Source organism: Triticum aestivum, chromosome 1A (assembly GCF_018294505.1).
Source record: "Triticum aestivum cultivar Chinese Spring chromosome 1A, IWGSC CS RefSeq v2.1, whole genome shotgun sequence".
NCBI lineage: Eukaryota > Viridiplantae > Streptophyta > Magnoliopsida > Poales > Poaceae > Triticum > Triticum aestivum.
The window spans coordinates 467303252-467375340 of record NC_057794.1 but is presented as its reverse complement, the minus strand read 5'-3'; positions in this window follow the sequence as shown (position 1 = coordinate 467375340).

Genomic DNA, 72089 nt, shown 5'->3' with positions numbered 1-72089 from the left:
GTGAGCTAAATATCTTGGAATCCTCAAATGTCCTGTGACCAGGCACACATCCTAACACTTAAGCATGTTGATGACACAGATGTGCAACACACGAAGTAAAGTATATCTTCATTCAATGAAGACTTACATTCTGAGTGTGAATACATTAACGTGGAATTTGACTTCGGAGCACCACGATAATTGTGCACCGTGTCTGGGTCTAATACTTCCTATACGGTGGGTAACGCCACCACCAAATTCTTCTGTTTGAAGTGTTTTACTCATGGCGTTACATTTTCTATGTCTTCACATTTGGTTTGTCTTCAATTTCAACTTCTCTTCATGATTATCTTCACTATGTTGATTTGATTGTCTTCTGATATATACATATTAGTGTTCTATCCTCTACAACATTCACTTATAGCTACGTCTAAATCTGAGAGTGGGTGGGCAACCGAACTGAACCTGAACAGAACCCACGTGATGACATTTCAGAAACCAAACCAAACTGAACCCACGTAATTGGCATTGGCACCCAGCCCAAACTATACCATATGACAGATTCACCAAAACCAAACTAACCCATTCTAGAAACTATGTTTGTAGCCTATGGTTCTAGATCTGTTCCCCACCCATACATGTAAAGTATCAATATATGTACAATCAGAACAAGAATACACTTGAAAGTTAAAATTTTAGTCAGGTTGAGATCAGATGCTTGGAGTTCACGTCCATCATTACAAGAATAACATTTTCTTCAAAGGTTCAGAACTTGATTACAGAGGATAATAGTAACTTCTGCATGTCATGGGCTCATGGCGACCATGATATAGACTAGACTACGACTTCAGTGCTGAAGGCTGCGTGTTTCAACTTGGAGCCATTGTTCTTTAGATTAACCGAAAATGTCATGCCGGGTGATTCTGAACTTGTTGAAAGCAGGATTTCTAGGCAAGAGAATAACCAGAATAGTCTGATGCTGGAGGAGCAAATGTGTGCACCAACACAAAAGAGAGATGCCATGAGTTTTGTCAGTCACACAAACCAATCCCCTCCTGTTGGAAAAAATGTGGTTGCAGAAGCAACTACTGGACTCAAAATGTTTACCCATATATTCCTTAACAAGTAAATAAAATAGTACAAATATATTTGGCCGTACATGGTCATAGTATTATCTCCAAACACCTAAATCCAAAACGAAGAGAACATATTCTATTCTATTCCTCGACAACCTTCAAAAAAATTAACAGACCGAAGAAAGGACACCAAAGAGGTGCCACTAACTTGTGCAACATCAGAAAAAAGGTAGACTAATAAATATAACAGTTTGCTACCAAATTGGCCAACTGTTAATTTTTCTAGAGAGCCAACTAATAAACATAAACAAACATAAAAGTGGACTAATAAACACCTAAAGAATGATCGGGATTTTCTAAAGAGCCAGCTTGGCCACCAAATTGGGAACTTCACTAGCCCTTGCTTATATATAACGATGATCAAGATTATATTTTTTCTTTTTATTGGTTCCAAATTTTTAGCTGCATCCTTACTGTCCATCTCCTGCAAATGAAATAAAATATTAATTTAAAGGCATATCAACACTTCTATACTGCATGTTTTATGTATCACATTCTACACAGGTAGTAGAACCAAAATGTAAGTGATTAACTCACCCTCCTTTGGTTTGAACAACCAATCTTTAGCACAAACAAGCGCTTCGAGCATATCAGGGGTCAAAGAACTTCTCGTGTCGCCAAGTATCCTCTTACCACAACTGAAGGATGATTCGGACGCCACTGTGCTCAAAGGAATTGTGAGAAAGTCACGGGCCATCGATGCCAATATAGGAAACTTTTCAACATGCCTCTTCCACCAACCCAAGACATCAAAGTCATCACAATCCTGCTCCCTTGCTTCTTCCAAGTATGTGTCAAGTTCTGATTTGTGTACACGTGACCTCCGATGAGACTTGTGCTGGGCAAACTCTTCTTCCAGCTTTCTTTTCCCTGCAATAGGTGATCCAATAGTGGTCTTGCCTTGACTAGAAGGTGTCGAGTGTGCAGTGCTTGTCGCTGCAAGTAGCTCATATTCCTTGACATACTTTCTCACCCATTCTAAAGCAATCTCCACTTGTTTGAAACCTGCTCCTCGTTGATAGACAACTTGCAATAGAAGAAATCCAAATAATCTTCTTTCCTCCTTGGATCCAGGAATGTAGCAATGACAAGTGAGTGGTTAAACTCAATGCCCTTCCTTTTTCTACGACGGTTAGGATCTCCATTCTCCTTCTCCTCGGGATCCCAATATTTATCAAGATTTGTTTGCATCGCTGCCGCCAATTCCTTCAACATATCAGAGGTTTGTCAACCTGGATCTTTTAATGCATGGCGAATACAAAGCACAACCGGCAGAAACTTATGTGTAGTTGGCTTCCTATGAGCTGAAACAATTAAGGTAAGCTCTTCAAAAGCTTTTAGAAACTCACAAATAGCTGATGCCCTTTCCCATTCTTGCTCACTTGGAGATTCTATCATCTTTCGAGTTGCATAACTAGTGAGGACATATTTGTATATCAATGCTTCTACAAGCATTTTCCATGTTGAGTTCCATCTGGTTGGTGTATCAACAGAGATACCTTTCTTTGAAGGCAGACCCATCCCACTTGCAGTTGTATTGAAATCCTGAAGTCTTGAAGGAGAAGAGTCAATAAACTTCAGCAACTCTTGTATCATGTCAATAGCTTCATGGATTATCTTCATTCCATCCTGAACCAAGATATTGAGAATGTGTGCACAGCACCTCACATGCAAATGTTGACCTTCAAGGAGCAGCTCAGGTTTGTGATATTTTATTAACTCATCACATGTATTAGTATTATTACTGGCATTATCTAGTGTCAAAGTGAACAGCTTGCCCCTTATGCCCCATTCTGTTAGGAAACCAACAAGTTCCTCTTCTATCGCATAGCCCGTGTGAGGATACTTCACCTCTACGAAACTTATGATCTTCTTCTTGTAGATGAATTCTGCATTGATATAGTGGGCGTTGATGGACATGCAGCCCAAGCTCTATGATGAAGTCCACATATCAGATGTTAAGCAAATGCGAGAATCCAAATTTTGTAACTCAACTTTGATGTCTTTCTTCATTCCCTTGTACATCTTCATTGCATCATCATGAATTGTGTGATGACCCATGACTTGAAATGCTGGCTGCATTGAGTCAATCCATGGCTGAAGGTATGGATCTTCAAACTTAAGAATGGGGATCTCAGCATGGATGCAAAACTTGACCATGAGATCACGGCAAACTTTTTGATCAAACACAAACGGGCCTTCGGAATTTGTTTTTTTCATAGTCAACAGAAAATTCTTCCTGCAACCATCCTCAATTGATTTGCAATACTCTACAATATGGGTTCTCAAACTCGTAGTCCCAAACTTGGTGTGAAGTTGTGTCCCACAATATTTGCACACAGCCTTGAGATCACCATGTATGCGAACCAGATCTTGTTCATAATGCTCCCACACCCTGGACCTTCTAACACGTGGTACTTGACTCATATCCTCATCCATGGAATCGGCACTCTCGGAAACCTCTGAGGTAGACATGCCAAAAATTTCAGATACACACTGCATGTGTAAATACATATGGAAGATTACTGTTAGAAAATGCTAGAATAGTACAGTAGAAACAATCAACAGTATAGTTCGTAAAGGATGTCCAGAAATATGTCATTGTTAATGTAAATGATCTTGAAGCTATTTCTTCACTATTACAGGAATTTGCAAAGGATGTCCAGTAGATTATAAAATTCAGGGCTAGTTTGGCAGCAAAGTTTTATTTAAACTGTGGTAATTGAAAACCACAGTATTACTCTGGGTGGGCAAAGAATACTACAGTTTCCCAAAACCAATGTTTTTCTCAGTTTTATATGTGTTTGGTTGCTGCTGTTTACCCAAAGTTTTGACCATATATCTTAGCATGAATGACTGAGTAATTAGCGACTGCTACTGGCTGCCGACTGCATGCAGCTGCCATGCACATGTAATACCATCCTAGGATCAGTCAACTAGATTGAAGTAATTCAATACTAGGAGTGTGTTGCCATTATATGTCTATATACGTGCATGTACTTCCAAGTTCCAACTGGTCCTAAATTATTTGTGCATGTACATGCACCATTTATACTGAATCGGCTAGCTAGCTAGCATATATAACCTGCTTCTTATGAGTGCTCTCCAAAAGGATCAATCAATCTAATCCGTGCGCTACTCGCCGAAAATACATAGGCAGCCAAGGACTCAAGAAATAGCTTGCTGCGAACGAGTGTTCTCCCTGGTGGTGAGCTTCCTTGAATCATGGCACTGTAGAGAGATGGAGACTCGCACGCGATGTCGGCTGGAAGATAGACTAATCAAACTGAATCGGCTATAACCAGGAGATATAATATGGTTGTTTACCATATATAAGTGAAAAGGGAAAATAGGATGGGGATCACTCTGAATATTCTTATCAGAACCATGGTATTTTTCAGAAACCATGGTATTCATGTGTTTAGTGCCATACTAACATGTTAATTACAGTAACTTCAAATCCTAATCAAGAAGAATTGAGCAACTAATAGCAATTCTATGTTCTTGAAACATCAGTCCATGAACATTAACCAAATGCCTGCTACTTGCGTTGTTCATGAACAGCAACCCATGTACCTTAGTTTGTAATTTACAAAGTGGTCTACTGCACTGAATAATCAAGATACCACCAAGATCTACTTTGGGTTGACTTCCAAAGAACTGGAATTTCTGGAGTAAAATGAGAGACGAAGGCAGTGGGAGGGGGATCTGGAGGAAGTGACCTCGAGGAGGCGCTCGCGGGCTCGTTGTAGTCTTGTAGATGAGTGGGATGGCACGGGTGCTGCCAAACTGAACGAACTTGATGCGTGGAAGCCGGCATGGCGCAGAACCCGACGCGCGGTAGCCGGATGATGCCGGGCGCCGCCGACGAGGACGTCAAGGAGTAGGTGAAGAAGGTGAGCAGGAGGAGGACTAGGGCACTGATCTGTGAGGTGAGGGGAGGGGAGGGGGAGAGGGCGTAGGCCGGCGGTGAAGGGCAACAACGACGGTGGAGGGCGGCCGGCGGTGGTGGAGGGATCGGGATCGGGAATGGGTAGGTTAGCTCGACCCCTCGATGGGGCTTTTTTTTCTGAGTTGTGCTCCGGGGCGAGGAACCGGGTTGGAACCCATAGTTTCCAGCGGTTAGGCCCAAACTCTTTAAGCCCGTAACCAATTATACCCAAACTGGTTTTTCTACATACCCAAACCAAACTTGAACCAAAAAAGCTCAACCCAATAAAACCTCAACCAATTAAGCCTGAGGAAGAAACCAACCCTTTTTAACCAGTTTTTTAAAAACTGTTCTCAGATTTAGCTACGTCTTCCTTGTTGAATCTTTTGAACTAAGTGAATGTGATCGGACCCTAATCTCTCTATGCTTTCTATCTCAAACTCTATCTGTCCAAATCATATGCATTCTATTGAAACTGTCGAATGTCTTCTCTGCGTCCTTATCAGCAGAAGATACAGAGACAAACATTAAGTCTGTTTTAAATGCTCTATCCTTATTGCCTGAAATCCGGAGAAGCCGGAACGACCATCCGACAGTTCGGGCGGGCGTCGGAACGTGGGACAACTACGAGTATGTTGCATGCTTGCCACGTGTCCCTCAGATGTGAACCACCAGGGGCACCTGCGTGATTACGCTGTGTCGCATACTTCCTTATAAATACATGTTCCCTGCGGTCAAGAAAACATTCTTCCACCTCTCCACCTTGTCAAAACCCTAGCGCCACCGCTAGCTCTCGACCACGCCGGCGACGAAGCGCTTAGCTGCCGCGACTTCACCGACGCCGTCCTCACGCCGGCCGCGGTCATCGTCCTCTCCGCCACCGCCGTAGGTGTCCTCTGTCGCCAAGTTAGGGCACGGTGGATTGAACTGCTCAGTCTCCTACTCTTCCCATCTAGCAGTTCATCGTGTGGTAAATAAAACTCTCTTTTTACCACCTTTTTTATCCTAAAAGATTCATCCTGTTTACCGAAAGTGGTTTCTGCCTACTCAATGTTAGATCTATCTTGTCTGCATCTCATATAATGCCTAGTATATTCACTTAAGCTTCATAACGAGTTAGATTCGTCACTTGTACCTATTCCCGGATTCGTATAAATCTGGAACCAACTTCAAACACATAAGTGAATGTCTTCGCACCATGAGGTCAATGTCTTCAAACTGATTTATCTTCAAAATCTTCTGATAATGCATATGACCTCTCCCCTTCCCTCGCATCTCTAATGCTCTCATAGGTACATGTCCGTTGGAGAATCCCTTGGTTCTCATAGTCTGCATTTGTTTGCAGAATTCTTACAGCATCACATTAACTCTCCCGAAGCCAGTTCCTGTTTGACCAGCAAGCGGAAGCCTTTGAACGTGTTGAAGTCATTCAGTTTGAAGTTCATGGCTATAGAGAAATCAACAAGGAAGGGTGGAAGATAGCGTCGAGGGGGAACATCAAGAGATCTGCCTGATGACCACTCAGAGCTGTACAAGACAGATCCAGAAGAGGATGACAATCAGCGCAAGACACGAATCCAATGGATTCAAAGATATTGGGCCGAACAATGGTTTAAATACAAGTTTGTGACCCAGGAGTATGCTGAGAAGAATGCCATCAAGAGTCCTTGGGGTGACATTCTCTTCCGAAGCCTTCCACCCAAGACCAGAGCTGAAGCTATTGCTCAGGGTTTCTATCCCTGTATGGTCTGTGGACCACAGCCTGAAAATGTCGACCCATCATCACTACTCTGGTGTCTTCACGAAATCTCTTCAAGTGCAACTTCCAGCATGCAAAGGCATCGGCCAAGGAAAACAAGAAGTCATTGGGACTAGACTTCAACCCTGGTCCTTCTGCTCCCCGGGCTGACGGCACACACGATGCTGAACCCAATATTGTCAGACCTTTCTACGACCTTGATGGCCTTATCACTCACATTTCTGTTCAAGGTGCCAAAGTAGATCATTCTGATGATGATGCCGACACTGATGAAGCCCCAGCTCCTACTCCAAAGCCGCGGAAGCAAAAGAAGGCTAAAGCTTCAAAGTTAGCTGCTCCTCCAAAAGCTTCACATGCGAAGCCACTGGCTACTGCACCTCCTGAAGACAGTGTGCAGTCTGAAGATCTATCACGTATCTCCAAGAAGACGGAGATGAAAAAGAATACTGATCAGGCATTGACCCCTGCTGCCATTATGCGAGACGAACACATTGATCTGTCCAGTGATGAAGATCTTGCAGATGACGCTCTTGAGCAACTGATTAAGAGCAAGGAAGAAGCAGAAATCTTCAATGATTTGCCTCTCTTTGACGTGGCAATCATCCACAACTTCATTGATGAGTGGTTTGAAACCCCCAATCTCAGCTTTGAAGATCTGCAACTTCCAATTGGCCTCAGCGTCTCTTTCACTGGCGCCATTGCTTCTGAGCTAGCTCTAGCCCAGCGCATCATTGAACCGAAGCACAAGATCAACTATGAGAAAGCTCAGTTCAAGAAGCACATGGCAAAGCTCGGCGTGCAAGATGTCAAAAACTTCAAGGTTATGATGCACGAGCTCAAGGAAGATTTCTCAAGAAACGAGAAGAAGCTAAAGGTTCTCATGGGCGCATGAAGATTCTGGCTGACAAGTGCGTGCAAGCCTACAATGAAGCTAAGAAGCGCAAGGCTCTTGGGCGTCATGGCATCGACCCCAGAATTGCTGCAAAGAAGAAGAAGCCATCGACTGACAAATCTGCACCTTCAAGGCGGAAAGAACCTCGCATTGTCTTCCCAAGCAGCATGTCCGACTCGAAGCCAAAGGTTAAGTCAACCGCTTCAGTACTGAAGAAGGCAAGGGCTACCGAGCTGAAGCCAGAAAGAGGAAAAATCCTGAAGCTTCTGATGTCGCTCCCTCCAAGAAGAAGCGCAAAACCAAGAAAGATCGGGCTGCTCCCACAGAGCCCCTTGTTGTCGAGCCCATCTCGGTTGCTTGTCCTGACTCTTCGCATCAAGAACGACGGATGGTAGTTCATGAGTCTGCTTCCACAGAGGCTCCTGAAGCTGAAGACATTCCAGCAGTTGACCCCACCGCTGCTGAAGACATTGGTCACCATGACAATGTTGAAGATGATGTAGTTCTTCCTCAGATCGAGCACAACTTGGTATCATCGCCTGTTCTCACAAATAGTGAACTCATCAGCATTGGTCGTCCTCTGACGCCAATTGCTCAGGATGCATCATGGGCTGATCACACACAACAACAAGACACCCCGAGTACTCCCCAACAACAAGTCATCCCACCAGTGCAAGAAGAAGAAGATGACTTTGAGGCCCAGCCAACTCCATCTCCACAGGCGTCGCCAGCGTTACGCAGGCTTCGCAAAGGACCAAGGCCCCAAGTCCCACTTTTGAGCGTTCCAGAAGGAGAAGTGCACCACCAATTTGTTGCACGTCAGGTGTTCCCAGAAGCCACTCCTACTGTGAATGTCTCCGAGTCTGAAGCTAAAGTTGCTGAAGACAATCCGGCTGCACCAGCCAAAGAAAAACAAGTAGAAGAACGTGTCCCTACTCCCCCCATCACTGAAGAAGTTGTTCCTGAAGTGAATGTGTCGGTGCCCGACCCTCCAGCTCCTCAAGTGGAGGTTGAGAATCCTGAGGCTGCCACCACTAACACCACTGAAGCCAATGACGTGGTCATGGCTGAAGACAATGTGGAGCCCACACCAAACACTGTGCCAGAAGCCAATGAAGCCAATGATGCACCTGCAACAGATGTGCAGCCTGACACCTCTGTTGATACCACTGCTCCTGTTTCACCACCAAGGCCACATACTATCGAGCAAGCATACAACTATGGCGCTTATCACTGTCAAATGGCCTCTTCTTGTTCCTCCACCTGCTGCTGGTCCCCAATTTGACTATCACGTCGAGCATGGGCCTCAGGTTCAGAAGCCAATGCCAAGGCTGCCTAGGTTTCCAGGCACAGCATCTGCACCCGGATCATTCAATATCAATGGCTTCAAAGCACACAACACCTTCTTTAATAGCGCCAAGAACCCCTACTCTAAGGCAAGAATATCTTTTGATCGGTTCTGGAGCTATCAGCAGCGCAGTTATTACTCATGCATCTTATACAATCAAGGACGCATTTTTCCACATATGCATCTTGACACTGAAGCCATAACTGGTCTGCCCTGTGTGGAAGAAGCACTGGATTGCTTCAGAGAGTCTGGCTTGTTGCAGTTCGTCACTGATAAGGAGCACTGGAACAAAGAATTGCTGCTCCAATTCTATGCCACTCTTCATATTCGTGGCTATAACAGGGATCTGAAGACTTGGGTCCTTGAGTGGATGACAGGCAATGTTCATCATGAAGCCAAAGCCTTTGATGTCATTGAGCTCACTGGCCTGCCCACTCCAGGTGATCTTTATGAACCTGGTTGTCAGCTTCACCATGCTGCTATGGAAAGCATTTTTCACAAGCCTAAACCCAACATGAGTAAGATGCTTAGCATGATGAAGCCTTTGCCTCCCGATGCTGAATATCCTAAGGAGTTCTTTGTTGAAGACCTTGAGTATCTGCCACGTACTATCTATCACATTATAAGGCGAACTCTCTGGCCCATCAAAGGACATTCTCCACATGCAAAGCTTGAAGGTGCAATGAAGACTTTGGTCTTCCATATTCTTCACGGCAAAAGCTTCAATGCTCAAGACTTCTTCATCCGCCAACTTGCTGCATCAGGATCTGATCTCTTTGGCTTGAAGTTTTACGCTTCATGGATTATGCGTCTGATCAAACTACACTTAGCTGTCACCTATCAGCCCTCTACTCGCAATCATCTAATTTTTCTGCCTGACGTCGATATGTCAGTTGAAGCCATATATCCAGAGCCTGCCAAGGAGCCCCTTAGTCTTCAAAATGCTGATAATCAAAGCTTCTCACAACACATTGAAGGAGTCCCAGCTGTCACTCGTGTTTCTCCTCTGGCTGGTACTACCCGTGCACCTCATCATGCCCGCACTGAACCCACTTAAAGCACCATTGCACAATGGCCTAAGAAGTGATCTTGTGTTCTCAATGACCGAGAGCTTCTGGTTGCCCTTCATCAGAAATAGGATAAGCATCATGACTGGCTGAAGCGCCAAATACAAAGCCTCTTGGTGGACGTAAACAGGATTCGCAACCTTTACACCAATAATGCCTTTGTCGCCCATGAAACTTGTCGGCGTACATGGAAAGGGTCGACGCTTATGTGTTCTGAAGATGATCTTCAAGATGATGGCTTCTCTGAATGCTTCAAGTTTGACTCAACACCTCCGAGAAGGACTGTGCTACGGCGTACTCTGTCTCTTGAAGACTCCGAGTTCTCCTCCTCCGCTGCAACAGTGAATGCATGTGTCATCGATGATGAAGACGATGCTACTTCACCACCTTCAGCACAAAACAACACTGCACCAAGTTCGCCTGCACCGCCAACCAACACCGACGACCCTGCTGCTTCACCAACTCCTCATGGGAACGAGTAGGTGCTCTATGTCTTCAAACCTTTTTGGTCCTTACTGACAAAAGGGGGAGAAGCATATGAGTTTGATAGTCTTCAAGCGGGTCCATATGGGTGGTGGTTTTATATTTTTCCTAGTGTTTACAACTCTCGCTTTTTGATACATTTGGTTCTTTGAGTTGTAACACTTAAACTCGATGGTCGTCTGCTACTTATTTTCTATTCTGTGATGCGATGATAAATTCGGCATGTGCGATGATAACTTCCGCACTAAGGTCATTCTGCAGACGTCCATTTTTCATTATGCATGTCATTATCTTCACATACTTTTCATGCATGATGAATTGTCGTCATAAGTTGAAGAGGATCTCCACAAGTACAACCTGCCATGTGCATTTACATTCCAAAAGCAAATTACTTATATGCACATCTTCAGGGGGAGCCTTTGACACTTATGAAGACAATACCTAAATCCTTTACATTTCACATACTTTTATCCCTGTTGAAAACTTCAACCAGTTTGTCATCAATCACCAAAAAGGGGGAGATTGTAAGTGCATCTAGTGCCACCCCTAGTTGGTTTTGGAGTATTGACGACACACCTGGTTGAGGGACTAATGTGTTTGTGAGAATTGCAGGATAACACAGGTAGTAGTCCCTCATTGATTCAGTTTATCTACCGGAGATGACCCCTAAAAATGTATGAAGACATTGAAGACAATGGTGGTATGTGAAGATATTCACATTGAAGACTATGATAAGAGAAGACATTGTGTGAAGACTATGGGACACGAAGACTTAGTTGTTTCGTTGTCTCCTTTTCTTCTTTGTTGAGTCATAGGAACCACCGTACTGTTAAGTGGGGTCCAAGTGAACAAAGTCAGAGTGACCGAAGTGATTCTCAACCAAAATCCTATGTCTTTGAGCGAAGACAATGTGAGAAAATCTTATCCAGAGCTGGATGAGTCAGCTTTGCTTGTAGCCCAAGTAAAGTTGCCGTGTGTGTTTGAAATCTGATCGTTGGAACACGTGTCAGTTCCTTAGTGACCCAGGGTCATTTCGGTCAAATCAGGTCGGGTTTCCTAGTGGCTATAAATAGCCCACCCCCTACAACCATAAACGGTTGGCTGCTTAGAGTTAGTGTACGGCTTTTGTCGTTTGAGAGCAACCCACCTCGAATCCTTTGAGAGAGAATTCCTTGCGAGGATAAAGCCCTAACCACCCAGAGCCAAAGAGTGTTAAGCATCACTGAAGTCTTCCTGTCTGTGTGATCTGAAGACTTGTTACACTTGAGGACTGTGAATCCTCCAGCCGGTTAGGCGTCGCATTCTGAGCATCCAAGAGTCATTGTGGATCGCCGGTGAATGAAGTCTGTGAAGGTTTGGGAGTCTACCTTGAAGACTTACCAGAGTGATTGGGCGAGGACTAGGTGTCCTTAGCTCAAGGGGAATAAGGCGACGACACGGTCTTCTGAGTTGAATCTCAGCCTCCCTAACCAGACGTACAATTGTCACAGCAACTGGAACTGGTCCAACAAATCATTGTCTTTAACGAGTCACTGGTTTCGTCCTTCCCATTCCTTTACTTACTGTTGGACCTGGTGAAGTCATTGTATGATTGCATTATCTTTTGTTTTCACTGAGTAACTGATTGTTCTGATTGGCTTCACACTATCTTCCTACCTGATCTATACTGCCTAGCTGCTATTAGTCATTGTGCTTTCACTTCATTGAATACTGGACTATGGCTTGCTTAGTGTAGTTTATCTTCCACTGCATTGTAATAGGTTTATTTCTATCGTTTGTCTTTGAAACTTCCATGTTTTGAAGACTTTCATAAAAATCGCCTACTCACCCCCCTGTAGTCGATCACTAGCACTTTCAAGGGGGCGAATCATTTTTTTTACCCGGACGCACTTCCTTGCGTGCGAAGATGTAGCTGGTGGGTCCCAGTAGTCGGGGGGGGGGGGGCGGTGGGTCCCAGCAGTCATGGGGCGAATCGTTTTGGTTTTCTTTTTTTTTCTCGGACGTACTTCCTTGTGTGCGAAGATGTAGCTGGTGGGTGTCGTGGTTCTAACTCTGACAGTGATGTAGGGGGGGTATGAATGGAGAGGCTAGATCTCAGCTATTGGGAAGTTGTAAACACACCAAGATGTACGAGTTCAGGCCCTTCGCGGAGGAAGTAACAACCCTACGTCTCGGTGCCCGGAGGCGGTCGACTGGATTTCTGGCGTGTGAATAACGGGGGTGCGAACCCTTCATACTGAGGAGGGGGGTGGCTTATATAGAGTTCGCCGGCCCCCTCCTGCCCTCAGTAATGCAGGGTTTAAGGTACATTTAGGTTGGGCGTTACTGGTAACGCCCCTAATAAAGTGCTATAACGACTATAAAGACTACTTAACAGCTGACCGTTTGCCTGTGGAGCGACTATAGGTCTCTTGGCGGTCGAGTGGTTGGCTTCATGGTCGAGTGACAGCTTCCTGGTCGAGTGTCTTGAGTCCGTCGAGTGGGATACCTTCAAGTCGATTGAAAGGTGACTTCTCCTAGGGGTGTCCTAGGGTAGGGCTCCTTGGACAGGTCCGTGCCCCTACCCTAGGTACGTGTCTTCATCATTATCCCCCGAATGGATCGAGGTTAGAGTGGGGAAAGAGTTGGAGATCTTTCCGACTGGTTCTTTGGGCTACGTGAGCGCCTCGTTTTGGGTCAATCGTCACGGATGATGTTGCCAACCTTTTTCAGTCGCCTTGATCCATTCCAGGCCTTTCGTCGAGTGAATTTCTCTGTTTGTGACATACTGGGCGCCGGCGCGATCGGGGTCTTCTGTTTTGACAAGTTGTTCTGTGGCCCGTGGATGTCGCAGGATCCGGATTTTGGGAAGCGCGCGGGGCGGGAGCGGCCGCAGTAATCGGAAGCGATAAAGCGGAAGCTCCTCGATCCCCGCGTCGCCTTTTTCGCCATGTACCGCGTGCGTGTATGCTGCGGGATTTGACTGGATAGCCTGGGCCTACCAGTCAGCCACTCGGAAGCGGTCCCTTATAAATCGCCAGCTCGGGGTTTCCAAGCAGTGCGCTCTCTTCTCCTCCTTTCTTCCACCTCTCTCCCTTCGCAAGTCCTTCCGCCACCTCCGTTCCCGCCCCAGCGCAGGAGGCCCGTGCGAGACTTCGCCGGCGACGATGACGAAGAGCAAGACCTCCGCTCTGGAGCGCGCGAAGAAGGCGGCGGCGGCGGGGAAAGGGAAGAGGTCAGCTCGGGGCGGATCTTCCTCTAGGACAACTCTACCCAAAGGTTGGATCCAGGGCGACTGGATGCCGTCGGTGCTCTGCCAAGAGGATATCGATGACATGGTCGAGGGGGGAGTCATTCCCCACCAAGCCGCGCGTCTTCCGGGGGGAGAGATCGAACCTCAACCCCGCGATGGTGAGTGCATGCTTCTAGCCACCCACATCGACCGAGGGTTTTCTCTGCCGCCCCATCCTTTTTTCCGGAGCTTCTTGAACTTCTTCGGAGCGCAGCTCCACCACTTCACTCCCAACTCCATTGTATACCTTGCCGCTTTCATTTCCATGTGTGAGGCTTTCTTGGGTTACCGCCCCCATTGGGGACTTTTCAAACACATCTTTACTTGCCGTTCTCAATCGGTCAAGAAGGCCAAGTCGAGTGATGAGAGGACGCAGGTGATCCAGTTGTGCGGGGGCTTGGCGATCCAGGCGAGGGGGAAGAGCTGTTTTCCATCCATTACTTTCCCGGAGTCGGTCCATGGTTGGCAGTCGACCTGGTTCTACTATCAGGACCAGGCGACCCCAGGACAGTCGACTGGTCTTCCTCCTTTCTCCCTCGACCGAGCTGAAAAACCAGCTTCTCTGAAAGTGACACCGGAGGAAAGGGCCCAAGTCAAAGTGCTGGCCGGTCGAGTGGTCAAGCTTGTCCGTGAGGGTGTGACTGGGATGGACCTACTGGAGGTCTTCCACCAGAGGCGCATCCAACCGCTCCAGGCCCGAGACCACCCGATGTGGTTGTATTCTGGTCTTGATGACACCACTCGGATCCACCCAGAGGAGGTCACCGATGAGATGCTAGAGGGGTGGTTGTCGAGCATCACGGGGAACAAAGACAACCCCCGAGGAGCCAGGAGGGTAACTCCACTCGACAACTCGTATGAAGTGGACCAGGTATGTGTTGTTCTTTGCATTCCGACTGAAAATGCTCCCGACTGAGATCTTGTTTTTTGCATTGGTCTTCTTTGAGTAGGTCGATCGACTTTCGTCTTGTCAATTGTTTTCCAGGCGACCACCGAGATGTACTCGACGCCCAACGGGGCTCAGGGGCAAACTGAGGAAGGGGAGGCGAGCGGAGGTGAGAGCGGGGACGACCAAGGCGAGTGGGAGTCCGACGGTGAAGGAGAGGGAGACGTCAATGTCGACTCCAGCGAAGAGGAGGAGGAGGAGGTCGAACCCCCTCACCCAGAGGGGCGGTCCAAGCACACACACGACCCAGCGTGGGAACGTGGCAAGGCGACTGCTTCTGTTGGGTAGTCGTCGAAACGCCCTCGGACCTCTTCTCCTACGCCGACTGGGAAGGTCCCCAAGCTCCCACGCACAACGCTGTCCAAGCCGCCCAAGGCTCTACCCAAGATGAAGATAGCTGTCCCTACCATTTTTGGGTAATAATAAAACTTGTTTTCCTTCGTCGACCATGGACAGATCCTTGGTCGATTCATTGAGACAACTGACTAACTTTCGAGCTTTGCAGTGCTGCTACTTCTGAGGTCTCCGCCAAGGGTGACGACCAAGAGATGGAGGATGCTGTTACCTCCAACCCTGGTATGATTACTGACGTTCTGTATTGAGTCAACTGATCATTTACTGCAACTCTGGTCGATTGAACTTTTCCTTTGTAGCCCCTCCTCATGTTATCGACCTCCCGGATGACGACAACAACGGTCCGTTGAGAGTGAGGAGGCACAAGAGGGTGTCGGCTAACAAGACCCCCCAATCCGCTCCGGCGTCCGAGGCCGTGGCTCGGGATGGTGGTGACGCCGCTCGGGTTTCTGTGACCTTCGCCGTTCCTCTGGCGACTGCGCGGCCCTCATCGTCGACTGCGGATCCGTCTTCACTTTTTGCCGCATACCCCGTCCCTGAGGACCAAGCGGCTGCTGCAAAGGAGGCTATACGCTAGGCGGGGATCATGATGGAGCAAGTGAAGATGGCTCGGGAGGCTAGCCAAGCAGCCTATGACACGAGTTCGGCTCTTCAGAGCAACGTCCAGGTCAGTCGACTCAACACATGGTCTGTTATGATATGTTGTTTGAAGAGTCTCTTTTTCGAAGATCTTTTGTACACCCATTGGGTGTGTCTGCCAATCTTTGGACGAGTGGGGGCACGCTAAGTGCACACACTAGGTGTGGTCCCCGAGACTACGGTGGACTGCTGGCAGTCGACTGTAGTCTTTACATTGTGTTGCTGTAGCTGTATTTCTTCACTCGGTTTGGTCGGGCTAGGTCGAGTGGAACTATATCCGGTCGACTGCGGGCAGTCGACTTTTTCTCTCTTTCTCTTTTTTTTCAAACAAGTGGGGGCACGCTGAGTGCACCCACTGGGTGTAGTCCCCGAGACTACTGTCGAATGTTTTTGATTCGGCTGTGGTCTTAGAAACGTCATCATTGTCTCTTAGTTACTCGGAAGCAACTTATCTTGGACGTCTGTCGACTGATTTTCTTTTTACAGAAATCTCGCGAACTTGTAGCTCGCTATACTGAGTTGGAGAATCAGCAGATCCAGCTCAACCTTAACTTGAAGCTTGCTCAGGAGAATTTGAAGAAGGCGCAAGAAGAGGCAAAAGGTATGGCTGGTGAGGTTCTCCATTCTTAACGGGTGGCTTTTCTTTCTTGTCCATTCTTGATGTTGGTTCCACTCGACGCGCCGCAGATAAACTGGAGGAAGCCCTGAAGAAGAAGGATCAAGACCTTGCAGAGGCACTGAAGGAGGCCTCGAGCAAAACGAAGCTCGCAGAAGAGAAGCTGGCTTCGGTCGGGACACTTGAAGAGGAGAACTCCAGACTGAAAGCTGCTCTCGAGACAGCTAATCGAGATGCCAGTCGACTGAAGAAGGAGAAGATGGCTCTGCACGACAAGGCGGGCGAGCTGGCGGGGAAGGCAAAAGATCTGGAGGCTTATCTCGAAGGGCTCGCCAAGAAGCTGTTCGTCATGCTCGAAGGTAATTATTCCAACCCGACTGTCTTGTAGTTGCCGAGCCCGCGTACAGCCACTGTCTTATTCTTGAATCGTGTTTGCAGAATTTTGCCAGAACTTTGAAGAGGAAACCGGTCGAGTGGAGCCAGGCTTGGATCCCGCCAATTCTCTCGTGAAGGACGAGGCTGCCATGAACGTGCTCCGACTGGAGTCTCGTGTTACCAGCGTTGTTGATTATCTGGCTCGGCTGAAAGTTGCAATGTCGCGGATCGACACATCACTCTGGCCTGGGACGACGCTTCAGAACGACCTCGAGTCTCTAATGGCTCGACTTAACGAAGTCCCAGGTCGAGTGGCGGAATGGAAGAAATCTTCTGCTAGATGTGGTGCTGATGTCGCTCTGTCTCTGGTCCGCGTCCATTGCAAGGAGGCGCGAGAAGAAAAGCTGGCGGCCATCCAAGTTGCAAATACTAGGAAGCACAGCTTTCAAGACATCATGGAAACTTTCATCGCTGCTGCCACCCGTATTGCCGACGGGATCGACTTGGATGAGTTCGTCGCCCCTTCCAGTCCTCCTCCTGAGAAGTGAAAAACTTTAATTTTACCTCGGGATGCCGAGTGGATTTGTAACCGTTAAACTCTGCCTTAAATTTGCCTCGGGATGCCGAGTGGACTTGTAACAGTTAAACTTTGCCGAGCCGAGGGCTCGAGTACTTTGAGGTCTGGGACCTTTTAGGCTTTATCTGAAATTGATTTCTCGTTGGACATCTTCATGGTTTGATTCGTCGAGTGGAACTTGATCTTCACTCGGAATGACCTTGTATTTGCTGCGCAATTCCGAAGGGGGAGTTAGCAGTAGACTCGTGGATTGGGTTGAGTCTTGTACTTAGGCGAGCACTGGGTTGTAGCTAAGCCTCCGAGTGAGAGGTTTGCTCTCCACTCGGTAGGATTTTTAAACACTTAGGCGAGCACCGGGCTGCAGCTAAGCCCCCGAGTGGGGGGTTTGCTCTCCACTCGGTAGGATTTTTTCAAACTTAGGCAAGTGCCTGACTGCAGCTAAGTCTCTAAGTGAGAGAACTTAGGCGAGTGCTGGACTGCAGCTAAGCCCCTGAGTGGGAGGATCGCTCTCCACTCGGTAGGATTTTTTCAAACTTAGGCGAGTGCCGGACTGCAGCTAAGTCTCTAAGTGAGAGAACTTGGGCGAGTGCTGGACTGCAGCTAAGCCCCCGAGTGGGAGGTTTTCTCTCCACTCGGTAGGATTTTTAAACACTTAGGCGAGCACTGGGCTGCAGCTAAGCCCCCGAGTGGGAGGTTTGCTCTCCACTCGGTAGGATTTTTTCAACACTTAGGCGAGCACTGGGCTGCAGCTAAGCCCCCGAGTGGGAGGTTTGCTCTCCACTCGGTAGGATTTTTTCAACACTTAGGCGAGTGCCGGACTGTAGCTAAGTCTCTAAGTGAGAGAACTTAGGCGAGTGTTGGACTGCAGCTAAGCCCCTGAGTGGAGGATCGCTCTCCACTCGGTAGGATTTTTTCAAACTTAGGCCAGTGCCGGACTGCAGCTAAGTCTTAAGTGAGAGAACTTAGGCGAGTGCTGGACTGCAGCTAAGCCCCCGAGTGGGAGGATCGCTCTCCACTCGGTAGGATTTTTTCAAACTTAGGCGAGTGCCGGACTGCAGCTAAGTCTCTAGGTGAGAGAACTTAGGCGAGTGCTGGACTGCAGCTAAGCCCCCGAGTGAGAGGATTGCTCTCCACTCGGTAGGATTTTTTCAAACTTAGGCGAGTGCCAGACTGCAGCTAAGTCTCTAAGTGAGAGAACTTAGGCGAGTGCTGGACTGCAGCTAAGCCCCCGAGTGGGAGGATCGCTCTCCACTCGGTAGGATTTTTTCAAACTTAGGCGAAACGGATTCGCGGCTAAGTCACCCACTAGGGGATTTCATAAGCAAGCAGAAGTGACAGCAATTATTGGAACACTCTTGTCTTTGATAAAAAATAAACTGCAGAAATTTTTCTTATTACATCTCATCCAAGGGAGAGCTCAAGTGTAAAAGGGGCGGAGTAGTTCCGCATTCCAAGCTCGTGGCTCGTCGATCTGGCGATCAACATTGTAAAGGTGATACGCTCCATTGTGGAGGACTCTGGTGATGATGAAGGGGCCTTCCCAAGTAGGAGCAAGCTTGTGTGGTTTCTGTTGATCCACTCGGAGGACCAAATCTCCTTCTTGGAAGGCTCGACTCTTCACATTCCGGGCGTGGAATCGACGCAACTCTTGCTGATAAATGGTCGATCTGATCATGGCCATCTCCCTCTCTTCTTCTAGGAGGTCGACTACATCTTGCCGGGCCTGTTCTGCTTCATCTTCGGTGTAAAGCTCGACTCGGGGCGCGTTGTGAAGAAGATCACTTGGCAGAACCGCTTCGGCTCCATAAACCGGAAAGAATGGAGTTCTTCCAGTCGACCGGTTAGGGGTGGTCCTCAATCCCCACAGAACTGACGGAAGCTCGTCGACCCAAGCACCTGCCGCGTGCTTGAGATCACGCATCAGTCGAGGCTTTAGTCCTTTGAGAATCAGACCATTTGCTCTTTCAGCTTGTCCATTCGACTGGGGATGGGCGACCGATGCGTAGTCGACTCGAGTGCCCTGAGAGGCGCAAAAAGCTCTGAACTTGTCCGAATCGAAGTTTGACCCATTGTCAGTGATGATGCTATGCGGGACTCCATATCTGAATGTCAGCCCTCTGACGAAACTGATAGTAGTGCAAGCATCAAGATTCTTGATAGGCTTAGCTTCAATCCATTTGGTAAACTTGTCGACTACCACAAGCACATGAGTGAAACCACTTCTGCCTGTTCTCAATGGACCAACCATGTCTAGTCCCCAGACAGCAAAGGGCCAGACGAGTGGAATGGTCTTCAGAGCTGACGCAGGCTTGTGTGACATGTTGGAGTAGAACTGGCACCCTCCACACTTGTCGACTATCTCTTTTGCCATCTCATTTGCTCTAGGCCAGTAAAATCCCGCTCGGTATGCTTTAGCCACAATGGTCCGAGAGGACGCATGGTGACCACAGGTCCCTGAGTGGATATCATCAAGTATTATCCGACCCTCTTCTGGTGTTATGCACTTTTGACCAATTCCAGTCGCGCTTTCTCTATACAATTGCCCCTTTATGACTGTGAAGGCCTTGGATCGGCGGACGATCTGTCGAGCCTCTTCCTCGTCCTCTGGGAGTTCTTTCCTTAGGATATACGCGATGTATGGTGTCATCCAGTCGGGAGTGATTGCCAAGACTTCCATGATTAGGTCGACCACAGTAGGAACTTCGACTTCAGTCGGATCCGTGGCACTTTTCGGCTACGGGGATTCTTCTGTAAAAGGATTCTTCTGTGAATGTGCTCCAGGAACACATTGCTGGGAATGGCTTCTCTCTTGGACCCTATCTTCGCCAGATCATCTGCTGCTTGATTTTTCAGTCGGGGATGTGATGAAGCTCTAACCCCTCGAATCTCTTTTCTAGCTTTCTTACTGCATTGCAATAACCAGTCATAGCCGGACTTCTGACGTCCCACTCCTTCATCACCTGATTAACTACCAGATCTGAGTCGCCATAGACCATGAGGCGACGGACGCCGAGTGAAATGGCCATGTGCAACCCGTACAAAAGTGCTTCATATTCTGCTTCATTATTGGAGGAATCGAAGTGAATTTGGAGAACATATCTGAGCTTATCTCCTCGGGGGGAGACTAGAACTACCCCAGCACCGGAACCATTCAGCATCTTAGATCCATCGAAGAACATGGTCCAGTGCTCCAAGTGAACTTGAGTCGGAAGTCGCTGTTCAATCCACTCGGCGATGAAATCTGTGATTGCTTGGGACTTGATAGCCTTCTTTGCTTCAAACTTGATATCTAAGGGAAGGAGTTCAATCGCCCACTTGGCCACTCGACCAGTTGCATCTCTGTTATGCAGAATCTCTGACAGTGGGGCGTCGCTAACAACTGTAATGGAGTGGTCAGATAAGTAATGTGCAACCTTCTTCGTGGTCATGTAAATCCCGTATACAAGCTTCTGGTAGTGAGGGTATCTTTGTTTTGAAGGGGTCAAAACTTCAGACAGATAATAGACTGGGTGCTAAACTCTGAAGGCCTTTCCTTCTTCTTCCCGCTCGACCGTAAGTACTGTACTGACAACTTGTCCTGTGGCTGCAATGTAAAGCAGCAGAGGCTCTTTGCTGATTGGGGCAGCAAGCACCGGCTGGGTGGAGAGCAGAGCTTTGAGCTCTGCAAATGCTGCGTCAGCTTCTGGAGTCCACTCGAACTTGTCAGACTTCTTCATCAGTCGGTAAAGAGGCAACGCCTTTTCACCGAGACGAGAAATGAATCGACTTAGAGCGGCCAAGCAGCCTGTAAGCTTTTGGACATCGTGCACGCGTACAGGACGCTTCATCCGGAGTATGGTGCCAACTTTTTCAGGATTGGCATCGATCCCCCGTTCGGAAACGAGAAAACCGAGTAACTTTCCACCTGGAACTCCGAACATGCACTTTGACGGATTGAGCTTGATATCATACCTCCTGAGGTTGGCAAAGGTTTCAGCAAGGTCAGCCCGCAGGTCGGAACCTTTCCGTGACTTGACCACAATATCATCCATGTATGCCTCCACATTCCGACTGATTTGAGTGAGTAGACACTTCTGAATCATTCTCATGAACGTGGCTCCGGCGTTCTTGAGGCCGAACGGCATGGTGACGTAACAGAAGCATCCGAATGGAGTGATGAAAGCTGTTTTGATCTCGTCGGGTCCATACAGACGGATCTGATGGTACCCGGAATAGGCATCTAGAAAAGACAATCTCTCGCACCCCGCAGTCGAGTCGACTATTTGGTCGATGCGAGGGAGAGGAAAATGATCTTTCGGGCAGGCCCGATTGATATGTTTGAAATCAATGCACATGCGAAGTGACTTGTCCTTCTTGGGGACCATGACGACATTGGCGAGCCACTCGGAGTGGTAAATCTCTCGGATGAACTCCGCTGCTAAGAGCCGAGCTACCTCCTCGCCAATGGCTTGCTTCTTCTGGACGGCGGACCGTCGAAGATGTTCCTTCACAGGCTTGAATTTTGGGTCGACTCGTAGACGGTGCTCAGCCAGCCCTCTGGGAACTCCAGGCATGTCAGAGGGCTTCCATGCGAAGATGTCCCAGTTCTCACGGAGGAGCTGGACGAGCGCTTCTTCCTATTTGGAGTCGAGCGTCGTTGAGATGTGAGTCGGGGCAGCATCGGGGTCGGTCGGGTGAATGTGGACTGGCTTTGTTTCCCCGGACGACTGAAAAGCTGATTCTAAAGCAGGCTTCTTGGCTCGTCGCAATTCACTCGGATCGGCAGTCTTTTGGTAATCTTGCAGCTCGACCACTGCCATCTGAGCATCAGCGATCTTTGAGCCTTTCTAAAAACACTCTTCTGCTTTCTTTCGGTTGCCTGTAACAGTGATTACCCCTTTAGGGCCAGGCATCTTCAGTTTGAGGTACACGTAACATGGTCGAGCCATGAAGCATGCGTAAGCTGGCCTGCCCAAGATGGCATGATAAGCACTTTGGAAGTCCACAACCTTGAATGTCAACTTTTCTTTGCGGTAATTCTTTGAATCACCGAAATCCACATCAAGAGCAATCTGGCCGAGTGATTCGGCTTTCTTGCCAGGAATGACTCCGTGGAAGCTCATGTTGCTGGTACTTAGTCTGGACATCAGAATGCCCATTCCTTTCAAAGTTTCGGCGTACAGTTTGTTCAGGCCACTGCCACCATCCATCAAGACTTTGGTCAGTCGAGTGCCTTCGACAATTGGATCGACCACCAACGCTTGCCTCCCAGGGGTGGCAATGTGCGTAGGGTGATCAGACTGGTCGAACATGATGGCAGTCTGAGACCACTTCAGATAACTAGGTGTTGTCAGAGCAACCATATTCACCTCACGGTTGATGACTTTCAGTCGACTTTTGCTTTCGACATCAGCGAAAATCATCAGGGTGGAATTGATTTGGGGGTATCCGTCGTCGCTATCTTCCTTGTCCTCGACTATGTCTAACTCTTTTTCCTTACCCTTGGACTGTTTGCCTTGAAAATGCTGGATTAGGAGCCGGCAGTGTCGAGTGGTATGCTTTGGGTAAATAAAATTACCCTCTTCATCTTTCTTGGTGTGGATGTGACATGGCAGATCCAAAACATCGTTTCCATCCTGATCCTTGACTTTCTTGGGCTTCCAGGTGCCCTTGGGTTTTCCCTTGAAGTTTCCCTGGGCTACGGCCAGGGCCTCCCCAGGAGCGGCTGGCTCGGCCTTCCGCTTCTTTTTCCGACTGGAGTTTCCTCCGGTTTCTTGGGCGACTGCCTTGTGCTTGCCACTCCGGAGCCGGTCCTCGTCTTCACCATTAGCGTACTTGGTGGCAATCTCCATCATCCGATTCAGAGACATCTCTCCAGTTCGACCGAACTTCAGATTCAACTCTCTGTATTTAACGCCTTCCTTGAAGGCACAAACTTCTTGATGGTCTGGCACATTCTCAACCGAGTGATGCAGTGTGATCCACCTCTGGATGTATTCCCTCAGAGTTTCATTCGGCTTCTGCACGCAAGACCGCAACTCTGTAAGGCCTGCAGGTCGCTTGCATGTTCCTTCAAAGGTTGTGATAAACACTCGGGAGAGGTCTTCCCAAGTGTAAATGTTGCTGGGTGCCAACTGATTTAGCCATGCTCTGGCTGAGCCCTCTAACATGAGAGGCAAATGCTTCATGGCCACCTCATCATTGCCACCGCCAATCTGTACAGCCACTCGGTAATATTTGAGCCAAGTGTCGGGCTTAGATTCACCGGTGAACTTGCTGATTCCAGTCGCCAGCCTGAAATTGGGAGGAATCACCGCGGCTCGGATGGCTCGACTGAAACACTCTGGCCCTGAAACACGTATTCTGCTGCTGGCGGGCGCATCTCTATTCTGGCCTTCCCGATGAGCCCTGTTCCTGTCAACCAAGCCTTGCATGAGGACAGATCTCGCGTCAAAGCCTGGGTCCCTGGGGTCGACTGGAATCCTCTGCCCAACACTATGGGGGCGCCTGTCATCTCGATGTCGAGGCGCATATGACCCACTCCTCGGGGGAGGGGTTGGCACTTGACGTCGATCATCACGATCGGATCGGTGATCATACTGCTCATTCCTCCTGTACTGATCATGCCGGTCACCACGTCCCTCACGCCTTGGGGGAGACCGCGGGCTGTGAGCCGACTGGACTATATCTGTTGCACCGGATCGACTGTGGATCCTGTTCCGCGACTGAGAAACGGAGGAATTTTGGTTTCCCGCTGCCCGGAGCAACGCTCTGATCTGCAACAAGCCCCTGCCGGCCTCCGACTGGGAGGGCTGAATTGATTCTGCTATACGGGCCGCAGCGGCCAAATTCTGAACTAGGGTTCGATATACCTGCGTCGGCGGGAAGAGCTGGCGTCGACTAGACTCAGGAGCTCGCTGACGCGCTCGCTCATCGAGTGCTCGCTGGAGATTCTCCAGTCGAGTGCGCTCGGCCAAATTAGCCAAACGCGCGTCCTCCAAGGCCCAGGCCTCGGGGGACTCTCCGACGATAGGGGTGCGGAGGGCATCTGTGTTCCGGCGGCGAAGCTCCTCTCACTGTGATGATGTGAGAGGTTCGGGGAGATACTCATCGTGGGGATGCGAAGGGCCGCCCCCATCCGCGCCTCCATCAGCGCGAGGGAAACCGAGAGGACTGTGCGTTCCATCGACCGCCAGGATCTCAGCCGCTGGGTCGCTACTGTCGCACTCAGATGCGGTCTCCGCGGAGCCAGTCGACAGGTCGAACAGGCCGCAGAGGGATTCGTCGGGCTTGATTGCCGCGACTTGCGCGGTGGCCGACTGGCGAGCCACGGCATGCCTCACCCACCTCTGAAGTATCGATCGACCGGAGCACTTGCGCTGGTGGGAGACAGAGTGGGGAGACGATACGGGGGCCGACCGATACTGGGTCGACGGCTGCCGCAGGAGGACGCCGCGAACGCATGCGCGGAAATGCGTCGCACCGCGGACGGGGAGCGCGTCGATGTAGAGTGGCGCCTCCTGAAGCCAGGCGGAGTCGTCGGCGATGAACGTGAGCACGCCGAGGCGGATCTCGCGGCCCTCCACCAAAACTCCGCACGAAACCATGATCAAAGGGATCGGAAAAAATCGCAACTTCTCCAATCAGGCGCTAAGATTCCGGCCCCACGGTGGGAGCCAACTGTCGTGGTTCTAACTCTGACAGTGATGTAGGGGGTATGAATGGAGAGGCTAGATCTCGGCTATTGGGAAGTTGTAAACACACCAAGATGTACGAGTTCAGGCCCTTCGCGGAGGAAGTAACAGCCCTACGTCTTGGTGCCCGGAGGCGGTCGACTGGATTTCTGGCGTGTGAATAACGGGGGTGCGAACCCTTCATACTGAGGAGGGGGGTGGCTTATATAGAGTTCGCCGGCCCCCTCCTGCCCTCAGTAATGCAGGGTTTAAGGTACATTTAAGGTTGGGCGTTACTGGTAACGCCCCTAATAAAGTGCTATAATGACCATAAAGACTACTTAACAGCTGACCGTTTGCCTGCGGAGCGACTATAGGTCTCCTGGCGGTCGAGTGGTTGGCTTCATGGTCGAGTGACAGCTTCCTGGTCGAGTGTCTTGAGTCCGTCGAGTGGGATACCTTCAAGTCGATTGAAAGGTGACTTCTCCTAGGGATGTCCTAGGGTAGGGCTCCTTGGACAGGTCCGTGCCCCTACCCTAGGTACGTGTCTTCATCAGTGGGTCCCAGCAGTCAGGGGGCGAATCATTTTTTTGCCCAGACGCACTTCCTTGCGTGCGAACGTGTAGCTGGTGGGTCCCAGCAGTCAGGGGGAAACGTTTTTTTCACGAAATACGGTGGCCCGTCCGGTGGGTCCCTGCTGTCAGGTGGAGGAATCATTATTTTCCGCGTAATAAGGAGGAACTTCCTTGCTGCCGCCGTGGACCCAGCTGTCAGCCTCTCCACGTACAGTCCACGTCCGATGGAAGTCGTTCCTTGACAACGTTGACCACGCCGCGCCGAGAGCACCAGGGCGGTGGACGACGGTGAGGCCTAGGAAGGGGACGACGCGGAGCCGGTGAAAGTGCAACTATCCCTAGGTGGTTTTGGTAATTCATAACAACATATAGCTCATTGAGCTAATGCTATTCCAAGATGATTATTTCAGGAAAGCTCAATGATTGGCATGGCATGGATGTGAAAGTGGAACCCTCAAAATGCTAAGGACAAAGGATTGGCTCAAGCTCAAAAGCCCAAGACTCTTCATTTTATATTTTAGTGATCCAACATCACATTGAGTCTTTAGGAAAAGCCAATACTATTAAGGAGGGATGAGGTGTTGCTTAATGAGCCTCTTGCTTCAGGTGCTTAGTGATATGCTCCAAAACCCTCAACTACTTTCCCATATCCACATATGACCTAAACCCTAAGCCAAACTCGGTCCTACCGATTCTTCCTATCCGGCGCCACCGAGTTTCACTTGTCATTAGCCACTGCCAAACCCTAGCAATTCGGTTCTACCGATAAGGATCTCGGTCTCACCGAGATGGGGTTGCAAACTCTCTGTTTCCCTTTCGTAACTTTTCGGTCTTACCGAAAGAGCGAATCGGTCCCACCGAGATTGCAATGTAAACTCAGTGTTTCCCCTTTGTAACTTTTCGGTCTCACCGAGTTCCACTCGGTCTCACCGAAAGAGCAAATCGGTCCCACCGAGTTTGCCTGACCAACTCTCTGGTTAGCTAATTACCAAATTCGGTCTCACCGAGTTTGTGTAATCGGTCTCACCGAGATTACGTTATGCCCAAACCCTAACCGAATCGGTCCTACCGAGTTGCATGTCAGTCCCACCGAAATTCCTAACGGTCACTAGGTTTACTATTTCGGTCAGACCGAGTTTTCTGATTCGGTCCCACCGAGATTGGTAAATTGTATGTAACGGTTGGATTTTGTGTGGAGGCTATATATACCCCTCCACCTCCTTCTCATTCTATGAGAGAGCCATCAGAACACACACACCATTCCAACTCATATGTTCTGAGAGAGAACCACCTACTCATGTGTTGAGATCAAGACATTCCATTCCTACCATATGAATCTTGATCTCTAGCCTTCCCAAGTTGCTTTCCACTAAAACCCTCTTTCCACCAAATCCAAATCCTATGAGAGAGAGTTGAGTGTTGGGGAGACTATCATTTGAAGCACAAGAGCAAGGAGTTCATTACCTACACACCATTTGTTACTTCTTGGAGAGTGGTGTCTCCTAGATTGGCTAGGTGTCACTTGGGAGCCTCCGACAAGATTGTGGAGTTGAACCAAGGAGTTTGTAAGGGCAAGGAGATCGCCTACTTCGTGAAGATCTACCACTAGTGAGGCAAGTCCTGTGTGGGCGATGGCCATGGTGGGATAGACAAGGTTGCTTCTTCGTGGACCCTTTGTGGGTGGTTGCTTCTTCGTGGACCCTTCGTGGGTGGAGCCCTGTGTGGACTCGCGCAACCGTTGCCCTTGGGTGGAGCCCTGTGTGGACTCATGCAACCGCTACCCTTCGTGGGTTGAAGTCTCCATCAACGTGGATGTAGGATAGCACCACCTATCCGAACCACGGGAAAAACATCCGTGTCTCCAATAGCGTTTGAATTCTCCAAACCCTTCCCTTTACATTCTCGCAAGTTGCATGCTTTACTTTCCGCTGCCCATAAACTCTTTGCATGCTTGCTTGAGTGATGTGATGATTGCTTGACTTGTCCTAAATTAGCTAAAATCTGCCAAGAACTAAAATTGGGAAAAGGTTAAGTTTTATTTGGTCAAGTAGTCTAATCACCCCCCCTCTAGACATACTTTCGATCCTACAAGTGGTATCAGAGCTTTGGTCTCCATTTGCTTGATCTCCATAGCTTTTGGTGGTCATAGCCTTGGTTTCACAACCTAGGAGAGTATGGCGTCTAGCGAGGGAAATTATCACCGTAGAGGTCCTTACTTTGATGGTACTAATTTTGCTAGTTGGAAGCATAAAATGAAAATGCATATTCTTGGACATAACCCCGCTGTTTGGGCTATTGTGTGTGTTGGTTTGCAAGGTGACTTCTTTGACGGGAGAGAACCAAACCGTGAAGCTACCGCGGATGAGTTGAAGATGTTGCAATACAATGCTCAAGCTTGTGATATTCTCTTCAACGGATTGTGCCCCGAAGAATTCAACAAAATCAGCCGCCTTGAGAATGCAAAGGAAATTTGGGACACTTTGATTGATATGCACGAAGGTACCGACTCCGTCAAGGAATCCAAGTTGGATGTGCTTCAAAGCCAACTTGACAAGTTCAAGATGAAGGATGGTGAAGGTGTCGCTGAAATGTACTCTAGGCTTGCTCTCATCACAAATGAGATTGCCGGCTTAGGAAGTGAAGAGATGACCGATAGATTCATCATCAAGAAGATCCTAAGAGCCTTGGATGGAAAATATGATACCGTGTGCACATTGATCCAAATGATGCCCAATTACAAAGATCTCAAGCCAACGGAGGTGATTGGAAGAATTGTTGCTCATGAGATGTCACTTAAGGATAAAGAGGAACTTCACAACAAATCAAGTGGTGCCTATAAAGCCTCATGTGAAGCCCCTACATCATCAAGTGAGAAACAAGACTTCAATGAAGAATTGAGCTTAATGGTGAAGAACTTCAACAAGTTCTACAAGAGTAGAAGCAAAGATAGAAGCTCCAAGTCAAGGTCCTACAATGACAAAAGATCTTCTAGTAGAGAGCGAAACTGTTACAATTGTGGAAGACCCGGACACTATTCCAATGAGTGTACGGCTCCCTACAAGAGAAGAGAAGATTCTCCAAAAAGAAGAAGCAAAGGATCACCACCAAGAGAGAGAAGGAGTAAAGATGATCGTTATGAACGAAGATACTCACGGAGAAGCAAGGATTCGGAAAGGAAGGAAAAATCATCAAGGAGCTACACAAGACGAAGACATCAAGCTCATGTTGGTGAATGGGTATCCGGCTCCGACTCCGACAGCCACTCCGAGAGAAGTTATCACTCCGACTCCGAAGATACTCAAGATGAAGGTGTTGCCGGTCTAGCACTTGTGTCAACCAACTCCTACGACATATTTGACTCACCAAATGAAGGAATTGGAAGATGCTTCATGGCCAAAGGTCCTAAGGTAACACACCCCGAGTATGTTGATTTCAATAGTGATGAAGATGACTTGTTAGGTGATGATTTGCTTGGTGACAACTCTAGTGATGAATACTATGATGAAAGACCAATTAATCATGCTAAAAACGAGTGACAATGATAAGGAGAAGATTGAGGCTCTAACTAAAGAACTAAAAACTCTTAAGTTAGCTCATGACACTATCTTCGAAGATCATCGAGAACTTTTAAGAGCTCATGAGAAACTACGCTTTGAAAAGCTCAATCTTGAGCAAGAGCATGAGTTCTTAAAGGCAATCAATGATGATCTCCGCAAGAAAAGTTCTTCTTACATTGCCAAGCGTTTACTCTTATCCACTTACATGCCTCAAGTCAAGTCTAACAAGAAAGATTCTTCCTCTAGTAGTAACAATGATCATGCTAAATCCAATATTGTTGCTTCTAGTAGTTCTCTTGATTCCACTAATGATTCTCTTAGCCAAGTTACACTTGAGCAAGAAAATAGCTTATTGAAGGGAATTATAGAGAAAGGAGTGTACAAAAGCCTTGCCGGGAGTAAGCAATTCGAGGAAATTGTGCGCAAGCAAGGAATGCACCGGAAGAATCAAGGTGTTGGTTTTGAACGAAAGTTCAATGCCAATGGAGTTGAATGGGAAGAAGATCAATACCCCAAGACAAAGTTTGTCCCTCAACAAGAGAAGTATACTTCTTTCAAGGGGACACAAGCTCAAGATGATCTTCCACCACAAGACTACGAGCAAAAAGGCAAGGACAAGCTTCAAGAGGAAATTGATGCATTTGAAGAAGCTCCTAAGACCTTAGTCAAGTGGATTCCCAAGACTACTTCAAGTTCCACTTCATCAAGTACGACTACAACTCCAAGGATTCCCATCAAGATGATGTGGATCCAAAAGAAGAAGAACTAGAGAGTTCTTGAGGGTGACTCCGCCAACATACTTCACTCTTATCATTTTGGCAAGAACAAGTGCAATCAACTTCCACATCTTGCACTAGTTCAAGGAGTCACAAACCCTCTTGTTGGTAAGACAAGGGACAAGGTAACCTAAAAGTTTTCATGGACATCATCTTTTGTGTGCATCACTCTATGTCTATGGATATCCTTGTTTGTTCCTTGTGGGACTAACCCATGTAGGTATTGAAAGTGCAATTCACTCAAATGGATAGCTCCAAGAGATCTACATCAACATTGAGCATCCACATCTTCAATATCTACATGAAGTCATCATCGACAAAACCCAAGGTTAGTTCATCCCTCTTAGGGGGGATATCACATCTAGGGGGAGCTTTACTCTAAGACTTGAGCTAAAGCAACTCTAAAGATGTGAACACAACAATGCTTTATGTAAAAGTGGTAACCCCACTTGAGCTTAAACGATGAGTATGACCTATGATCAAGTGTTCTCACTTGACTCCTAAGTCAATGTACTCATATATAGATGACCTAGTCATCGCAAATTGCTTGATAAATGCTAGAATTGGTTGTGCATGCCTTGCCACATATTTCATTTGCCATCTTATTGTGTGAGCATGCTGATTGCATATTTTACTCATTCGAGGACATCCACTTGTTGTTTTGATTGCTTGGTTTTATCCTCTTTTGCCAAGTGGATGGACAAGAATGCCTAAGAACGTCCTCTAGCTATCTATGCTTTTCTCGTCTCAAACTCTATTCATGCTGCATCACAAAATTTGATCAAGTCAGATTCGAACCACTCTGTGTGAGGAGCGCTCGGAGTCCCCGATTCGTCATAGACTTAAACTTCCAAAACCTCTTTATGATTCTCGGTCTGACCGATACTCCACTTTCGGTCCTACCGAGATCATTAAGTTGATCTAGGTTTTCGATCTCGGTGCAACCGATTTGAACCTTTCGGTCACACCGAGTTTCAGTAACTGCACGCAGTTATGAATCTCGGTGCCACCGAGTTGTTCCACTCGGTCACACCGACAGGGTCGGGCTATATATAGTCACGGGCAAAATTTGGAAATTTCTCCGAACCCCTTCGCCCGCGCGATAGCCTGCTCTGCCCTCGAGGTCTCCGGATCGTCTTCTCGCCGCCAGCAGCCTCCAGTCGCTGGTCTCCGTCGCCGTCAACGGGAATTCTGCCCCGCCGTTGCCGCCGTAGCAAGTCCCCGCCGAACTAGGGTATGGACTTGATCTTTGTGCTATTCCTCAATCTGATTCCTAGCACATTGTGATCATATTGTTTCTAGCCACGTTTGATAAACTTCTATCCAGTCAAAACGCTCATAGATTAGGTTTGATTCGAAAATTCTAGGTTTAGGTTTCCGCCGAAACTATCTCGGACCCACCGAGTTGAAAAACTCGGTCCCACCGATTTGGCTTATGCCATTGCACAAGTGAGACTCGGTCTGACCGAGAATTACTTATCGGTGTGACCGATTTTTGAACTCAGTGAAACCCTAGCAGTCTCGGTGCCACCGAACTGTGACTCGGTCCTACCGAGTTCACTAGTTTAGGTTCCAAAACTGCTTCGGTATCACCGAGTTTGAAAATCGGTAGATCCGAGATGATTTCAGTGGGAAACTAAAACTAAGTTTTTGGATCATTCTTTTTGCAAAAATCTCTGCATTTTGTGATGCTCATCCACTCTATCTCCTCTATAATCTATTCACAGGGTCAGCAGTCAGTTTGCAGCATGTCAGACCAGAGTGATAGCCAGAATCTGTCAGAGCAGCAAGTGGTGATGAGTGAGGGCACTAGTCCCTCCAGTTCATCTGATGAAGGCAGCAGGAGCACTCCTAGCAATTTGCCAAAGGCTGCCACGAGACAAAGGAAGAAGAAAACTTCAGACTCTGAAGATGAGGACTATGTGGCAGAGGAAGAGGCCACTTCCAAGAGAATTGAACCAGCTCAAGGCACTAAGCCAGGTCTGAAAATCAAAAGGCCAGCAGGCAGGCAGCCCATGTCAAAGGCTAGAGCCTCAACTGAGAAGCCCACTTCCCAAGAGCCAGCTGCAGCTGAGGGCAAGAAAAGGAAGGAGAGGGTGAAGAAGACTGTGGCTAGAGTGCTTGGCAAAGCTTCCATCATGGAAGAGGAAGAGGAAGAAGAGGCAGCTGCACCAGCGCCCAAGGCACCCAAGCTAATGGGAGATGCCATAAGGTCAGGGGGAGCTGCATCCAAGCCCAAGGAAGCACCTAAGGCTGCATCTAAGCCTAAGAGTGCACCAAAGAGAAACACAAGAAGCATCCCAGCCACTGAGAAGAACAAGGCCCCAGTGCCTGAAGCTGCAGAGGAAGAGGAAGAGAATGTCCTTCGGAAGCTCAAGCCCAAGATCCCAGACCACAACGATGCTCATCCTGTGGCTGAGGATATGAAGCTCAGGAGAGACTCAGGGCTCAGGAAGTGGAGAGAAGCAGATCCATATGCTTCTAGGAGAAGGACTGCAGTGGACTACAGGTTTCATACCAAGGAGCAGCAGGATTTCTATGAGACAGTGCTACTTGACAAGAAGCCAATTGTATGTGACATGAGATGGGTCGACTGGACCTATATCAAGGACAATGAAGAGTACTACCCTGGAGTATTTGACAGCTTTAGTGCGTGTGGAGTTGCAGACTTTGTTGGGCAGAAGCTCACAAAGTGGAACGAGGAGCTAATCATGCAATTCTACTCCACAGCACACTTTTATCCGGATGGCAGGATCACATGGATGTCAGAGGGTACAAGGTACCACTCTACTGTTGAGGAATGGGCGAAGCTGATCAATGCCCCAGAGGAGCAAGCAGATGACTTGGACATTTATGCCAAGAAAAAGATGGACCACAACTCCATGTCCAACATGTACAAGGAGATTCCGAATGAAGCACTTGACACGTTCAAGTTTGGCTCAGTGCATTATCTGCTATCAGGATTGCCTACGATCAACTGGATCCTTAGGCACACCCTTCTGCCCAAGTCTGGAGATCACAAGATGATCAGAGGTCACGCGATCAATTTGCTTCATGTCTTTGACGTGCCTCAAAAATTCAAAGTCATGAGCCTCATAGTGGAAACAATCAAAAGGACTGCGGCAGATCAGAAGAGGAGCTGTGGATATGCCCCTCAGATTCAGGAGCTCATCAACTCCAAGATGGGCACGGGCGTATATTTGTTGGATAAGGAACACCTGCCCATCCGTCCAGATTTCGAAGATAATCAAGTTGTTATGACTGAGAATGAACCATCATCTGCCCATGCACAAGCTCAGAAGGAGAAGGCGAAGAAGGAGAAAGCTGCCAGGATGCCTACTCAAGCGGAGGCATCTGATTACTTCCTGAAAACCAAACAAGAGCAGCTTGGTTACCTGATTGCGTCCACCCTGCGGATTGAGCAGAGTATAGCCACCCTGACTCAGAACCAGGCGAGTTTAGAGAGGATCATGGAACAGAGGTTCTATGACTTGGACATCAAGGTGACAGAGATACAGACTGCCGTGGAGCAGCTCCAGGAGGACATGAATGAGAGGAGAGGCAGGACCACGACTGATGCTTTTGCGAGGGTGCCACGAGGTCCGAGGTCGTCTGCACTGCCAGTTGCTGACACCAGAGCTACAACGTCTGCACCAGCCACAGCCTCAGTTCCACCAGCTCCAGCATCCACTTCAGCCTCGACTCCGACCACGTCTACCGAAGGCTTCGTCCTTGGAGTGCTCCGGACTCCACCACCACCTGAAGATCAAGCCTGAGCGTCGATCTAGTGCTATGCATTTTCTAGGAACTTTTTGGTAACTTGTTGCCAAAGGGGGAGAAGATGTATAGATCATAGGCTTCGAGAGAGAGAGTGTTGCTTTTCTCTCTTGCTTTATTTGGTGGTTTTTCGAACTTATCTGCTTTTGAGTGCTTGATACTACGTCATTATTTGTGAGACATTGATGATCATGTGTTTGATCATAAGCTACACTTAATGCTTGCTTAATGCCATTATCCTATCTATCTTGTGTGATCATTCATTATTCTTGGTGATGAGTGCATGTATTTCATTCTTATCATTTTGAGCGCTCCACCAAGATGTATGTGACATGGAAGAGTAACCCATGACTCTAACTCTTTGTGCATTTGCAGTCCAAAGCAAATTTTAAATATGCACAAATTTAGGGGGAGCTCTTACTTATCACATACTTCTCAAAGCGACGATATATTTCATGCTTATTATCATTTGTCGAAGCTTTGATCTATATGTTGTCATCAATTACCAAAAAGGGGGAGATTGAAAGTGCAACTATCCCTAGGTGGTTTTGGTAATTCATAACAACATATAGCTCATTGAGCTAATGCTATTCCAAGATGATTATTTCAGGAAAGCTCAATGATTGGCATGGCATGGATGTGAAAGTGGAACCCTCAAAATGCTAAGGACAAAGGATTGGCTCAAGCTCAAAAGCTCAAGACTCTTCATTTTATATTTTAGTGATCCAAGATCACATTGAGTCTTTAGGAAAAGCCAATACTATTAAGGAGGGATGAGGTGTTGCTTAATGAGCCTCTTGCTTCATGTGCTTAGTGATATGCTCCAAAACCCTCAACTACTTTCCCATATCCACATATGACCTAAACCCTAAGCCAAACTCGGTCCTACCGATTCTTCCTATCCGGCGCCACCGAGTTTCACTTGTCATTAGCCACTGCCAAACCCTAGCAATTCGGTTCTACCGATAAGGATCTCGGTCTCACCGAGATGGGGTTGCAAACTCTCTGTTTCCCTTTCGTAACTTTTCGGTCCCACCGAAAGAGCGAATCGGTCCCACCGAGATTGCAATGTAAACTCAGTGTTTCCCCTTTGTAACTTTTTGGTCTCACCGAGTTCCACTCAGTCTCACCGAAAGAGCAAATCGGTCCCACCGAGTTTGCCTGACCAACTCTCTGGTTAGCTAATTACCAAATTCGGTCTCACCGAGTTTGTGTAATCGGTCTCACCGAGATTACGTTATGCCCAAACCCTAACCAAATCGGTCCTACCGAGTTGCATGTCAGTCCCACCGAAATCTCTAACGGTCACTAGGTTCACTATTTCGGTCAGACCGAGTTTTCTGATTCGGTCCCACCGAGATTGGTAAATTGTATGTAACAGTTGGATTTTGTGTGGAGGCTATATATACCCCTCCACCTCCTTCTCATTCTATGAGAGAGCCATCAGAACACACACACCATTCCAACTCATATGTTCTGAGAGAGAACCACCTACTCATTGTTGAGACCAAGATATTCCATTCCTACCATATGAATCTTGATCTCTAGCCTTCCCAAGTTGCTTTCCACTAAAACCCTCTTTCCACCAAATCCAAATCCTATGAGAGAGAGTTGAGTGTTGGGGAGACTATCATTTGAAGCACAAGAGCAAGGAGTTCATTACCTACACACCATTTGTTACTTCTTGGAGAGTGGTGTCTCCTAGATTGGCTAGGTGTCACTTGGGAGCCTCCCACAAGATTGTGGAGTTGAACCAAGGAGTTTGTAAGGGCAAGGAGATCGCCTACTTCGTGAAGATCTACCGCTAGTGAGGCAAGTCCTGTGTGGGCGATGGCCATGGTGGGATAGACAAGGTTGCTTCTTCGTGGACCCTTTGTGGGTGGTTGCTTCTTCGTGGACCCTTCGTGGGTGGAGCCCTGTGTGGACTCGCGCATCCGTTGCCCTTGGGTGGAGCCCTGTGTGGACTCGCGCAACCGTTACCCTTCGTGGGTTGAAGTCTCCATCAACGTGGATGTAGGATAGCACCACCTATCCGAACCACGGGAAAAACATCCGTGTCTATAATAGCGTTTGAATTCTCCAAACCCTTCCCTTTACATTCTCGCAAGTTGCATGCTTTACTTTCCGCTGCCTATAAACTCTTTGCATGCTTGCTTGAATTATGTGATGATTGCTTGACTTGTCCTAAATTAGCTAAAATCTGCCAAGAACTAAAATTGGGAAAAGGTTAACTTTTATTTGGTCAAGTAGTCTAATCACCCCCACTATGGCCGTTGGATGGACATCGTACGGTCACTGCAGCTAGAATCGTTTATATTGACTAAGTTGACAAAGCCCTTGCTACGTCAACTTAGTAGGCCCATAGGTCAGCTTCCGAAACGGTGCGCCCCAGATGTCAGGGGGAGGAATCATTTTTTGGGCTGGTGAAGCTAGAATATTCGAGATTGAAGAAGAAGCGCGGCATCCGTTGGATAGACATCCAACGGCCACTGCTGCTAGAACCGTGTGTTGACTATAAGTTGACAAAGCCTTGCATACGCGTCAACTCTGTTTTTTTAGGGGACGCGTCAACTTAGTAAGGCCAGAAGTGTGTGGTAGAGAACTTATAGCCCATTTGAGATTTGTAAGAATGTCTAGCCCATTTTTGAATTCTAATGGAATTTACTACAGCCCATTTACAGTTTGTTAAAAGTACAACCCATTTCAACCAACCGTTCAAAATAGAATTCAATAAAATTTCCCACATTTTGATGGGATCCGAAATATTTTTATCCCAAAATTTCTAGTCAGATTAAATAAATTTATATTATGTAAAAATCCAACGAAACATTGCGCTCGCAATAATTAATGAAATTAAAATTTTCAATATCCAAAAATAATATTTTATAAAGTAATCACGTGTTTGGTGCATTTTTTTATAGTTACTGCCCAGTTTTTATAATTACATCCCATTTATTATTTCTTAAAGCCCATTTTCTTGTTAAGCCTAATGCATCCCTCCTAGGAAAGATTTGCAGCCCAGCGGGGCGGAGAATAACAACTTGACCTTGCCTGGGTATTCCTAAAAAAAGTATAGCTGGGCTAGCCATTTTCAGCTTGAAAAAAATTAATATCTAGGCTGGATATCTGGCCTGGGCTAAACGTGCCATAGCCCACCCAGTTAATACTTGCAGCGATGTTTTCGTTGTTGTTCAGAGGAGAAAAATTAATATCTGGGTTAAACATCGAAAAACTCTGAAGTGCTCACACCTCAAAATCACAAATACTGCTCGAGCTGCTTGGTCCCAGCTGTCGGCTGCTTCTTGTGCAATTCTCTTATTTATTGACTACAACATAGGTTGACAATGGTGTGGGATCGTGATGTCAGAAAACCAGGGGGAAGCAAAATAAATTACTCCAGCGAGCGCTTCCACCTCTGCCTCGTTGTCTCCCGTGGAAACCCCTTTCCTCGTTTTTTTTGCTCGGGCAAGGACCAATGCATGCAGCATGTCCATGCGGTTATTAGGCAAGAAATAAAAGCGCTCTGCATGCTACGAATTACGATGGCCTACATGGGTAGCTAATAAGGCATCCTCTTAACTGTTGTGATTAAATGTTGTGTTTAGAAGAGAGAAATATTCTTCTTTTCCACCAATCTGCTTGCACCTAGGTCGTGATGCACCTTCTAATACGACTTATTCACTTAGACGGAGGGAGTATAGTTTTATACATATATATATATATATATATACATAAACACTATTCTGATCACGGGATCAGAATAATAGTCTGATCACAACATGAACTTCCCGAGTAACGCGCCTGACCTTCCCCGAGTACTAGGTTGAACTTCAGCTACAAGGTGTCTAAATGGGGCTTGCGATATACCGTTGGATAGCTATGGACATCAATATCATGACCCAAGTTAAATTTTTGGCAAAATGTAAGCGGTTTAAGAGTAGTTTTGAAAACCGTTTTTTCTTCATATAAAAAACATGAATCGTATTTTTGATCGCATTTTTAAACCGTTTATCGGAATGAGGCAAATAATATGGCTTTGGAAAGATGCTGCAAAACCGCTCCTTCCACATGTTGAAAGTTTTCTCTAATTCCCTATGGTTAAAGAGTAATTCGGAAAATCGTAAAATTTCGCAAACCAAATACCCGAGTTCATATTTTCAATGCCACTTCTAAACGGCTAATCCAATTGAAGCAAATAATATGTCGTTGGAAAGCTTATGAAAATGCGCTACTTTTTTATGTTAAAAGTTTTTTCTAATTTTGAATGGTTTAAAAGTAATTTAGAAAACGGTACAAGTTCCACTGAGTTCGTATTTTCGAGCTAATTTTTTAACCGTACGTCCAAATGCAGCAAATGATATGGTGTTGGAAACCTTGAAGAAATGCGAAACTTTTTTGTATATATTGTTTCTCCTAATTCATTACGGTTTTATGTCAGTTTTAAAAATGGTTAAAAACGTATTTTTGCCGTAATTTCTACAAACTTTATCGGAATGGGGCAAATAATATACCGCTGAAAAGCTACGGAAAATGCGAAACTTTCTCATGTTGATGGTTTCTCTGAATATTGATCATATTCAAGTAATTTCGAAAATGGCGAGATCATTCGTTTTGCCTCTATCACGAAACTGATTCTTCGAAAATGCACCCCGTGAAGAACCTGAACTTCTCGGCGCGTGTACCTGAACTTCACTCTGTTTTTCACGTGTTTTTTTGCTCGTAGCTCTCCATCCACTCACCGGAACACTCACCAGAATTAAGCAAGTAATATACCGGTGGAAAGCTGATGTAAACACGCAACTTTCCTGTGTTAATAATTTTTTCATACTCGCGATGATTTTAAAAGTTTTTCATCTCAAATTCATTCACTATAGTAGTCGAACTTCCTACTGTTTTCAGGTTGAACTTCTGTGACGTATTTTCGTTTGTAATTTTCTCATTCATTTGTCAGTGTTACACAAATGATATTTGATTTGTACAAACCTCTCTCACAATAATTTTTTTAATTTTCTCCGACCGAGGACTTGAACTTACACAAATGCTATTCCTCCCGTTTTGAAATAAATTAGAAAATGATGAGATCATGGTTTTCTGCCTTCATCACGAATGGAAATGCACTGCGTGAAGTGGTTGAACTTCTTGGGCATGTTTTGTCTGAACTTCACTCTATTTTTGACGTGCTGTTTTTTATCAATAACTCCCATCACTTACCGAAATTGAGCAAATGATATACCAATGGAAAGCTGTCGAAAACACTCAACTTTTCCATGTTGATCAGCTTTTCATACTCGCGATGTTTCAAAATATTTTTTAATGCGTAAAAATGTGTTTTTAATGGTATACACAATTTTTTAAACCATTCATCGGAATATAGCATACAATATACCGTTGAGAAGCTTATGAATAGGAGAATCTTTTTCAAGTAGACAGATGTTACAGATCTTTGTTGTTTGAGAGCAGTTTTAAAAATGGCAAAAAGAACGTTGTTTTTGCCTATTTTTTACATGTAATTGAAGGTCGGACATCTCACAGTAGAGATCTTGAACTTCACCGTGACGAGCACGTGAACTTCTTGCAAAAAACCTTTTAAGATTTTAGTTTTTTTCTTATATTCCTATCTGAAATGCATTTCACGTAGTAGTTAAACTTCCCGCTCTTTTCATCTTAAACTTCCGTCACATATTGTTGTTCAACCTCTCTCACAAGAAATTTTTAACTTTCTCAGGCCAAGCACTTGAACTTCTAGCAACAATTTTTTTGGACTTTGCCTTTTTATTCTTTTTAATACAAAATGCACACCATGTAGTATGTGAACTTCTCGCAGTTATCAATATGAACTTTTCTCGGTTACGTGAAGATATATGAGCTTTTCTATGATTTTTAATCTGATTTTCTTAATCTTTTTTATGAATTTTGAAGCGCTCTATTTTTAAAAGTTGAACTTCTTGTTATTTTTTTTGAACTTCTTGTTTCAGTTCTTTGATAATGAGGAAAATTTGAGTATCTATAATCATCGAACTTCTTCATCTTTTTAATATGGACTTCCTGGTTTTTTTCTTAATCTTTTTTATGAAATTTGAAGCGCTGTATTTTTAAAAGTTGAACTTCTTGTTATTTTATTTTTGAACTTCTTGTTTCCATTTCTTTAATAACGAGAAAAAGTTGTGTTTTTTATAATCATCAAACTTCTCCATCTTTTTAATATGGACTTCCTGGTTTTATTTATTTATTCCTATTTTATGAATAAAAATATTTTAAGACACCAAAACAACATTTTGTGTGTGTGTTTTTGCATTGGTTTGCACATCAAACTGTGTCATCTTTAGAAATTGAACTTCTGCTTTTTCTTTTTGTTTTCTTTCAACATTTTTAGCACGTCGAACCACGTCATCTTTAAAAATTGAACTTCTCCTTTCTTTTTGTTTTCTTTCAACATTGGTTTACACGTTGTGTACCGTGTCATCTTTACAAATTGAACTTCTCCTTTTTCTTTTTGTTTTCTTTCAACATTGGTTTACACGTTGTGTACCGCGTCATCTTTCGAAATTGAACTTCTCCCTTCCTTTTTGTTTTCTTGCAGGTTTCCTTGCATGTTTAAATTTATTTTGAACTTATTGATATAACACACTTGACCTTCTCGAACACAACATTTTGACTTTCGCAAAACATAAATTAAGACCAAACTTTTGACCTACAGAGCATGTACAATTTTATCGACTTTTTCAAGAATAAACATTTAAATCGCCCCGTTAGTTTGACATGAACTTTTGCTGCACATTTTCAAACGTCAGTTTGATTTTTCTACAGGAACACCATCTGTACAAAGAACCTCCTATCGATTTATCAAACGTATGTGGCTTTCTTAATGAACAAACAAAGAATTACTCTCAAAAAACATCTTCAAGTAACGAGATATGTTCCATGGGACCAGAAAAGCACATCTTATCATTTCTTTTACAACGAACAACATCAAGTTCAAACAAAAAAACAAAGACGACAGCACTACCTAATCTCTTGCAGAAATCTATTTCTCGCACTCAAGCGCACCAACAGCAAACAAACGATGCGGTAGGAGCTAGACGGCACGACCGACGGTTCTACTCCACTGTGCAATGTAGTTTTTTCAACCGAGAGGGGAGGATGGAACAACAGAAGGAAGAAGTTCAGCACGTGGGCAGAGTGAAGGTCATCTCTGGTTGAAGACGAAGATGGGCAAGAGGTTGGCCAGAGATGTGTGAGGAGGAGGAAGAAATTCGACATCTGGTGGCGGCTCTGACTCCCCTACTCCCGTAGGATGCGAAGTAGCAGGAGCTGCGTGTCGTGGCAATGGATGGAGGGCCATGTCGCGTCGACGAGCGCGAAATGGTGGCAATATGGCCTTGGCGGGATGATGGAGGGGGGCCGCGCCGGGGAGCACGACGATGGGATGGGTGGACGCCAGAAGATGCGCCGGAGACCGCGAGATTTTTTAAAAATTGGACTTCTTGGTTTGATTCTTTTGTAATGTCAAAAATCCTAATTCTCAATAAACATTGAACTGCCCCTTTTTTTAAGTTGAACTTCTTGTATTTTTTGAAAACAAGGAAATACGTTTTTTAAAGAAAAACTTTTTTAAATGTTGGTTTTAATGTTGAGATGTGGAAAATCTTATTCCTTTTTAAAACATCGAACTACTATGTTAGTTTAATTTGAACACGATTTTTTTAGAAATGTGAAAGTCCATCTTTCTTTTTCTAAATTTTCCTTTTTTTCATCTCTGTACTATGTGTGTTCTCATGGCCAAGCTTCAATGTTTATTTCCTAGTGAATGTTCTAAGATTGTTTCATGTAAACCATGTAGGGTATCGTTTATCTTCCAAGTTTATGATGAGTTTGACATTGTTTCTTAAAAAAACAAATCCGAGAGCAATAGATGATATTTCCCAAAGGCCATTTTTTATACATGAGCTCATTTTGAATTTACACGAACATTGTTTTGAGTGTCGACTTTCCATTTCTTTTTGCATTTAAATTTTCTCAGTATGCGAACAATATTTTTATGTAAACAAATCAAACCATTCCACAAAAGAGTAAATAAAAAATGAACACATGGTTAGTGGTTTGTAAATGAAAAATAATTACAAAATATACGCATCAAACCATGAAAAACTAAATACTTGCTCTTCTAATTACATATGTGATAATAATTTAAGCAATATATAAGCCGGATGATGGTTTTGTGACAAAGCGGTGCATGTCTCTCCACCACACGTTGATTCTATAAAAAATACCATATCTTCTCATCGTAGCATACACACACCTTTGTCTATAAAAAAACATATACCTTATCTTCTCATCGTAGCATACACACATCTCCATACCGGATGTTCACCCAAATCCGAAGCAGCAGTAGCTTCTTTCCGAGGTAGAAGAGCACATGTATCAGCAGCATCTCATGCTCACTAGAGTGAAAAACGGAAAGAGTAGACATTGAATCGACTAGAACTTGGTGGAGAGCTGTAACATCCCAAATTTGCAATTTGGAATGTTATACACTAGATCATCATGCATATCATATTTTCATGCATTTTGGTTGATCCTAGAAATTTCACGCAACTCAAGGACCCACGAAGAGAGTTGGAGATTTCGTTATTTTCATATTTGAGTTCTCTCAAATTTTGGAAAAGAGGATCATTTGATTTATTTATTTCATCTTCAATTATTTTTCCAATATCAAAAAAAATGAGAGAGGGAATAATATGACTTTCCCAAAGTTAGGAAAAATGAAGATCTGATGAATAAATCAAATTTTGGTTTTGCCGGAATTTTGTTCGCTTTTTATTTGGATAGGGAAAAATGCGCGTTTTCAAAAATTGCATTCTAGGTCCGGAGTAAAGTTCTTTTTGTTCGGCTCATTTTTAGGAGTCGGAGAAAATTTACTTTAGGAATTTCGGAGTTTGTTTAGATTTTCTTTCTTTTGTTTTTCTGCGCGTGTAACCGATTTAAAAAAAAATAAAAAAAATATCCCGCTAGGCCCAGCCGGCCAGGCCCAGCCGCCCCCTCGCGCCAGCCGCCAGCCCCGCCGCAAGCCGAGTCCGGCTTGGACTCCAAGCCGCCGCCACCTCTTTTCTTGCCCCCTCCCCCAAGTTTCCCTCTCCCCTCCCTCCTATAAATACCTCTACACCTCCCCTCCACCCCAAGCCGCAGCCACTGCCGCCTCCCGCCCCGAGCCGCGCGCCGCCGCCGTCTCTAGCTGCTGCCGCCGCCGCCTAGCTGCCGCTGCCGCCGCCCTAGCCGCCGCCGCCTTTGCACCCCGCCGCCGCTGGAGCCCCTCGCCGGAGACTCGCTAGAGGTAGCCGCGCCACCCTTGCCTCGGTTCGGTTTTTTTTTAAGAAACCGTTCTGGTTTTCTTTTCCGGTTTCTTTTCCGGGTTTTTGTTTCGGGTTTTTTTTTGAAAACCCTAGATCGGTTTTCATTCTTCTTTCGGACTGTTCGTCTCAACGAACGTGATCACCGATTTTTCCCGATTAACAACGCCCGTTCGTTTAACCGTTCATCTCTTTCTTTTCATCGGATTTATTCTGCGATCATGATCTCAGATCCGATCTTCGTTCTAGTCTTTCTTCCCGCTCGTTTATTGGAATCAGGTGATTCAAACGCCTGGAGTTTCGTCTTGAAACCGCCGTTCCGTCTAATCAACTTGAACAAGCCTTTGCTACAGTAAAATTTGACCTAGTTTCAACTTGCTAGAATCGAGTTGTTTTCTTCCGCCGTTTGTTTTTCCGTCGTCTGTTCGGTTCTTTCTTTCTTTGCAACCGGAGTTCTTAAGTTGAACTTTCTGGTTCGTTCTCTTGTTCAAGTTTTACCTGTGCATTAGATGAGTACTTATTCTGTGCTTGTTGTTTGACTGCGATAGATCACCCGGATTGCGCCGCTTGTTACTTCAAAACCCTAGGACTCGCGGATCATCAGCAAGGCAAGTAACACTTTGATCATACCTTTTCTATAACCCAGTTTTATTGCATTAGATCAATCCTCTCACATTGCATGATTAGGATCTAATTAAATTGTGGGATGGGATGTAGATGAGGTAGTACCTATCACCTGTATTATTATGAAACCTTTGGGAGTTACTTCTACGTTTGCTTAATATGCCATGCTATGCTAGTAGACGTGGATTGGGTGAGTGATATCCATGACAGATGTGAGTTGATAATTTTAATGGTTTATCTAAGGTGGCAACTTAAACACACATCTGGGTGGATTGAGGCACCTGATGTCTATCAGGACTTGCCTGTTTTATTTTGGACCGCCACCCAGGCTCAAAGGGATCATAAGATCATTCATGCTAGTAACTTCCGTGTGCAGCCACAAGCCATTATGGGCTCTGGCATAGTTGACTAAGTCGTGCGAACTCTTACAGTGGTAGACTAGCAGATGTAGGGGATGTAGGAGGTACGGTCTACCTGATCGTAAGGTGCTAGTGCTTCTGAAAGACTATGTCTCGGTCATCCGTTTCTCAAACACCTTGTAGTGCGAGAAAGCCAACGGAGGCGATCGAGTCTTGTGGGGAAAAGTGCGCAAACCTCTGCAGAGTGTACAAACTAATCATGATTAGCCGTGTCCCCGGTTATGGACAACTTGAGTATCTAGTACTTGAATATCATGTGAATCTCATCACGTTACTTCCAATTAATGTTGTTGGGTTTTTAATTGTTCACTTAATTGGGATCGGAATGCTGTCAACCATTCTCGATGTTTAACAACTACCATGATAGTTAAATAAATTTATTCCTTTGTAGTAGGGAAAAATTGGCTTTACGCAAAACTGTAACCATAGAGCTTTCCACCAGCCATATATGCATGTAGTATAGCTGTTTCATTCCATTACCCTCTATGTGTTACATTGCCAGCATATTCCATGTGATGACCCGTTTTCGGGCTGCAACTTCTCATGTTGCAGACTTTTCAGACGACGAGTAAGGTGTTTTTGGGTCGTGGTTCTATACTCAGTGATGCCGTTGGAGTTAATGGACCCATTTATCTTCCGAGTCTTCCGCTGTTATCGTTATTAGATGGCCTTAAGCCATATTTATTGTAATAAGTTCTCTTTGAGATAACGATGTAATAAGTGTGTGATTGCCACTCTGCTATAAATCCTTCGATGTACTGTGTGGTGTCAGCATTACTGATCTAGGGATGACACCGGAGCACAGTAGACTTGATCCATTCGGGTCGGGTCGCTACAAAGATGGTATCAGAGCACACGCTGACTGTAGGACACGACCACTAAGTTAAAGCCATAGATCACCATTCTCTTCTCATTTTCTAACTGCTCATCTTTTCTACTCTATTAGGATGACGAACGTGAAGATTAAGTATGCTCAACCGGATGAAGGCACACCATTTGGATTTCACCTGAAGGAAGTCACCAAGTACCTGAACATTGGATTACCAAGCTTCACGGGAACCTTCAACGCCACTCTGCCTGAAGAGGAGCGCTGGAAGATTCAAGCTCACATTCTGGGAAGGACATTCGCGCCAATCACGAAGCCTATAGATAGTGTTTTCAATGCACCAACCTGGAGTCTGGGAAGGAGCATGGCAGCTCATATGACCATGGGACGCATTGGAGAAGTTTATCAAGAAGACCTCAAGGACACTATCTATCAGATTTGCGGACGCCGGGATGAACAATGGGAGTTAGTCAGCACCAAGAAGGATAGATCCATTGCATCTTTCATCCAGGAGTTAAACCAGCACATTCAACGCCACGAGAACCAGATGTGCAATGATATGATAGAGTTGAAGAATGCGAAGGCAAGGATCATCGAGCTAGAAGGAGAACTGAAGTCTACACGCAAGGACTACATGGACGAGATCGTAGCTCTAGCAAGACACAATGGCGATCTTAAGCAGGAGATTGAAGAACTCAAGAGGAAGTTAGCATCCAAGGAGGAAGACGAGTATGTCGCATGTCCGGACAACTACATCATCATCGACGACACCGATTCGGATCCAAGTGAACCCGACTTTGAAGACGAAGCTGGAGCAGATATCATGGAGTCTTCCACCGGTTCAAATTTCTAGATGACCACCAAATAGTAGTAGTATTCCCCCATGTAAACACAATAGTTCGAGCACTTTTGCGATAGTTAGACCGTTTGTAAGCCCTTGTTTGATTGAATGAAGTGATTTTGTGTGCATTTGCTCATGTGCATTGGGGTAGTGTTTTCCCTTTAGACCTCACTCTATTCTTAATTCTCGTCTTTTCTAAACCCTCAGATGCCTCCAAGACATGACAATGGATTCCCACCGGAGCTCACTCAGTTAATCCAGCAGCAGAATCAATTGATGCAGATGTTAGTCCAGAACCAGCAGAACAACAACAACAACCCACCACCACCACCTGTTGACCACTTAGCCCGTTTCCTTAGGCTGAATCCGCTGGTGTTTTCCAGTAGCACTGAGCCGATAGTAGCAGACGATTGGCTCCGCAAGATAGGAAGGGAGTTGACCACTGCTGGATGCACGGATGGTGAGAAAGTGAAGTTTGCCGCTCACCAGCTTGACGGACCCGCGGCAGCATGGTGGGAGAATTTCACAGCCACTTACCCAGTTGACACTGTCACATGGGATCAGTTTCAGCAAGCTTTCCACACTGCCCATGTTTCAGCAGGAGCTCTGGCCATGAAGAAGCGTGAGTTTCGCAACTTACGCCAAGGAGGAAGGACAGTTGGCCAGTACGCTGACGATTTCAGCAAGTTAGCACGTTATGCCCCAGATGACGTTGCTACGGATGCAGCTAAGCAGGAGAAGTTTCTGGAAGGACTGAATGATGAACTAAGCATGCAGTTGATGGTAGCGAGTTTCAACAACTACCAGGAGTTGGTAGATCGTGCCATCATGATTGAAGGGAAGCAACAGCAGATTGAGAACCGCAAGAGGAAATACGGACAGGGGAAGTATAACTCTAGAGCCCAGCAGAAGCCCCGTTTCGCCCCTAAACCGGGATTTTAGTTTCAGCACACCCATGGAGGAGGTAGCTCGCACAACCATAATGGCCACAACAATGGTAATGGGAATGGAGGAAGCAATGGCCAGAACTGTACCACCCCATCGACCCCAACCAAGAGAGATCTGAGTCAAGTCACTTGTTTCAAGTGTTCCAAGACCGGACATTATGCCAATGAATGCCCTGAAGGCCAGAATGGAAATGGCAATGGAAGCTCTGGGAAGAAGCCGAACCCTTTCAACAGGGGATAGGTGAACCACGTTAGTGTGGAGGAGGTTGAAGATCAGCCTGATGCAGTAATCGGTAAGTTTCTGGTTAAGTCATTTACTGCACTTGTTCTTTTTGACACTGGTGCGTCGCATTCATACATATCAAGGGGATTTGTGGATAAATATAACCTGCCAACCCAAGCCCTTAGGACACCCATGTTAGTAAGCTCACCAGGAGCAGAGTTTATGGCTAGACGATGGTGTGATCGGTTACCATTAAGGATTGGAAACTATGTTTTTCCCTTAGACCTAATAGTATTGGAATCTAAAGGATTGGATGTGATATTAGGCATGGATTGGTTATCAAAGTATGAAGGGAATATTGAGTGTGCTAGTAAGTCAATTTTGCTTACCACACCAGAAGGAAGAAGGATCAAGTATGTATCCCGGCATGTGCCAAACAGGACACAAGTAAACTGCCTAACATGAGTTGTGCAAGAGGAAGTACCAGTGGTGAAGGATTTTCCTGATGTATTTCCTGAGGAATTGCCGGGCATGCCACCGGATAGAGACATTGAGTTTTTGATTGAGTTATTGCCAGGTACAGGCCCAATATCGAAGCGACCGTACCGGATGCCAGCAAAGGATTTGGTGGAAATTAAGAATCAGATTAAGGAGTTATTGGATAAAGGTTACATTCGCCCAAGTTCTTCGCCTTGGGGATCACCCGTACTTCTAGTGGAAAAGAAGGATGGATCATTAAGGATGGTTGTAGATTATCAGGGATTGAATGAAGTAACCATCAAGAACAAGTACCCACTGCCAATGATCAACGATCTGTTTGATCGGTTGCAAGGAGCTAAAGTGTTTTCCAAGATCGATTTGTGATCAGGGTACCATCAATTGAAGATTCGGGAGCAGGACATACCTAAGACAGCATTCACCACAAGATATGGACTGTATGAGTATACCGTTATGTCATTTGGATTGACTAACGCACCTGCCTATTTTATGAACCTGATGAACAAAGTGTTTATGGAGTTTTTGGATAAGTTCGTCGTAGTGTTCATTGATGACATTCTGTTTTATTCAAGGAATGAAGAGTAGCATAAGGAACATTTGCGTTTGGTTTTGGAGAAACTAAGGGAACATCAGTTATACGCCAAATTCAGCAAATGTGAGTTTTGGTTGAAGGAAGTTGGATTCCTCGGACACGTTATATCCGGAGAAGGTATAGCAGTTGACCCCACTAAGGTTGAGACCGTAACCGAATGGGAATCACCAACGATAGTTGGAGAGATCCGGAGTTTTCTTGGACTCGCATGATACTACCGGAGGTTCATTGAGAACTTTTCAAAGATTGCAAAGCCTATGACTGAATTGTTGAAAAAGGATACTAAGTTCAATTGGACTGAGGAATGTGAGGCTAGTTTCCAGGAATTGAAGAAACGCTTGGTTACCTCACCAGTATTGATTTTGCCAGATCAGACCAAGGATTATGAGGTGTATTGCGACGCTTCACGTCGAGGACTTGGAGCAGCGCTTATGCAGGAAGGGAGAGTTGTTTCGTATGCTTCACGGCAACTGAAGCCTCATGAGTTGAATTATGCCACACATGATTTGGAGTTAGCAGCCGTAGTGCATGCATTGAAGACATGGAGACATTTCCTCATTGGAAATCATTGTGAGGTGTACACGGATCACAAGAGTTTGAAGTACATTTTCACTCAGAAGGAGTTGAACCTCTGACAAAGGAGATGGTTGGAGCTCATCAAGGATTATGACATGAGATTGCATTACCATCCCGGAAAAGCTAATGTAGTAGCTGACGCATTGAGCCGTAAGAGCCATGTCAACACCCTAGTGACGGGAGAAGTACCAAAGGAGTTAGCAGAAAACCTTCGTGAGCTATGTTTGGAAATAGTTCCGAGAGGGTATGTGGCAACATTGGAGATTCAGTCAACATTGACGGATAAAATCAGAGAGGCTCAGAAATCTGACAAGGAGATTGCTTCTATAAAGGAGAAACTGAGAAAAGGAAAAGCTAAAGGATTTCGTGAGGACGAGCACGATACCCTATGGTTTGAGGACCGTGTTTATGTGCCAAATGACCCGGAGATCAGGAAGTTGATTTTGCAAGAGGCACATGATTCACCGTATTCGATTCACCCAGGGAATACCAAGATGTATTTGGATTTGAAGAAAACATGCTGGTGGACCGGAATGAAGAAGGATATTGCAGCATATGTAGCAGTTTGTGACGTATGCCAGAGAGTAAAGGCAGAGCATCAGAAGCCAGCAGGATTGTTACAACCATTGCCGATACCCGAGTGGAAGTGGGATAAGATAGGCATGGATTTTATCACAGGACTACCCAGGACAAAATCAGGCTATGACTCGATATGGGTAGTAGTTGATCGTTTGACGAAGGTAGCACATTTTATTCCAGTTAAGACCACTTACACCAGTGCTAAGTTGGCAAAGATATACATGACTAGGATCATTTGTTTGCATGGAGTTCCGAGGAGTATCGTATCAGATAGAGGAACCCAATTTACCTCAAAGTTTTGGAATCAGTTGCATGAAACCTTAGGAACCAGACTGGAGTTTAGCACAGCTTTTCACCCACAGACAGATGGACAGACCGAGAGAGTCAATCAGATTTTGGAAGATATGCTGAGAGCTTGTGCACTAGATTATGGATCTAGTTGGGACGATAACTTGCCGTATGCGGAGTTTTCTTATAACAACAGTTACCAAACCAGTTTGAAGATGGCACCTTTCGAAGCTTTATACGGAAGGAGGTGTAGGAGACCGTTGTCATGGGACGAAGTTGGAGACTGTCAATTCTTTGGACCAGATTTGATTAAGGAGTCTGAACGGAAAGTTAAGTTGATTCGCGATAGGCTCAAGGTAGCCCAGTCCAGGCAGAAGAGCTACGCAGATTCTAAACGCAAGGAGACAGTCTACGAAACTGGAGACAGAGTTTACCTTCGAGTATCCCCACTTCGAGGAGTTAAGTGCTTTGGAGTTAAGGGAAAATTAGCACCGCATTTCGTTGGACCGTATAAGATCTTGCAACATATGGGAGAAGTCGCTTATAAGTTGGAATTACCAGAGGGACTATCAGGAGTTCATGATGTATTCCATGTTTCTTAGCTGAAGAAATGTCATGCCGAGATGGCGGAGGTACCGCTAAGAGATACCGTGCCACTCGAAGCGATTCAGTTGAAGGATGACTTAACGTATGAGGAGAAGCCAGTCAAGATTCTCGATTATGCCAGCAGAGTTACCCGCAGCAAGGTTATCAAGTTTTGCAAAGTTCAGTGGAACCACCACTCAGAGGATGAAGCCACCTGGGAAAGAGAAGAAGATTTGCTCAAGGACCACCCTCACCTATTTTCTAGCCAACCCGAATCTCGAGGGCGAGATTCATCTTAAGGGGGGTAGGTTTGTAACATCCCAAATTTGCAATTTGGAATGTTATACACTAGATCATCATGCATATCATATTTTCATGCATTTTGGTTGATCCTAGAAATTTCACGCAACTCAAGGACCCACGGAGAGAGTTGGAGATTTCGTTATTTTCATATTTGAGTTCTCTCAAATTTTGGAAAAGAGGATCATTTGATTTATTTATTTCATCTTCAATTATTTTTCCAATATCAAAAAAAATGAGAGAGGGAATAATATGACTTTCCCAAAGTTAGGAAAAATGAAGATCTGATGAATAAATCAAATTTTGGTTTTGCCGGAGTTTTGTTCGCTTTTTATTTGGATAGGGAAAAATGCGCGTTTTCAAAAATTGCATTCTAGGTCCGGAGTAAAGTTCTTTTTGTTCGGCTCATTTTTAGGAGTCGGAGAAAATTTACTTTAGGAATTTCGGAGTTCGTTTAGATTTTCTTTCTTTTGTTTTTCTGCGCGCGTAACCGATTTAAAAAAATATCCCGCTAGGCCCAGCCGCCCCCTCGCGCCAGTCGCCAGCCCCGCCGCAAGCCGAGTCCGGCTTGGACTCCAAGCCGCCGCCTCCTCTTTTCTTGCCCCCTCCCCCAAGTTTCCCTCTCCCCTCCCTCCTATAAATACCTCTACACCCCCCCCCCTCTCCACCCCAAGCCGCAGCCACCGCCGCCTCCCGCCTCGAGCCGCGCGCCGCCGCCTAGCTGCCGCCCTAGCCGCCGCGCCGCCTAGCCGCCGCTGCCGCCGGAGCCCCTCGTCGGAGCCTCGCCAGAGGTAGCCGCGCCACCCTTGCCTCGGTTCGGTTCTTTTTTTTTAAAGAAGCCGTTCCAGTTTTCTTTTCCGGTTTCTTTTCCGGGTTTTTGTTTCGGTTTTTTTCCGAAAACCCTAGATCGGTTTTCATTCTTCTTTCGGACCGTTCGTCTCAACGAACGTGATCACCGATTTTTCCCGGTCAACGACGCCCGTTCGTTTAACCGTTCATCTCTTTCTTTTCGTCGGATTTATTCCGCGATCGTGATCTCAGATCCGATCTTCGTTCTAGTCTTTCTTCCCGCTCGTTTATCGGAATCAGGTGATTCAAGCGCCTGGAGTTTCGTCTAGAAACCGCCGTTCTGTCTAATCAACTTGAACAAGCCTTTGCTACAGTAAAATTTGACCTAGTTTCAACTTGCTAGAATCGAGTTGTTTTCTTCCGCCGTTTGTTTTTCCGTCGTCTGTTCGGTTCTTTCTTTCTTTGCAACCGGAGTTCTTAAGTTGAACTTTCTGGTTCGTTCCCTTGTTCGAGTTTTACCTGTGCATTAGATGAGTACTTATTGTGTGCTTGTTGTTTGACTATGATAGATCACCCGGATTGCGCCGCTTGTTACTTCGAAACCCTAGGACTCGCGGATCATCAGCAAGGCAAGTAACACTTTGATCATACCTTTTCTATAACCCAGTTTTATTGCATTAGATCAATCCTCTCACATTGCATGATTAGGATCTAATTAAATTGTGGGATGGGATGTAGATGAGGTAGTACCTATCACCTGTATTATTATGAAACCTTTGGGAGTTACTTCTACGTTTGCTTAATATGCCATGCTATGCTAGTAGACGTGGATTGGGTGAGTGATATCCATGACAGATGTGAGTTGATAATTTTAATGGTTTATCTAAGGTGGCAACTTAAACACACATCTGGGTGGATTGAGGCACCTGATGTCTATCAGGACTTGCCTGTTTTATTTTGGACCGCCACCCAGGCTCAAAGGGATCATAAGATCATTCATGCTAGTAACTTCCGTGTGCAGCCACAAGCCATTATGGGCTCTGGCATAGTTGACTAAGTCGTGCGAACTCTTACAGTGGTAGACTAGCAGATGTAGGGGATGTAGGAGGTACGGTCTACCTGATCGTAAGGTGCTAGTGCTTCTGAAAGACTATGTCTCGGTCATCCGTTTCTCAAACACCTTGTAGTGCGAGAAAGCCAACGGAGGCGATCGAGTCTTGTGGGGAAAAGTGCGCAAACCTCTACAGAGTGTACAAATTAATCATGATTAGCCGTGTCCCCGGTTATGGACAACTTGAGTATCTAGTACTTGAATATCATGTGAATCTCATCACGTTAATTCTAATTAATGTTGTTGGGTTTTTAATTGTTCACTTAATTGGGATCGGAATGCTGTCAACCATTCTCGATGTTTAACAACTACCATGATAGTTAAATAAATTTATTCCTTTGTAGTAGGGAAAAACTGGCTTTATGCAAAACTGTAACCATAGAGCTTTCCACCAGCCATATATGCATGTAGTATAGTTGTTTCATTCCATTACTCTCCATGTGTTACATTGCCAGCATATTCCATGTGATGACCCGTTTTCGGGCTGCAACTTCTCATGTTGCAGACTTTTCAGACCACTTGTAAGGTGTTTTTGGGTCGTGGTTCTATACTCAGTGATGCCGTTGGAGTTAATGGACCCATTTATCTTCCGAGTCTTCCGCTGTTATCGTTATTAGATGGCCTTAAGCCATATTTATTGTAATAAGTTCTCTTTGAGACAACGATGTAATAAGTGTGTGATTGCCACTCTGCTATAAGTCCTTCGATGTACTGTGTGGTGTCAGCATTACTGATCCAGGGATGACACCGGAGCACAGTAGACTTGATCCATTCGGGTCGGGTCGCTACAAGAGCCCTGCTAGGACTTCACAGCTTCCAGCATATAGCCGTGGTAGAACTTCACACCTGCCAGCGTATAGCTTTTTGTAGAATTTCACGAAGCCTCTAAACGCCTTAAAAGTTAGCTCAATTAACGCACAAGGAAAAAAATAAACTTTTACAACAAATCTCGTTGAAGACGCAGACATACAAGCACGCATTATTTTCCTTTACTGCGTTGTCACAGTGCTCGCTCCACACATCTCCTGCACAATTCAATCAGTAAAAAGAGTTAAGTTCAGTTAAGAGAAATTTTGACAGCAGCAACAGTATCAATATGCAAGAGCACGTCAGGGTCGGCTGCGCCTGTAGATATAGTTGAACTTCACACATGAATAATAATTAGAAACACAGAACTAGACGGGGGAAGGAATCGATGCTTGATCTGGTTACAATACAATAGTAGGGAACAAAAGAAAACAGAGATCGAGAAAGAATGCGAACTTGGAGTGTTGATGTGGTGCCCTGAGATGATGAACTCTCCCCTCGTAGAGGTCCATTCGTAGATGTGGCAAGGGACAGGGAGGCAGCCGGACACCAGTGGAGGAGGGAGCTCCATAGGGTGGACGTCTGTGGCGGGGTGGCGGCAAGGATTGCCAGGGGGCCGAGCAGATAGGGCGGCCATGGCATTGAGGAGCAGGGGCCCTCCGCCATAAGATTTTTTGGAGGAGATGCTGGCTCGACGGCGTTTGGGGCAGGTGACCAGCATCGGTCGTGTGGAAGAACAGAATCAGTGCCTGAGGGCGCTTCTAGAGCTAGCAGCAGAACACCGTGGTCCGAGTCATGCCTAGTCGTCGGTGCGGGGCTGGCTCGTGATGACGCACAAGAGGCAGAGGGGAGCCGCGCGTGGCAATGTGTGGTGGGGAATTGGGGGCGGCAGTGGCATGGCAGTCAACGGCGCTGACACAGCGCCCGCGAAGGGCACCCCTGGCCCACTCCGGTCGGGTCCGGCTGGATTTGTGCGTGCCGGCACTCTCAGGGGCGGTAGTTGTGGCGGCTACTCACTGGATGGTGGCTGCGAAGGAGGCACGCGGGGTGCCGGCGAGGTCCAGGGCGGCGCCGGCGCGCCAGGGAGACTAGCTGGGCACCAGCGGGATTCCGGTTGGGGGCGCGGGGGTTGCGGGAGAATGGTGGGGCAACGAGTCGGAGAAGGTGGAGGGGGATCAGGGAAGATCGCTGTCTGATAGCTTTTGGATCTCGGGAAAATCTTGCTCGTGTCCTATATATACAGCGACTGTGATCCAAATAGTTATTCTAATCCTGTGATTAGAATAGTGCTGTCCTATATATATATATATATATATATATATATATATATATAATAAGGAGGTACTTGCGTACGTGAGGCTATGGACCTAGTGGGTCCTCATTGTCATCCTCTCCAAGTAAAGTCATCTCCTCGCCCGCGCGCGCTTTCCTTCCGAAACAGTGAGCGCCGCCCGCCCCGCTTCCCGGTGCAGGCGATTGCTCCGCCTTCAAACGACACAAGTGCTGTCCGTCCGTCCATCTGCCGCCCACATTAATGATACGCGGTTGCCGAGGCGGCTACTCCGGCGCCACACGTCCGTCCCTCCGCCCACCCACCATTGCTATATAAACTGCTGCGCCGGCCATAGCCACAGTCATCCGCATCCGTTCCCTTTCTCCTGTCCACACCACTACTGCCCATCATGTCTTCCTCGCGCTCCAGCGCTCTTCGGGACGGGCGGACGACGGACCACAAGGAGATTGCAGCCATTGCTGACGACCGGCTGGCCGGCAGGCAGCCGGGGGACGACGATGTCCCAATGGAGAACATGGTAGTCGACGATCCAGCACCAACCCCCTCCTTCGTGCCATCCTCGCCGGTGCATTGCACCATGACCATCGGCGAGGCCCGTGCCCAATATATGGACAGTGTGAGGCAGATGCGTCAGGAGCAGTTCCGGAAGGCACAGGCTGACGCCGCCTACAACCACCATCTCCTCTAGGAGCACCTGCACGCGGAGGAGCAGATCGCCGTGGAGCGGGCGGAGCAGGAGGCGCTGCTCGACTCGTACCGCTCCCCCGCAAGGGCCGCCTCGAGCGCTGGCGGTACCGCATGCGGGTGGCGGAGGCTGCGGCCGCCTACAAAAAGGCTAGCAAAGAGGGCGATGAAGCGGGCGAGGCGCTGTTTGGCGAGACCGAGGACGAGGCAGAGGACAATGCCGGCTCCGACGAGTCCCCGCTCCGCTGGCGTCGATGAGGCCATACTCCGCCGAGGCCCCACGACACCAACAACAAGGCAGAGGACACCGCCGGCTCTGCCGAGGCCCCGCCCCGCCAACAACGAGGCAGAGGACATCGCCGGCTTAGCCGAGGCCCCACCCTGCCGGCAACGCGGGGGAGGATTTCCACCACTCCGCTGAGGCGCCGCCCGCCGGCAACGAGACAGAGGACATCGCCGGCTCCGCCGAGGCCCCGCCCCGCTGCCAACCGAGGCCACGCCACACAGAAAATGAGGAAGAGTAGAACACGGTAGGTCGCCGCTTCTCGGGTCCAAGTAAGGCCACCGCTGCTACCCTCCTGTTGAAGCCAAGCTAGGTGGGTTGACCATTGATGGCCGGTTAGCTTCTTGGCGGTGACGTGGAGTCGGGGAGTTCTGTTGGGGAATAACGCTACTTCTACTTAACTGCTGGTGCAGTTGGCTGACTGACACATGGGCCCAACAGGCCACATGTCAGTTACGCAACTGCACCTGCAGTTAAGTCACTGAAGCTTCTGTTCGGCTCAGCGGGACACAGGTGGGTAGCTTTGGTTAATTAATTATACCTCCATCGTCACCAAGCTTCCTCCTTCGTGGATCTCATTGGCACTCTTGATGTGGAAGAAAAGGCGAGAGCAAAGGACACACATGCTTGAGGAATTGGGGGAGGATCTAGTGCCAATATGGTACAGAAGAACTTCCAGCCCCACAAGTTCAAGAACAAGGGCAAGTTTGATGGTAAAGAAAAGTTTGATGGGAAGAACAAGGCTGTGCAACACACGAACTTCAAGAAGAAGAATGACAAGAAGAAAGGTGTTTGTCATGTGGTGATCCTGATCATTGGGCTCCTAGTTTCCCTAATCGCTATGACAAGCTAGGCCGATTAATTAATTATACATCCAGCGCACCCCTTTATAGTTTAAATGTAATGAAATCCGGCATGTTTATATGAAATCCGACCGTGTATGAATGAATTTATTTTGATTAGTTCGAATTCCTGTATCACTAGCATTCGATGAACATGCAAAACAATACGTACTAGCATTATTCCTAGGGTGATCACCTCGTTTGCAGCAGTTTCACATGTACTCCCTCCGGTCCTTTCTAGTCTGCATACAAGTTTTGTCTGCAGTCAAAGTATCTCTACTTTGACCAATCTTATACAAAAAAGTATGCACTTACACAATGTGCAAAGTAAAAAGGAACAGAAGGAGTACAAAGAGTTTGAGCAGCTCTTTAGCGTTTCTGTACATTGCAATCAAACACACAGGCCCGGCAATCCATAGAGAACATTCAAAACAATCCATGATTATGCATCTCAGCGACTCACATGTCAGAGGCAATATTTACTTCACAACTAAAGAATAAAGAAAAAATTGATCGACGCTGCTGACAGCAAAGGGCGTCCCATTCGAAAATATCAAACGCATGTCTTGCTAAAATCAATGAGCAAAATTTGACAAGGTTGTCCCATTCCAAAATATCAAATGCCTGCGATTGTGGAATGGACAGGGTTTGCCATCAGTTCGGACATTGACATGTCACCTCGTGCTAAATAAACCAGCTGTTCTTTTTGTGTAGTTCCACCAAAATCAACCAAATTTGCGCGTAGCTTGTATGATTTCACCCTTATATGTTGCAACGCCTTGAACTTATCGGCACCTCCTTTCTTGTGGTGGAAATGAATGATTCGATGTATTCATGAACATTTTGTGCAGTTCCCATTGAAATCAAGCTGAGCACCCCTGTTTGCACAAATACAAAAAAGTGATTAGCATAGAGCAAACCGTACTATGAATTGACAGTTTCAACAGGCACATACATGGTCCATGTAGAGCACACTTTTAGAAAAATGGAACTCACCAGAAAGAATCCTAGAACAATAGCAAAAAATGGAGATTTTGTCGGTCCTTCTGAGCTGAAGTTAGTTTGGTCTTGTGGGGAGTAATGTAACCATCCTTCAACTACTCCTTCTGATGATAAGATAGACATGGCTTCTTCATCCTAGCATAATCGGAACTACTCACTTCACGTACTCCATATTCTTCTTCAGAGGAAGATGATTCTATTGTGCAACGACAAGAGGACTACTAAATGCTAGCATCACTGTTTGCTCGAAAAAAAGGAAAGGAAATATTTAAAACATCACAGATGAAGCACTTCTCAAGGACAATACCACTTTTTCATGACAGTATCTAAACAGTAGCACAACACCAATAAAGATGACAAAGCTCAATCATATGGATGAAATCAGTGGGCGAGTACCAACCTTTGTCACGAGGCTTATTGTGTAGAGCATACAAATGAAGCATCTACGGTGGTGGCCAAGCTTACTATATACTCCTCGATTAGTTTAATGTTCCCAACATCTTCTTGTGCAGTTCCACTAAAATATATGGTATCTTCAAAGAAGATCCCTGTTTGCACAAGTAGAGATAATTACATATTACATTAAGAGTGGCATCAAATCAGTGGCAAAACAATTGCTCGTTCCAGCCATAGCAATAAATTAAGATGCAAAACTATATCATTACTTGTGTCATCACAGTTCTAGTGCTTCATTACAACACCGGGAGTTGATTTTTGTTTTTCTTCCCCTTGTTCTTCCCCTTCATCACTTGGTTCAATAACAAACAAGCTTTGCCTTAAATGTAAGATTTGGCATGTTAATTAGGGAGCAAAAGTATAGTACTAAACTTAATTTTCTGATGAAAGTGGCAAAATACAGGCCAGACATTGTGAAATATCCTTATCTTACCTCAATGGGATATTACGATGCACATACAGATTGGAAGTCTTGTCTCCATTTGTGCAGTTCACTAAAATCAAGCAACATTATCGTACAAGTAGCACAACATATGAATGCACACTGTAGAATCATATGAAAGAAGGCTAGTACTAACCTCTCATGATGCGGAATTCAAACAACTCACAAGAAGAAGAACTGAACCAAATTCGCCCTAACAGATAGGAAGTAAGATCTCCTCTTGTGCAGTTCCACTAAGATCAAGCAATCAAGCAATGTTGTCGGTGTGACATTTTGGTTGAACTGCACAAAACACTCTTAAAACAAAAGTGTTTTGTGCAGTGCAACAAAGGTCACAATGGCAACAAGGTGAAGCAGATAACCCTGTTTACACAGAGGTGCAAAAGAAACAATAAGTGGTCAATAATGGTGGATGACACAGAAGCCAACAAAAAGAAGCATCTACCTTATCTAAATGGGAAATAAAGCAAGAAAGTAGCATTTCTCAAACGGTGGCATTGATTAATATTAACATAGAGATTATATTAACAATAAAATTTGTTAAACATGTAATTTGCTTTTAACTGTGGCATTGCATCAATTTTGCAGCGGCATTATTAGAGGGTGTTTGTTTACAGGGACATTTTTGGTGTAGGGACTAAAAAAACTCCGTGTCAGTCCGTGTTGGTCCCAGTTTTGTTATCAGACGCCTTTCCCTATGTGAGCGCAGCAAATCTAGTCCTGCTCAAACTCTACAGCCTTGTCCCTTCCTTTACTTTTTAAACTAGTACTTTCACCCCTTCCTTTCCTTTTTGAACCACGTCCTAGATTTATGCGATATAACTTTCTCCACAACTTTCCCCCATTCCTTTCCTCTTTGAACCACGTCCTAGATTAATGCTATACAACTTTCCCCCTTCATTTCCTCTTTGAACCATGTCCGAGATTCATGCTATATATAACTTTTCCCACTCCTTTCCTCTTTGAACCGCATCCTAGATTCATGGTATACATGCAGCTAGAGCAATGCATGTGGAGTAAGTAAATTATACCCTAAGGTTCTTGGGGCGTGGTTCGGAGGGCGACGGGACGGCGGCGAAGAAGAAGGGGTCGGAGGCCCTCCCGCGCCACCGCTGGGTGGAAAGTGAACAGCTGCGCCGATAGTCCCTCGCCGACGGCGACATCGTTAAGCCTCCTTCCCTTCCCGGCGGACGGATCCTGCCATCTCTTTGAGCAGCAGTGAGGGGAGAGAGAGGCCAACAAAGTCTTGTTTAGATCTGGAGAGGACGAGAGAGTGTGAAGAGAGCAACTAGAAGCGCTGAGGCTCCAGCGGGAGAGGGCGAGATAGTGTGAAGAGAGCAACTACAAGCGCTGAGGCTCCAGTGTGTATATATATACTGGAGAGAGAGTGTGATGCGTGCAAACCCTAGAAAACATTTTGACCAGTCAAAGAATCCTCCTGGCACAAATTATGCTCAAGTGTAGTTATCGAACCCGAGACCTCAAGTTTGATGAGCGAACAGGCTAACCAGCTACACAACCCTCCCGTTATGTTCAACGAGAGGGAAATAACCTTTTATACATTCCTGAATCCTTATTATAACATGCACACAAATTTTGGGCATTTGTATTCGACTTAAGTCAGTGTGCCACCGTATCTCGTATACTTACTACTCCCTCCGTCTAGGTGTAATAAGTCACGTTAGAAGGTGCAACGGGACCAAGGTGCGTGCATGTGCGCGCATGTGTGTGTGTGTGTGTTTAACACCATGTGTGTGTTAGAGAGAGCGACAGATCAACCTACTCCTATAGAGATGTTGTGTAGTGTACAATTTTAGCCGCGAGAGTCAGTGCATCCTCTCGTTTCCGGGCGTGTCCGGCAGGGACATGCGGACAGCTGCCACGGTCGCTCCTGACCAGCCTGGCCCACCCAAAGCCCCTCCATCGCCCGCGCGCGCTTCTCGCCCGAAACGGTCAGCGCCGCTCCAAAGAATCGGTGTCGCATTCATGCCCGGGCAGAGCTGACGCGACCTCTCACTGGCGCAAGAGTGGTGGTTGCTTCGTTCATCCAACTTACTGCTGGGTCTATGTGATTTGATGGCTCATTGGTCTTTATTACTGAGGTCGTAGGACTGCTGGATGTCCCACGCTTTCGGCAAAAGGAGGTATACATACTAGATTACAATTTTCTCCATTCTTACAGCGGAGGCGTGCAAGAGCAGTGAAAACACACAGGCTCAGTGATCCACATGTGGTTCATGGTGAAATATCTACAAAGACTTATATTTAGGAACGGAGGAAGTACTAGTATAGTACATACTGTAATTTATCAGCAAGATAAATTTGTACAATGCTATGAAGCTTCCAGCTTCTGTTACCTGTATCTTGCGTCCAAGGTTGCCCGTGGCAACATTTCATCAAATACAAAGGAGACTAACATGCACGCTATTACATCTCAATGATTGACAGATCATAGCAAATATGTACTCCCTCCGTTCCAAAATAAGTTTCTCAACTTTGTGCAAACTTTGGTACAAAGTTGTACTACTACTTAAGTTGACACTTATTTTGGAACAAAGGCAGCTAAAGAAAAAAACGATCCATGCAGTCCCTAGCCCTTGAACCGTGAACCCTGACCAGGCTTCAATTTGCTGGCAACGTTCGAGCTTCCTAATAAATGAAGTTTGCAACATTTTGACCATCGGATCATTTTGTGCAGTTTCACCAAAATCGAGACGAGCATCCCTGTGGCAAAGAAATTGAACAAGCATGATTAGAATAAGATTACTGGGACTAGTTGATGAGACATAAACTCATCACAAATATAGTACGTAGAAGCCAGTAGAGGTATGTGCGGGGCAAAGAAGTAGAGAAATATCCACAGGGAGTGATGTGGGCAGCTGGAGCAGTGGTGCAAGCCGGCTGTAAAGGGAGTTGTACCTGAGGGACGTAGCTCAACCTTGAGGAGGGCGGCGGAAGGCGGCAACTGCCCACATCGCAGCAGTGAGCAAGGGACAAAGGCAACCTCACCGGCTTTGTGAGAGAGAACGGTGGGGACTCCTGATCGGGACGTGCCGACAGTGGTTTTTCGCTGTCGGCGATGGCCACCGCATCTACACTAAGCACCCACCCCTTCCCCAAGCGGACGTGATCTGCCGGGATGTTAGAGATGTGGCCACAGTCGTTTTGTGCGAGAGAGTGTGAAGAGAGCAACCCCAGCAAGCAACAGTGTAGGTTGGCCCGTCCTGAACATGTATATAGTGGAGCGGTTTCCTTTTCTCTCCATATGAACCTATCATATTGCGTACGTGCCACTGAAGAAAAAAACGTTATTTAAATGACGCGGCACCTACTACTCATTCTCATATAACCTTCCGCTTGGCATCTCCAAGATATTAACCTTGCGATTGGCTGTTTGCCTCTTCGGGAAGTCGAGCAATAATGGTAGTGCAGTATATATCGTTCTGGCTATATGAGACCGAATGAATTGTTGCACGTCCACCACGTGGGCGAGGGTCGAGGGGCGAGGGAGAGTGCTACATACGGAGCAAAATGAGTGAATCTACACTCTAAAATACGTCTATATACATCAGTGTTTGGAGTATGTACTAGTAGTTCATATTGAAATCTACTAAAGGACATATATATTCCAAACAATATGATAGTATAATCTCTGTAACCAAGGTAGTAGGGATGAGGAGTAAACGGAGGGAGTAGTAAAATTTTCTCCTCGGGCTGCGAGCCACCGTGCGCGTGGGCGAGGGAGCGGGCGTAAGGCATGGTAAGCAAGCTTCACCTCATCTTGCGAGCCATCGCGCCCGTGGGCGGGGGAGACTGAAGGAAATATGCCCTAGAGGCAATAATAAAGTTATTATTTATTTCCTTATAATCATGATAAATGTTTATTATTCATGCTAGAATTGTATTAACCGGAAACATAATACATGTGTGAATACATAGACAAACAAAGTGTCACTAGTATGCCTCTACTTGACTAGCTCGTTAATCAAAGATGGTTATGTTTCCTAACCATGAACAATGAGTTGTTATTTGATTAACGAGGTCACATCATTAGTTGAATGATCTGATTGACATGACCCACTCCATTAGCTTAGCACCCGATCGTTTAGTATGTTGCTATTGCTTTCTTCATGACTTATACATGTTCCTACAACTATGAGATTATGCAACTCCCGTTTGCCGGAGGAACACTTTGGGTGCGACCAAACGTCACAACGTAACTGGGTGATTATAAAGGAGCATTACAGGTGTCTCCAAAGGTAGATGTTGGGTTGGCGTATTTCGAGATTAGGATTTGTCACTCCGATTGTCGGAGAGGTATCTTTGGGCCCTCTCGGTAATGCACATCACATAAGCCTTGCAAGCATTGCAACTAATGAGTTAGGTGCGAGATGATGTATTACAGAACGAGTAAAGAGACTTGCCGATAACGAGATTGAACTAGGTATTGGATACCGACGATCGAATCTCGGGCAAGTAACATACCGATGACAAAGGGAACAACGTATGTTGTTATGCGGTCTGACCGATAAAGATCTTCGTAGAATATGTAGGAGCCAATATGGGCATCCAGGTCCCGCTATTGGTTATTGATCGGAGACGTGTCTCGGTCATGTCTACATTGTTCTCGAACCCGTAGGGTCCGCACGCTTAAGGTTATGATGACAGTTATATTATGAGTTTATGCATTTTGATGTACCGCAAGTTGTTCGGAGTCCCAGATGTGATCACAGACATGACGAGGAGTCTCGAAATGGTCGAGACGTAAAGATTGATATATTGGAAGCCTATGTTTGGATATCGGAAGTGTTCCGGGTGAAATCGGGATTTTACCGGAGTACCGGGAGGTTACCGGAACCCCCCCGGGAACCATATGGGCCTAGATGGGCTTTAGTGGAAAGGAGAAAGGGGCAGCCCAAGGTGGCCGCGCGCCTCCCCCTCCCCCTAGTCCTATTAGGACTAGGAGAGGTGGCCGTCCCCCCTTCTCTCTCTTTCCCCCTCGGGGAATCCTAGTCCAACTAGGATTGGGGGGGAGTCCTACTCCCGGAAGGAGAGGGACTCCTCCTGCGCCCTCCTCCTGGCCGGCGCCCCCTCCCCCTTGGCTCCTTTATATACTGAGGCAGAGGCACCCCAGAAAAACACAAGTTGATCCACGTGATCTATTCCTTAGCCGTGTGCGGTGCCCCCAGCCACCATATTCCTCGATAATACTGTAGCGGAGTTTAGGCGAAGCCCTGCTGCTGTAGTGCATCAAGATCGTCACCACGCCGTCGTGCTGACGGAACTCTTCCCCGACACTTTGCTGGATCGGAGTCCGGGGATCGTCATCGAGCTGAACGTGTGCTCGAACTCGGAGGTGCCGTAGTTTCGGTGCTTGATCGGTTGGATCGCGAAGACGTATGACTACTTCCTCTACGTTGTGTCAACCCTTCCGCAGTCGGTCTGCGTGGGTACGTAGACAGCACTCTCCCCTCTCATTGCTATGCATCACCATGATCTTGCGTGTGCGTAGGAAATTTTTTGAAATTACTACGAAACCCAACAGTGGCATTCGAGCCTAGGTTATTTATGTTAATGTTATATGCACGAGTAGAAAACAAGTGAGTTGTGGGTGATAGAAGTCATACTGCCTACCAGCATGTCATACTTTGGTTGGGCGGCATTGTTGGACGAGACGACCCGGACCAACCTTACGCATACGCTTACGCGAGACCGGTTCCCCCGACGTGCTTTGCACACAGGTGGCTTGCGGGCGACTGCCTCTCCAACTTTAGTTGAACCAAGTATGGCTACGCCCGGTCCTTGCGAAGGTTAAAACGGAGTCTATTTGACAAACTATCATTGTGGTTTTGATGCGTAGGTGAGATTGGTTCTTGCTTAAAGCCCGTAGCAGCCACGTAAAACTTGCCACAACAAAGTAGAGGACGTCTAACTTGTTTTTGCAGGGCATGTTGTGATGTGATATGGTCAAGACATGATGCTGAATTTTATTGTATGAGATGATCATGTTTTGTAACCGAGTTATCGGCAACTGGCAGGAGCCTTATGGTTGTCGTTTTATTGTATGCAATGAAATCGCGATGTAATGCTTTACTTTATTACTAAGCAGTAGTGATAGTCGTGGAAGCATAAACTTGGCGAGACGACAACGATGCTACGATGGAGTTCAAGGTGTCACGCCGGTGACGATGGTGATCACGACGGTGCTTCGGAGATGGAGATCACAAGCACAAGATGATGATGGCCATATCATATCACTTATATTGATTGCATGTGATGTTTATCCTTTTATACATCTTATCTTGCTTTGATTGACGGTAGCATTATAAGATGATCTCTCACTAAATTATCAAGAAGTGTTCTCCCTGAGTATGCACCGTTGCGAAAGTTCTTCGTGCTGAGACACCACGTGATGATCGGGTGTGATAGGTTCTATGTTCAAATACAACGGGTGCAAAAGAGTTGCACACGCGGAATACTCAGGTTATACTTGACGAGCCAACCATATACAGATATGGCCTCGGAACACGGAGACCGAAAGGTCGAGCGTGAATCATATAGTAGATATGATCAACATAACGATGTTCACCATTGAAAACTACTCCATCTCACGTGATGATCGGTTATGGTTTAGTTGATTTGGATCACGTAATCACTTAGAGGATTAGAGGGATGTCTATCTAAGTGGGAGTTCTTTAATTAATTTGATTAACTGAACTTAAATTTATCATGAAACTTAGTACCTGATTAGTATCTTGCTTGTTTATGTTTGATTGTAGATAGATGGCTCGTGTTGTTGTTCCGTTGAATTTTAATGTGTTCCTTGAGAAAGCAAAGTTGAAAGATGATGGTAGCAATTACATGGAGTGGGTCCGTAGCTTGAGGATTATCCTCATTGCTGCATAGAAGAATTACGTCCTGGAAGCACCGCTGGGTGCCAGGTCTGCTGCAGGAGCAACGCCGGATGTTATGAACATCTGGCAGAGCAAAGCTGATGACTACTCGATAGTTCAGTGTGCCATGCTTTACGGCTTAGAATTGGGACTTCAACAACGTTTTGAACGTCATGGAGCATATGAGATGTTCCAAGAGTTGAAGTTAATATTTCAAGCAAATGCCCGAATTGAGAGATATGAAGTCTCCAATAAGTTCTATAGCTGCAAGATGGAGGAGAACAGTTCTGTCAGTGAGCATATACTCAAAATGTCTGGTATAATAATCACTTGATTCAATGGGAGTTAATCTTCCAGATGATTGCGTCATTGACAGAATTCTTCAATCACTGCCACCAAGCTACAAGAGCTTCGTGATGAACTATAATATGCAAGGGATGAACAAGACTATTCCCGAGCTCTTCGCAATGCTGAAAGCTGCGGAGGTAGAAATCAAGAAAGAGCATCAAGTGTTGATGGTCAACAAGACCACTAGTTTCAAGAAAAAGGGAAAAGGGAAGAAGAAGGGGAACTTCAAAAAGAACGGCAAGCAAGTTGCTACTCAAGAGAAGAAACCCAAACCTGGACCTAAGCCTGAAACTGAGTGTTTCTATTGCAAGCAGACTGGTCACTGGAAGCGGAACTGCCCCAAGTATTTGGCGGATAAGAAGGATGGCAAGGTGAACAAAGGTATATGTGATATACATGTTATTGATGTGTACCTTACTAATGCTCGCAGTAGCACCTGGGTATTTGATACTGGTTCTGTTGCTAATATTTGCAACTCGAAACAGGGACTACGGATCAAGCGAAGATTGGTTAAGGACGAGGTGACGATGCACGTGGGAAATGGTTCCAAAGTCGATGTGATTGCAGTCGGCACACTACCTCTACATCTACCTTCAGGATTAGTATTAGACCTAAATAATTGTTATTTGGTGCCAGCGTTAAGCATGAACATTATATCTAGATCTTGTTTGATGCGAGACGGTTATTCATTTAAATCAGAGAATAATGGTTGTTCTATTTATATGAGTAATATCTTTTATGGTCATGCACCCTTGAAGAGTGGTCTATTCTTGTTGAATCTCGATAGTAGTAACACACATATTCATAATGTTGAAGCCAAAAGATGCAGAGTTGATAATGAGAGTGCAACTTATTTGTGGCACTGGCATTTAGGTCATATCGGTGTAAAGCGCATGAAGAAACCCCATTCTGATGGACTTTTGGAACCACTTGATTATGAATCACTTGGTACTTGCGAACCGTGCCTTATGGGCAAGATGACCAAAACACCGTTCTCCGGTACTATGGAGAGAGCAACAGATTTGTTGGAAATCATACATACATATGTATGTGGTCCGATGAATATTGAGGCTCGTGGCGGATATCGTTATTTTCTCACCTTCACAGATGATTTAAGCAGATATGGGTATATCTACTTAATGAAACATAAGTCTGAAATATTTGAAAGGTTCAAGGAATTTCAGAGTGAAGTTGAAAATCATCGTAACAAGAAAATAAAGTTTCTACGATCTGATCGTGGAGGAGAATATTTGAGTTACAAGTTTGGTGTACATTTGAAAAATTGTGGAATAGTTTCGCAACTCACGCCACCCGGAACACCACAGCGTAATGGTGTGTCTGAACGTCGTAATCGTACTTTACTAGATATGGTGCGATCTATGATGTCTCTTACTGATTTACCGCTATCGTTTTGGGGATACGCTCTAGAGACGGCCGCATTCACGTTAAATAGGGCACCATCAAAATCCGTTGAGACGATGCCTTATGAACTGTGGTTTGGCAAGAAACCAAAGTTGTCGTTTCTGAAAGTTTGGGGCTGCGATGCTTATGTGAAAAAGCTTCAACCGGATAAGCTCGAACCCAAATCAGAGAAATGTGTCTTCATAGGATATCCAAAGGAAACTATTGGATACACCTTGTATCACAGATCCGAAGGCAAGACTTTTGTTGCTAAATTCGAAAACTTTCTAGAGAAGGAGTTTCTCTCGAAAGAAGTGAGTGGGAGAAAAGTAGAACTTGACGAGGTAACTGTACCTGCTCCCTTATTGGAAACTAGTACATCACAGAAAACTGTTTCAGTGACACCTACACCAGTTAGTGAGGAAGCTAATGATAATGATCATGAAACTTCAGATCAAGATACTGCTGAACCTCGTAGATCAACCAGAGTAAGATCCGCACCAGAGTGGTACGGTAATCCTGTTCTGGAAGTCATGCTACTAGATCATGATAAACCTGCGAACTATGAAGAAGCGATGGTGAGCCCAGATTCCGCAAAATGGCTTGAAGCCATGAAATCTGAGATGGGATCCATATATGAGAATAAAGTATGGACTTTGGTTGACTTGCCCGATGATCGGCAAGCAATTGAGAATAAATGGATCTTCAAGAAGAAGACTGACGCTGACGGTAATGTTACTGTCTACAAAGCTCGACTTGTCGCAAAAGGTTTTCGATAAGTTCAAGGGGTTGACTATGATGAGACCTTCTCACCCGTAGCGATGCTTAAGTCTGTCTGAATCATGTTAGCAATTGCCGCATTTTATGATTATGAAATTTGGCTAATGGATGTCAAAACTGCATTCCTGAATGGATTTCTGGAAGAAGAGTTGTATATGATGCAACCAGAAGGTTTTGTCGATCCAAAAGGAGCTAACAAAGTGTGCAAGCTCCAGCGATCCATTTATGGACTGGTGCAAGCCTCTCGGAGTTGGAATAAACGCTTTGATAGTGTGATTAAAGCATTTGGTTTTATACAGACTTTCGGAGAAGCCTGTATTTACAAGAAAGTGAGTGGGAGCTCTGTAGCATTCCTGATATTATATGTGGATGACATATTACTGATTGGAAATGATATAGAATTTCTGGATAGCATAAAGGGATACTTGAATAAGAGTTTTTCAATGAAAGACCTCGGTGAAGCTGCTTACATATTAGGCATAAAGATCTATAGAGATAGATCAAGACGCTTAATTGGACTTTCACAAACAACATACCTTGACAAAATTTTGAAGAAGTTCAAAATGGATCAAGCAAAGAAAGGATTCTTGCCTGTGTTACAAGGTGTGAAATTGAGTAAGACTCAATGCCCGACCACTGCAGAAGATAGAGAGAATATGAAAGATGTTCCCTATGCATCAGCGATAGGATCTATCATGTATGCAATGATGTGTACCAGACCTGTTGTGTGCCTTGCTATAAATCTAGCAGGGAGGTACCAAAGTAATCCAGGAGTGGATCGCTGGACAGCGGTCAAGAACATCCTGAAATACCTGAAAAGGACTAAGGATATGTTTCTCGTATATGGAGGTGACAAAGAGCTCGTCGTAAATGGTTACGTTGATGCAAGCTTTGACACTGATCCGGACGATTCTAAATCGCAAACCGGATATGTATTTACATTAAACGGTGGAGCTGTCAGTTGGTGCAGTTCTAAACAAAGCGTCGTAGCGGGATCTACATGTGAAGCGGAGTACATAGCTGCTTCGGAAGCAGCGAACGAAGGAGTCTGGATGAAGGAGTTCATATCCGATCTAGGTGTCATACCTAGTGCATCGGGTCCAATGAAAATCTTTTGTGACAATACTGGTGCAATTGCCTTGGCAAAGGAATCCAGATTTCACAAGAGAACCAAGCACATCAAGAGACGCTTCAATTCCATCCGGGATCTAGTCCAGGTGGGAGACATAGAGATTTGCAAGATACATACGGATCTGAATGTTGCAGACCCGTTGACTAAGCCTCTTCCACGAGCAAAACATGATCAGCACCAAGGCTCCATGGGTGTTAGAATCATTACAGTGTAATCTAGATTATTGACTCTAGTGCAAGTGGGAGACTGAAGGAAATATGCCCTAGAGGCAATAATAAAGTTATTATTTATTTCCTTATAATCTTGATAAATGTTTATTATTCATGCTAGAATTGTATTAACCGGAAACATAATACATGTGTGAATACATAGACAAACAAAGTGTCACTAGTATGCCTCTACTTGACTAGCTCGTTAATCAAAGATGGTTATGTTTCCTAACCATGAACAATGAGTTGTTATTTGATTAACGAGGTCACATCATTAGTTGAATGATCTGATTGACATGACCCATTCCATTAGCTTAGCACCCGATCGTTTAGTATGTTGCTATTGCTTTCTTCATGACTTATACATGTTCCTATAACTATGAGATTATGCAACTCCCGTTTGCCGGAGGAACACTTTGGGTGCTACCAAACGTCACAACGTAACTGGGTGATTACAAAGGAGCATTACAGGTGTCTCCAAAGGTATATGTTGGGTTGGCGTATTTCGAGATTAGGATTTGTCACTCCGATTGTCGGAGAGGTATCTCTAGGCCCTCTCGGTAATGCACATCACATAAGCCTTGCAAGCATTGCAACTAATGAGTTAGTTGCGAGATGATGTATTACAGAACGAGTAAAGAGACTTGCCAGTAACGAGATTGAACTAGGTATTGGATACTGACGATCGAATCTCGGGCAAGTAACATACCGATGACAAAGGGAACAACGCATGTTGTTATGCGGTCTGACCGATAAAGATCTTCGTAGAATATGTAGGAGCCACTATGGGCATCTAGGTCCCGCTATTGGTTATTGACCGGAGACGTGTCTCGGTCATGTCTACATTGTTCTCGAACCCGTAGGGTCCGCACGCTTAAGGTTACGATGACAGTTATATTATGAGTTTGTGCATTTTGATGTACCGAAGGTTGTTCAGAGTCCCGGATGTGATCACAGACATGACGAGGAGTCTCAAAATGGTCGATACGTAAAGATTGATATATTGGAATCCTATGTTTGGATATCGGAAGTGTTCCGGGTGAAATCGGGATTTTACCGGAGTACCGGGAGGTTACCGGAACCCCCCCGGGAACCATATGGGCCTAGATGGGCTTTAGTGGAAAGGAGAAACGGGCAGCCCAAGGTGGCCGCGCGCCTCCCCCCTCCCCCTAGTCCTATTAGGACTAGGAGAGGTGGCCGGCCCCCCTTCTCTCTCTTTCCCCCTCGGGGAATCCTAGTCCAACTAGGATTGGGGGGAGTCCTACTCCCGGAAGGAGAAGGACTCCTCATGCGCCCTCCTCCTGGCCGGCGCCCCCCTCCCCCTTGGCTCCTTTATATACTGAGGCAGAGGCACCCCAGAAAAACACAAGTTGATCCACGTGATCTATTCCTTAGCCGTGTGCGGTGCCCCCAGCCACCATATTCCTCGATAATACTGTAGTGGAGTTTAGGCGAAGCCCTGCTGCTGTAGTGCATCAAGATCGTCACCACGCCGTCGTGCTAACGGAACTCTTCCCCGACACTTTGCTGGATCGGAGTCCGGGGATCGTCATCGAGCTGAACGTGTGCTCGAACTCGGAGGTGCCGTAGTTTCGGTGCTTGATTGGTTGGATTGCGAAGGCGTACGACTACTTCCTCTACGTTGTGTCAACGCTTCCGCAGTCGGTCTGCGTGGGTACGTAGACAGCACTCTCCCCTCTCGTTGCTATGCATCACCATGATCTTGCGTGTGTGTAGGAATTTTTTTGAAATTACTACGAAACCCAACAGAGACGGCATACTAAGCAAGCTTCTCCTCGTTCTGTGAGTTGACGGGACACATCAAAAGTACTCCAGTGTATAGAGCCTTGCCTCTAAGGTAGGCCCCACATGGTTTGCCTCTTTTTTTAACATAACACGTCAAGTCGCAATTTGTTTGTTCACCCGTGGTAGACGATCCTCCCTCCACCAAGTGGACAACCAGTACACGTGCCAAATTACCATGTGGGCTGCATTTTTCATACAGAAATGAGCTCCACCGTGTACCCGCACGGGTGTGGTTGGGAAAGAGACGGGAGTACGTGCGCCGTGCATGCACCTCTTCTCTTCGTGCACGTCGCCCACCTACGTGGGGTGTGTGTGAGAGATACAAACCGCGTTCGTGAGTGTTTTTTGTTTTGGGGTGGGGGTGGGGTGGGGGTTGATTTCGTGAATTATTTGTGGGAATATGTGTCGATGACATCTCAGACAAAATTTTGCATGCAATGTGTGTGAAATGGAGGCCTATCCATATCATACATAGAGGGTCGGGCAATCCATGAGAAGAGAGGGAGGGGTCATAGCTATCGATAGAGTCAAAGAGAGGATCAAGTGGGTGGGTGCGAGATCGATGAAGAGTGCCATCGAAATTGTTTGTGTGTACAAGTCAAAGATATAGGGCGACTAGCCTACCGGAACGTTAGAGGGCACACGTCAAGTTTGTGTGTGGCAGGGGGACATGACTAGAGCGCTCGATGTATCGGTGTGTGTGGGGGGGGAGGGGGTGGTGGGAGGGGTAGGCAGAGGCCTAACTATAGAGGTAGAATGACTCGCATATGTGTTGAGAAGGAGAGACCTAGCTATGTCTTGAGGGAGATAGGTCGACATCCATACATAACTAAAGGACGGGAAATATGATGGGACAGAGAGAGAGAGAGAGAGAGAGTGTGTCAGTGTTCTGGGAACGGGGGTCCCCAGACTTGCCTGCCTGCGGCCAGCTGCGTGGCTCAAAGGGGCCCCAGCACAGCCCGTCTTCATCGACACAACCCCAAGACCCTCGCGAGGGGCCAAGCCTCGCGGGGCGGACGACACAGAGCTTCCTCAGGCACGACCACATCAGGCTGGCTTGCGAGGAGGCGGAGAGATCAAGGCAGGGTACCTCATGAGGTGCCCGTGATGCAAGCCATGACGACCAAGGGCGCCAGGCGGGCGCCAGCCCGCGCAGTGTCCTCCTTTCCTCTTTGGTGCAAAGGGAGCAAGCGCAGGCGAGAGCATCAAGCAAAGGCACCCATTTTGGTGCAACAAGACCAAGACCAGTCCAACGGTAGGAAGGAAATCATTGTGGAGCCCAAGCAAGCGTCACCACCAGAGCCTTTGGCAGGCGAGGACCAACTTTAGTCAGGATAAGTGTACCAGATGTTCCCCTTCAAAATGGCCAATTGTTGGCGCCCTTCCCGCTCAATATTTGGGAAGAGGCCCAGGGCCTTTGCCTATAAATAGGACTAGCCACCCATAGGGTGAGGG